The following is a 72,089-nucleotide window of genomic DNA, read 5'->3' as shown; positions in this document are numbered from 1 at the left end:
CAGAACAGACCCACTCCACAGTGGACTAGTACTGTACTCTACTATACTACACCAGTACAGAACAGACCCACTCCACAGTGAACTAGTACTGTACTCTACTATATAATATACTACACCAGTACAGAACAGACCCACTCCACAGTGAACTAGTACTGTACTCTACTATATACTATACTACACCAGTACAGAACAGACCCACTCCACAGTGAACTAGTACTGTACTCTACTATACTACACCAGTACAGAACAGACCCACTCCACAGTGAACTAGTACTGTACTCTACTATACTATACCAGTACAGAACAGACCCACTCCACAGTGGACTAGTACTGTACTCTACAATATACTATACTACACCAGTACAGAACAGACCCACTCCACAGTGAACTAGTACTGTACTCTACTATATACTATACTACACCAGTACAGAACAGACCCACTCCACAGTGAACTAGTACTATACTCTACTATACTACACCAGTACAGAACATACCCACTCCACAGTGGACTAGTACTGTACTCTACTATATAATATACTACACCAGTACAGACCAGACCCACTCCACAGCGAACTAGTACTGTACTCTACTATATACTATACTACACCAGTACAGAACAGACCCACTCCACAGTGAACTAGTACTATACTCTACTATACTACACCAGTACAGAACAGACCCACTCCACAGTGAACTAGTACTGTACTCTACTATATACTATACTACACCAGTACAGAACAGACCCACTCCACAGTGGACTAGTACTGTACTCTACTATATACTATACTACACCAGTACAGATCAGACCCACTCCACAGTGAACTAGTACTGTACTCTACTATATACTATACTACAACAGTACAGAACAGAACCACTCCACAGTGGACTAGTACTGTACTCTACTATATACTATACTACACCAGTACAGACCAGACCCACTCCACAGTGGACTAGTACTGTACTCTACTATATACTATACTACACCAGTACAGAACAGACCCACTCCACAGTGGACTAGTACTGTACTCTACTATATACTATACTACACCAGTACAGACCAGACCCACTCCACAGTGAACTAGTACTGTACTCTACTATATACTATACTACACCAGTACAGAACAGACCCACTCCACAGTGAACTAGTACTGTACTCTACTATATACTATACTACACCAGTACAGAACAGACCCACTCCACAGTGGACTAGTACTGTACTCTACTATACTACACCAGTACAGACAGACCCACTCCACAGTGGACTAGTACTGTACTCTACTATATACTATACTACACCAGTACAGAACAGACCCACTCCACAGTGGACTAGTACTGTACTCTACTATACTACACCAGTACAGAACAGAACCACTCCACAGTGGACAAGTACTATACTCTACTATACTACACCAGTACAGAACAGACCCACTCCACAGTGAACTAGTACTGTACTCTACTATACTTCACCAGTACAGAACAGACCCACTCCACAGTGGACTAGTACTGTACTCTACTATACTACACCAGTACAGAACAGACCCACTCCACAGTGAACTAGTACTGTACTCTACTATATACTATACTACACCAGTACAGACCAGACCCACTCCACAGTGGACTAGTACTGTACTCTACTATATACTATACTACACCAGTACAGAACAGACCCACTCCACAGTGAACTAGTACTGTACTCTACTATATACTATACTACACCAGTACAGAACAGACCCACTCCACAGTGGACTAGTACTGTACTCTACTATATACTATACTACACCAGTATAGAACAGACCCACTCCACAGTGGACTAGTACTGTACTCTACTATATACTATACTACACCAGTACAGACCAGACCCACTCCACAGTGGACTAGTACTGTACTCTACTATATACTATACTACACCAGTACAGAACAGACCCACTCCACAGTGAACTAGTACTGTACTCTACTATACTACACCAGTACAGAACAGACCCACTCCACAGTGGACTAGTACTGTACTCTACTATATACTATACTACACCAGTACAGAACAGACCCACTCCACAGTGGACTAGTACTGTACTCTACTATACTACACCAGTACAGAACAGAACCACTCCACAGTGGACAAGTACTATACTCTACTATACTACACCAGTACAGAACAGACCCACTCCACAGTGAACTAGTACTGTACTCTACTATACTACACCAGTACAGAACAGACCCACTCCACAGTGGACTAGTACTGTACTCTACTATACTACACCAGTACAGAACAGACCCACTCCACAGTGAACTAGTACTGTACTCTACTATATACTATACTACACCAGTACAGACCAGACCCACTCCACAGTGGACTAGTACTGTACTCTACTATATGCTATATTACACCAGTACAGACCAGACCCACTCCACAGTGGACTAGTACTGTACTCTACTATACTACACCAGTACAGAACAGACCCACTCCACAGTGGACTAGTACTGTACTCTACTATACACTATACTACATCAGTACAGAACAGACCCACTCCACAGTGTACTAGTACTGTACTCTACTATATACTATACTACACCAGTACAGAACAGACCCACTCCACAGTGAACTAGTACTGTACTCTACTATATACTATACTACACCAGTACAGAACAGAACCACTCCACAGTGGACTAGTACTGTACTCTACTATATACTATACTACACCAGTACAGAACAGACCCACTCCACAGTGAACTAGTACTGTACTCTACTATATACTATACTACACCAGTACAGAACAGACCCACTCCACAGTGGACTAGTACTGTACTCTACTATATACTATACTACACCAGTACAGAACAGACCCACTCCACAGTGGACAAGTACTATACTCTACTATACTACACCAGTACAGAACAGAACCACTCCACAGTGGACAAGTACTATACTCTACTATACTACACCAGTACAGAACAGACCCACTCCACAGTGGACAAGTACTATACTCTACTATACTACACCAGTACAGAACAGAACCACTCCACAGTGGACAAGTACTATACTCTACTATACTACACCAGTACAGAACAGACCCACTCCACAGTGAACTAGTACTGTACTCTACTATACTACACCAGTACAGAACAGACCCACTCCACAGTGGACTAGTACTATACTCTACTATACACTATACTACATCAGTACAGAACAGACCCACTCCACAGTGTACTAGTACTGTACTCTACTATATACTATACTACACCAGTACAGAACAGACCCACTCCACAGTGAACTAGTACTGTACTCTACTATATACTATACTACACCAGTACAGAACAGAACCACTCCACAGTGGACTAGTACTGTACTCTACTATATACTATACTACACCAGTACAGAACAGACCCACTCCACAGTGAACTAGTACTGTACTCTACTATATACTATACTACACCAGTACAGAACAGACCCACTCCACAGTGGACTAGTACTGTACTCTACTATATACTATACTACACCAGTACAGAACAGACCCACTCCACAGTGGACTAGTACTGTACTCTACTATATACTATACTACACCAGTACAGAACAGACCCACTCCACAGTGGACTAGTACTGTACTCTACTATATACTATACTACACCAGTACAGAACAGACCAACTCCACAGTGGACTAGTACTGTACTCTACTATATACTATACTACACCAGTACAGAACAGACCCACTCCACAGTGGACTAGTACTGTACTCTACTATACTACACCAGTACAGATCAGACCCACTCCACAGTGAACTAGTACTGTACTCTACTATATACTATACTACACCAGTACAGAACAGACCCACTCCACAGTGGACTAGTACTTTACTCTACTATATACTATACTACACCAGTACAGATCAGACCCACTCCACAGTGAACTAGTACTGTACTCTACTATATACTATACTACACCAGTACAGAACAGACCCACTCCACAGTGAACTAGTACTATACTCTACTATACTACACCAGTACAGAACAGACCCACTCCACAGCGAACTAGTACTGTACTCTACTATATACTATACTACACCAGTACAGAACAGACCCACTCCACAGTGGACTAGTACTGTACTCTACTTTACTACACCAGTACAGAACAGACCCACTCCACAGTGAACTAGTACTGTACTCTACTATATACTATACTACACCAGTACAGAACAGACCCACTCCACAGTGGACTAGTACTGTACTCTACTATACTACACCAGTACAGAACAGACCCACTCCACAGTGAACTAGTACTGTACTCTACTATATAATATACTACACCAGTACAGAACAGACCCACTCCACAGTGAACTAGTCCTGTACTCTACTATATACTATACTACACCAGTACAGAACAGACCCACTCCACAGTGAACTAGTACTGTACTCTACTATACTACACCAGTACAGAACAGACCCACTCCACAGTGAACTAGTACTGTACTCTACTATACTATACCAGTACAGAACAGACCCACTCCACAGTGGACTAGTACTGTACTCTACAATATACTATACTACACCAGTACAGAACAGACCCACTCCACAGTGAACTAGTACTGTACTCTACTATATACTATACTACACCAGTACAGAACAGACCCACTCCACAGTGAACTAGTACTATACTCTACTATACTACACCAGTACAGAACATACCCACTCCACAGTGGACTAGTACTGTACTCTACTATATAATATACTACACCAGTACAGACCAGACCCACTCCACAGCGAACTAGTACTGTACTCTACTATATACTATACTACACCAGTACAGAACAGACCCACTCCACAGTGAACTAGTACTATACTCTACTATACTACACCAGTACAGAACAGACCCACTCCACAGTGAACTAGTACTGTACTCTACTATATACTATACTACACCAGTACAGAACAGACCCACTCCACAGTGGACTAGTACTGTACTCTACTATATACTATACTACACCAGTACAGATCAGACCCACTCCACAGTGAACTAGTACTGTACTCTACTATATACTATACTACACCAGTACAGAACAGACCCACTCCACAGTGAACTAGTACTATACTCTACTATACTACACCAGTACAGAACAGACCCACTCCACAGCGAACTAGTACTGTACTCTACTATATACTATACTACACCAGTACACAACAGACCCACTCCACAGTGGACTAGTACTGTACTCTACTATACTACACCAGTACAGAACAGACCCACTCCACAGTGAACTAGTACTGTACTCTACTATATACTATACTACACCAGTACAGAACAGACCCACTCCACAGTGGACTAGTACTGTACTCTACTATACTACACCAGTACAGAACAGACCCACTCCACAGTGGACTAGTACTGTACTCTACTATATACTATACTACACCAGTACAGAACAGACCCACTCCACAGTGAACTAGTACTGTACTCTACTATATACTATACTACACCAGTACAGAACAGACCCACTCCACAGTGGACTAGTACTGTACTCTACTATATACTATACTACACCAGTACAGAACAGACCCACTCCACAGTGTACTAGTACTGTACTCTACTATATACTATACTACACCAGTACAGAACAGACCCACTCCACAGTGGACTAGTACTGTACTCTACTATATACTATACTACACCAGTACAGAACAGACCAACTCCACAGTGGACTAGTACTGTACTCTACTATATACTATACTACACCAGTACAGAACAGACCCACTCCACAGTGGACTAGTACTGTACTCTACTATACTACACCAGTACAGATCAGACCCACTCCACAGTGAACTAGTACTGTACTCTACTATATACTATACTACACCAGTACAGAACAGACCCACTCCACAGTGGACTAGTACTTTACTCTACTATATACTATACTACACCAGTACAGATCAGACCCACTCCACAGTGAACTAGTACTGTACTCTACTATATACTATACTACACCAGTACAGAACAGACCCACTCCACAGTGAACTAGTACTATACTCTACTATACTACACCAGTACAGAACAGACCCACTCCACAGCGAACTAGTACTGTACTCTACTATATACTATACTACACCAGTACAGAACAGACCCACTCCACAGTGGACTAGTACTGTACTCTACTATACTACACCAGTACAGAACAGACCCACTCCACAGTGAACTAGTACTGTACTCTACTATATACTATACTACACCAGTACAGAACAGACCCACTCCACAGTGGACTAGTACTGTACTCTACTATACTACACCAGTACAGAACAGACCCACTCCACAGTGAACTAGTACTGTACTCTACTATATAATATACTACACCAGTACAGAACAGACCCACTCCACAGTGAACTAGTACTGTACTCTACTATATACTATACTACACCAGTACAGAACAGACCCACTCCACAGTGAACTAGTACTGTACTCTACTATACTACACCAGTACAGAACAGACCCACTCCACAGTGAACTAGTACTGTACTCTACTATACTATACCAGTACAGAACAGACCCACTCCACAGTGGACTAGTACTGTACTCTACAATATACTATACTACACCAGTACAGAACAGACCCACTCCACAGTGAACTAGTACTGTACTCTACTATATACTATACTACACCAGTACAGAACAGACCCACTCCACAGTGAACTAGTACTATACTCTACTATACTACACCAGTACAGAACATACCCACTCCACAGTGGACTAGTACTGTACTCTACTATATAATATACTACACCAGTACAGACCAGACCCACTCCACAGCGAACTAGTACTGTACTCTACTATATACTATACTACACCAGTACAGAACAGACCCACTCCACAGTGAACTAGTACTATACTCTACTATACTACACCAGTACAGAACAGACCCACTCCACAGTGAACTAGTACTGTACTCTACTATATACTATACTACACCAGTACAGAACAGACCCACTCCACAGTGGACTAGTACTGTACTCTACTATATACTATACTACACCAGTACAGATCAGACCCACTCCACAGTGAACTAGTACTGTACTCTACTATATACTATACTACAACAGTACAGAACAGAACCACTCCACAGTGGACTAGTACTGTACTCTACTATATACTATACTACACCAGTACAGACCAGACCCACTCCACAGTGGACTAGTACTGTACTCTACTATATACTATACTACACCAGTACAGAACAGACCCACTCCACAGTGGACTAGTACTGTACTCTACTATATACTATACTACACCAGTACAGACCAGACCCACTCCACAGTGAACTAGTACTGTACTCTACTATATACTATACTACACCAGTACAGAACAGACCCACTCCACAGTGAACTAGTACTGTACTCTACTATATACTATACTACACCAGTACAGAACAGACCCACTCCACAGTGGACTAGTACTGTACTCTACTATACTACACCAGTACAGAACAGACCCACTCCACAGTGGACTAGTACTGTACTCTACTATATACTATACTACACCAGTACAGAACAGACCCACTCCACAGTGGACTAGTACTGTACTCTACTATACTACACCAGTACAGAACAGAACCACTCCACAGTGGACAAGTACTATACTCTACTATACTACACCAGTACAGAACAGACCCACTCCACAGTGAACTAGTACTGTACTCTACTATACTACACCAGTACAGAACAGACCCACTCCACAGTGGACTAGTACTGTACTCTACTATACTACACCAGTACAGAACAGACCCACTCCACAGTGAACTAGTACTGTACTCTACTATATACTATACTACACCAGTACAGACCAGACCCACTCCACAGTGGACTAGTACTGTACTCTACTATATACTATACTACACCAGTACAGAACAGACCCACTCCACAGTGAACTAGTACTGTACTCTACTATATACTATACTACACCAGTACAGAACAGACCCACTCCACAGTGGACTAGTACTGTACTCTACTATATACTATACTACACCAGTATAGAACAGACCCACTCCACAGTGGACTAGTACTGTACTCTACTATATACTATACTACACCAGTACAGACCAGACCCACTCCACAGTGGACTAGTACTGTACTCTACTATATACTATACTACACCAGTACAGAACAGACCCACTCCACAGTGAACTAGTACTGTACTCTACTATACTACACCAGTACAGAACAGACCCACTCCACAGTGGACTAGTACTGTACTCTACTATATACTATACTACACCAGTACAGAACAGACCCACTCCACAGTGGACTAGTACTGTACTCTACTATACTACACCAGTACAGAACAGAACCACTCCACAGTGGACAAGAACTATACTCTACTATACTACACCAGTACAGAACAGACCCACTCCACAGTGAACTAGTACTGTACTCTACTATACTACACCAGTACAGAACAGACCCACTCCACAGTGGACTAGTACTGTACTCTACTATACTACACCAGTACAGAACAGACCCACTCCACAGTGAACTAGTACTGTACTCTACTATATACTATACTACACCAGTACAGACCAGACCCACTCCACAGTGGACTAGTACTGTACTCTACTATATACTATATTACACCAGTACAGACCAGACCCACTCCACAGTGGACTAGTACTGTACTCTACTATACTACACCAGTACAGAACAGACCCACTCCACAGTGGACTAGTACTGTACTCTACTATACACTATACTACATCAGTACAGAACAGACCCACTCCACAGTGTACTAGTACTGTACTCTACTATATACTATACTACACCAGTACAGAACAGACCCACTCCACAGTGAACTAGTACTGTACTCTACTATATACTATACTACACCAGTACAGAACAGAACCACTCCACAGTGGACTAGTACTGTACTCTACTATATACTATACTACACCAGTACAGAACAGACCCACTCCACAGTGAACTAGTACTGTACTCTACTATATACTATACTACACCAGTACAGAACAGACCCACTCCACAGTGGACTAGTACTGTACTCTACTATATACTATACTACACCAGTACAGAACAGACCCACTCCACAGTGGACAAGTACTATACTCTACTATACTACACCAGTACAGAACAGAACCACTCCACAGTGGACAAGTACTATACTCTACTATACTACACCAGTACAGAACAGACCCACTCCACAGTGGACAAGTACTATACTCTACTATACTACACCAGTACAGAACAGAACCACTCCACAGTGGACAAGTACTATACTCTACTATACTACACCAGTACAGAACAGACCCACTCCACAGTGAACTAGTACTGTACTCTACTATACTACACCAGTACAGAACAGACCCACTCCACAGTGGACTAGTACTATACTCTACTATACACTATACTACATCAGTACAGAACAGACCCACTCCACAGTGTACTAGTACTGTACTCTACTATATACTATACTACACCAGTACAGAACAGACCCACTCCACAGTGAACTAGTACTGTACTCTACTATATACTATACTACACCAGTACAGAACAGAACCACTCCACAGTGGACTAGTACTGTACTCTACTATATACTATACTACACCAGTACAGAACAGACCCACTCCACAGTGAACTAGTACTGTACTCTACTATATACTATACTACACCAGTACAGAACAGACCCACTCCACAGTGGACTAGTACTGTACTCTACTATATACTATACTACACCAGTACAGAACAGACCCACTCCACAGTGGACTAGTACTGTACTCTACTATATACTATACTACACCAGTACAGAACAGACCCACTCCACAGTGGACTAGTACTGTACTCTACTATATACTATACTACACCAGTACAGAACAGACCAACTCCACAGTGGACTAGTACTGTACTCTACTATATACTATACTACACCAGTACAGAACAGACCCACTCCACAGTGGACTAGTACTGTACTCTACTATACTACACCAGTACAGATCAGACCCACTCCACAGTGAACTAGTACTGTACTCTACTACAGTGGGGAGAACAAGTATTTGATACACTGACGATTTTGCAGGTTTTCCTACTTACAAAGCATGTAGAGGTCTGTAATTTTTATCATAGGTACACTTCAACTATGAGAGACGGAATCTAAAACAAAAATCCAGAAAATCACATTGTATGATTTTTAAGTAATTCATTTGCATTTTATTGCATGACATAAGTATTTGATACATCAGAAAAGCAGAACTTAATATTTGGTACAGAAACCTTTGTTTGCAATTACAGAGATCATACGTTTCCTGTAGTTCTTGACTAGGTTTGCACACACTGCAGCAGGGATTTTGGCCCACTCCTCCCTACAGATCTTCTCCAGATCCTTCAGGTTTCGGGGCTGTCGCTGGGCAATACGGACTTTCAGCTCCCTCCAAAGATTTTCTATTGGGTTCAGGTCTGGAGACTGGCTAGGCCACTCCAGGACCTTGAGATGCTTCTTACGGAGCCACTCCTTAGTTGCCATGGCTGTGTGCTTCGTGTCGTTGTCATGCTGGAAGACCCAGCCACGACCCATCTTCAATGCTCTTACTGAGGGAAGGAGGTTGTTGGCCAAGATCTCGCGATACATGGCCCCATCCATCCTCCCCTCAATACGGTGCAGTCGTCCTGTCCCCTTTGCAGAAAAGCATCCCCAAAGAATGATGTTTCCACCTCCATGCTTCACGGTTGGGATGGTGTTCTTGGGGTTGTACTCATCCTTCTATTCCTCCAAACACGGCGAGTGGAGTTTAGAGCAAAAAGCTCTATTTTTGTCTCATCAGACCACATGACCTTCTCCCATTCCTCCTCTGGATCATCCAGATGGTCATTGGCAAACTTCAGACGGGCCTGGACATGCGCTGGCTTGAGCAGGGGGACCTTGCGTGCGCTGCAGGATTTTAATCCATGACGGCGTAGTGTGTTACTAATGGTTTTCTTTGAGACTGTGGTCCCAGCTCTCTTCAGGTCATTGACCAGGTCCTGCCGTGTAGTTCTGGGCTGATCCCTCACATTCCTCATGATCATTGATGCCCCACGAGGTGAGATCTTGCATGGAGCCCCAGACCGAGGGTGATTGACCGTCATCTTGAACTTCTTCCATTTTCTAATAATTGTGCCAACAGTTGTTGCCTTCTCACCAAGCTGCTTGCCTATTGTCCTGTAGCCCATCCCAGCCTTGTACAGGTCTACAATTTATCCCTGATGTCCTTACACAGCTCTCTGGTCTTGGCCATTGTGGAGAGGTTGGAGTCTGTTTGATTGAGTGTGTGGACAGGTGTCTTTTATACAGGTAACGAGTTCAAACAGGTGCAGTTAGTACAGGTAATGAGTGGAGAACAGGAGGGCTTCTTAAAGAAAAACTAACAGGTCTGTGAGAGCCGGAATTCTTACTGGTTGGTAGGTGATCAAATACTTATGTCATGCAATAAAATGCAAATTAATTACTTAAAAATCATACAATGTGATTTTCTGGATTTTTGTTTTAGATTCCGTCTCTCACAGTTGAAGTGTACCTATGATAAAAATGACAGACCTCTACATGCTTTGTAAGTAGGAAAACCTGCAAAATCGGCAGTGTATCAAATACTTGTTCTCCCCACTGTATATACTATACTACACCAGTACAGAACAGACCCACTCCACAGTGGACTAGTACTTTACTCTACTATATACTATACTACACCAGTACAGATCAGACCCACTCCACAGTGAACTAGTACTGTACTCTACTATATACTATACTACACCAGTACAGAACAGACCCACTCCACAGTGAACTAGTACTGTACTCTACTTTACTACACCAGTACAGAACAGACCCACTCCACAGTGAACTAGTACTGTACTCTACTATATACTATACTACACCAGTACAGAACAGACCCACTCCACAGTGGACTAGTACTGTACTCTACTATACTACACCAGTACAGAACAGACCCACTCCACAGTGAACTAGTACTGTACTCTACTATATAATATACTACACCAGTACAGAACAGACCCACTCCACAGTGAACTAGTCCTGTACTCTACTATATACTATACTACACCAGTACAGAACAGACCCACTCCACAGTGAACTAGTACTGTACTCTACTATACTACACCAGTACAGAACAGACCCACTCCACAGTGAACTAGTACTGTACTCTACTATACTATACCAGTACAGAACAGACCCACTCCACAGTGGACTAGTACTGTACTCTACAATATACTATACTACACCAGTACAGAACAGACCCACTCCACAGTGAACTAGTACTGTACTCTACTATATACTATACTACACCAGTACAGAACAGACCCACTCCACAGTGAACTAGTACTATACTCTACTATACTACACCAGTACAGAACATACCCACTCCACAGTGGACTAGTACTGTACTCTACTATATAATATACTACACCAGTACAGACCAGACCCACTCCACAGCGAACTAGTACTGTACTCTACTATATACTATACTACACCAGTACAGAACAGACCCACTCCACAGTGAACTAGTACTATACTCTACTATACTACACCAGTACAGAACAGACCCACTCCACAGTGAACTAGTACTGTACTCTACTATATACTATACTACACCAGTACAGAACAGACCCACTCCACAGTGGACTAGTACTGTACTCTACTATATACTATACTACACCAGTACAGATCAGACCCACTCCACAGTGAACTAGTACTGTACTCTACTATATACTATACTACACCAGTACAGAACAGACCCACTCCACAGTGAACTAGTACTATACTCTACTATACTACACCAGTACAGAACAGACCCACTCCACAGCGAACTAGTACTGTACTCTACTATATACTATACTACACCAGTACACAACAGACCCACTCCACAGTGGACTAGTACTGTACTCTACTATACTACACCAGTACAGAACAGACCCACTCCACAGTGAACTAGTACTGTACTCTACTATATACTATACTACACCAGTACAGAACAGACCCACTCCACAGTGGACTAGTACTGTACTCTACTATACTACACCAGTACAGAACAGACCCACTCCACAGTGAACTAGTACTGTACTCTACTATATAATTTACTACACCAGTACAGAACAGACCCACTCCACAGTGAACTAGTACTGTACTCTACTATATACTATACTACACCAGTACAGAACAGACCCACTCCACAGTGAACTAGTACTGTACTCTACTATACTACACCAGTACAGAACAGACCCACTCCACAGTGAACTAGTACTGTACTCTACTATACTATACCAGTACAGAACAGACCCACTCCACAGTGGACTAGTACTGTACTCTACAATATACTATACTACACCAGTACAGAACAGACCCACTCCACAGTGAACTAGTACTGTACTCTACTATATACTATACTACACCAGTACAGAACAGACCCACTCCACAGTGAACTAGTACTATACTCTACTATACTACACCAGTACAGAACAGACCCACTCCACAGTGGACTAGTACTGTACTCTACTATATAATATACTACACCAGTACAGACCAGACCCACTCCACAGCGAACTAGTACTGTACTCTACTATATACTATACTACACCAGTACAGAACAGACCCACTCCACAGTGAACTAGTACTATACTCTACTATACTACACCAGTACAGAACAGACCCACTCCACAGCGAACTAGTACTGTACTCTACTATATACTATACTACACCAATACAGAACAGACCCACTCCACAGTGGACTAGTACTGTACTCTACTATATACTATACTACACCAATACAGACCAGACCCACTCCACAGTGAACTAGTACTGTACTCTACTATACTACATCAGTACAGAACAGACCCACTCCACAGTGGACTAGTACTGTACTGTACTATATACTATACTACACCAGTACAAAACAGACCCACTCCACAGTGGACTAGTACTGTACTCTACTATATACTATACTACACCAGTACAGACCAGACCCACTCCACAGTGAACTAGTACTGTACTCTACTATATACTATACTACACCAGTACAGACCAGACCCACTCCACAGTGAAGTAGTACTGTACTATACTACACCAGTACAGAACAGACCCACTCCACAGTGGACTAGTACTGTACTCTACTATATAATATACTACACCAGTACAGACCAGACCCACTCCACAGTGAAGTAGTACTGTACTATACTACACCAGTACAGAACATACCCACTCCACAGTGGACTAGTACTGTACTCTACTATATAATATACTACACCAGTACAGACCAGACCCACTCCACAGTGAACTAGTACTGGACTCTACTATACTACATCAGTACAGAACAGACCCACTCCACAGTGGACTAGTACTGTACTCTACTATATACTATACTACACCAGTACAGAACAGACCCACTCCACAGTGAACTAGTACTGTACTCTACTATACTACACCAATACAGAACAGACCCACTCCACAGTGGACTAGTACTGTACTCTACTATGTACTATACTACACCAGTACAGAACAGACCCACTCCACAGTGGACTAGTACTGTACTCTACTATATACTATACTACACCAGTACAGAACAGACCCACTCCACAGTGAACTAGTACTGTACTCTACTATATACTATACTACACCAGTACAGAACAGACCCACTCCACAGTGAACTAGTACTGTACTCTACTATATACTATACTACACCAGTACAGAACAGACCCACTCCATAGTGAACTAGTACTGTACTCTACTATATACTATACTACACCAGTACAGAACAGACCCACTCCACAGTGAACTAGTACTGTACTCTACTATATACTATACTACACCAGTACAGAACAGACCCACTCCACAGTGGACTAGTACTGTATTCTACTATATACTATACTACACCAGTACAGAACAGACCCACTCCACAGTGAACTAGTACTGTACTCTACTATATACTATACTACACCAGTACAGAACAGACCCACTCCACAGTGAACTAGTACTGTACTCTACTATATACTATACTACACCAGTACAGAACAGACCCACTCCACAGTGAACTAGTACTGTACTCTACTATATACTATACTACACCAGTACAGAACAGACCCACTCCACAGTGGACTAGTACTGTACTCTACTATACTATACCAGTACAGAACAGACCCACTCCACAGTGAACTAGTACTGTACTCTACTATATACTATACTACACCAGTACAGAACAGACCCACTCCACAGTGAACTAGTACTGTACTCTACTATATACTATACTACACCAGTACAGAACAGACCCACTCCACAGTGAACTAGTACTATACTCTACTATACTACACCAGTACCGAACAGACCCACTCCACAGTGAACTAGTACTATACTCTACTATACTACACCAGTACAGAACAGACCCACTCCACAGTGTACTAGTACTGTACTCTACTATATACTATACTACACCAGTACAGAACAGACCCACTCCACAGTGGACTAGTACTCTACTCTACTATACTACACCAGTACAGAACAGACCCACTCCACAGTGAACTAGTACTGTACTCTACTATATACTATACTACACCAGTACAGAACAGACCCACTCCACAGTGAATTAGTACTGTACTCTACTATATACTATACTACACCAGTACAGAACAGACCCACTCCACAGTGGACTAGTACTGTACTCTACTATACTACACCAGTACAGAACAGACCCACTCCACAGTGGACTAGTACTGTACTCTACTATATACTATACTACACCAGTACAGAACAGACCCACTCCACAGTGTACTAGTACTGTACTCTACTATATACTATACTACACCAGTACAGAACAGACCCACTCCACAGTGGACTAGTACTTTACTCTACTATATACTATATATATTTTTCAGGTCAAGTCTCACTTTTTCAGGTCAAGTCTCACTTTTTCAGGTCAAGTCTCACTTTTTCAGATCAAGTCTCACTTTTTCAGATCAAGTCTCTCTTTTCAGGTCAAGTCTTTCTTTTTCAGGTAAAGTCTCACTTTTTCATGTCAAGTCTCACTTTTTCAGATCAAGTCTCACTTTTTCTGGTCAAGTCTCACTTTTCAGGTCGAGTCTCTCTTTTTCAGATCAAGTCTCCCTTTTTCAGGTCAAGTCTCACTTTTTCAGGTCAGTCTCTCTTTTCAGATCAAGTCTCTCTTTTCAGGTCAAGTCTCACTTTTTCAGGTCAAGTGTCTCTTTTCAGGTCAAGTCTCTCTTTTCAGGTCAAGTCTCACATTTCAGGTCAAGTCTCACTTTTTCTGCCCCAGTCTCACTTTTTCAGGTCAAGTCTCCCTTTTTCAAGTCAAGTCTCTCTTTTCAGATCAAGTCTCTCTTTTCAGGTCAAGTCTCACTTTTTCAGGTCAAGTGTCTCTTTTCAGGTCAAGTCTCACTTTTTCAGATCAAGTCTCACTTTTTCAGGTCAAGTCTCACTTTTTCAAGTCAAGTCTCACTTTTTCAGGTCAAGTCTCACTTTTTCAGGTCAAATCTCACATTTTCAGATCAAGTCTCTCTTTTTCATGTCAAGTCTCACTTTTTCAGATCAAGTCTCTCTTTTTCAGATCAAGTCTCTCTTTTCAGGTCAAGTCTTTCTTTTTCAGGTAAAGTCTCACTTTTTCATGTCAAGTCTCACTTTTTCAGGTCAAGTCTCACTTTTTCAGATCAAGTCTCTCTTTTTCAGATCAAGTCTCTCTTTTCAGGTCAAGTCTTTCTTTTTCAGATCAAGTCTCACTTTTCAGGTCGAGTCTCACTTTTTCAGGTCAAGTCTCACTTTTTCAGTCAAGTTTCACTTTTTCAGATCAAGTCTCACTTTTTCAGGCCAAGTCTCACCTTTTCAGGCCAAGTCTCACTTTTTCAGGCCAAGTCTCACTTTTTCAGGCCAAGTCTCACTTTTTCAGGCCAAGTCTCACTTTTTCAAGTCAAGTCTCACTTTTTCAGAACAAGTCTCTCTTTTCAGGTCAAGTCTCACTTTTTCAGGCCAAGTCTCTCTTTTTCAAGTCAAGTCTCACTTTTTCAGATCAAGTCTCACTTTTTCAGGTCAAGTCTCTCTTTTCAGGTCAAGTCTCTCTTTTCAGGTCAAGTCTCACTTTTTCAGGTCAAGTCTCTTTTTCAGGTCAAGTCTCACTTTTTCAGAACAAGTCTCTCTTTTCAGGTCAAGTCTCACTTTTTCAGATCAAGTCTCACTTTTTCAGATCAAGTCTCACTTTTTCAGATCAAGTCTCACTTTTTCAGGTCAAGTCTCTTTTTCAGGTCAAGTCTCACTTTTTCAGGTCAAGTCTCACTTTTTTAGGTCAAGTCACTTTTTCAGGTCAAGTCTCACTTTTTCAGGTCAAGTCTCACTTTTTCAGGTCAAGTCTCTCTTTTCAGATCAAGTCTCTCTTTTCAGGTCAAGTCTCTTTTTCAGGTCAAGTCTCACTTTTTCAGGTCAAGTCTCTTTTTCAGGTCAAGTCTCTCTTTTTCAGGTCAAGTCTCACTTTTTCAGGTCAAGTCTCTCTTTTTCAGGTCAAGTCTCTCTTTTCAGGTCAAGTCTCTCGCTAGGACTTATCTGCTGCTGTGGAAAACTGCCCTTCTAAACAATGAGGTGTGTGTTGGCGTGCAGAGGGTCCCTGGTTCGCGCCCGTGTCGGGGCGAGGGACGGTCTAATGTTATACTGTTACATGTGGGAGTGCATGTGTGTTGTACACATGTTTACCTCCTCACTGTAGTGTTTTACAGTGTGTCTCTTCTCTCCAACTCTTGATGCAGTACTGACTTCGGTACAAATAATTCTATTTTTCCTCTGAAATTACAAGGTGCACTTGATTTAGTGTCCCGGGCATTGATGTACCTCACTGTGGTGGTTTGTGTCTGGGCAGTACACAGAGGCAGAGCGCACGTTTCCCCGCAGTCACCGATGAGCTCACAACCAGGGTTACCAAGGAGACGGGACAGATGTTAGACGTGTTGGCGTGACAACCCGATAAGGACTAACACGAACAGAGGGAGGGAGATGAGAGAGGGGGACAGAGAGAGGGTAGCTCCGTAGTGACATCTAGTGGCCATGGATAAACACTAGAGCATTGTATTTCCCGTACCCATAATAATAAACGATGCCAATGTACAGCAGGTAGGTTCTATTAACTGAGATTGTGGTGGAAACACAGTAGTGTGAGGGATTGATTAATAAAATGATCCGCTTGTTTTCTTTTCCCGTCACCCTCCCTGCTCACATAGGGGGTAACTGAACTGACCACCTGACCTAATGATGCCGTAAGGATGGTAGCTCTGGTCCACGACGTTACTACGCATTTCTCCATCACTAAGCTAGAGTAATGCCTGATGTCCACCAGATGCATGTGCGTTTGTTTTGCTGGATGTCTAGCCCGCATTTTCTGTACAATTAATTGAAAATTAACGACTTTCGCCAGAACGCAAAGAGTTTGATGCGTCCGGTGGACGTGAGGCGTAACAGGCAGTTAACGCCCTGGACCAGAGCTAGATGGATCGCTATAACGGTTTGTTGTAACGTGGGCGTCAACATGGAACCACACGCGCTATTATTTGACACCGATGTCCATTTCCGTTCCATGTCGCGAACAAATCGTCTCGGGACGCGGTAATCGGTTTATTCTCTGATTTTCTTCTATCCTCAGAGGTGGGTGAATCTAGAAGGAAAAAGAAGAAGCTCTTGTGAATTGAAATGGATGAAACGCAACGTTGCTTAGCTACAACGCAGGGACAGAGGATGTCTATTCAAAAAAGCTTAGGTTACTCATGATTGGGGCAAAGACAATGTTACAGCAATAACTGAATGATGCTTGTCAAGCACCTAGAGGTGTATCACTGTAGGAGTTTAGGCTGTTGACGTCATCATTTCTGTTATTTTGTCAACAAACTGTAGGCCACCCCATTGACATGCAGTGATAGTAGCCTGTAGGTTAGTGTCACAGTGTTGTGTTTAGGAAACAGCTACGGTAGATATAGTTTGTAGCCAACGCCCACCCATCCCATTCCCGTCTAGACCTTCAGTTCTAAACCCGAACATAACCCAACAGAAGCGAACTAAACGGAACTAACCGAACGAAACCGAACCGAACGGAATCATGCCGTGTACGTGTGGGAACTGGAGACGGTGGATCCGACCTCTCGTGGTCTGTCTCTACGTAGCCCTGCTACTCGTGGTTCTGCCGCTGTGTGTCTGGGAACTACAGAAGTCTGAGGTGAGATAGAACAAGTCCACAATCTGCCTTTCATATTAGGAGGAACTATTGCTCTCACATCTGTTAGCCTGTAATGGTGCAACTGCCACCAGTCAACGTCGTTGTGTTATTCTCCTCAGCTACTCGGCTTTGGTGTTATTGTATAGCCTGATCATGTTTGACTGTACAGATTGATCGAAACTGCTGGGATGCTGTTGTTGCTCTAATGTGTTCATTTATAAATGGTATCTCCTAGAAACGCCTGGATATGTAGTTAAACTTGGTCTGTTTCAGGTGGGGACCCACGGTAAAGCCTGGCACTGTGTTTCAGGTGGGGACCCACGGTAAAGCCTGGTTCATAGCTGGAGTGTTTGTGTTCATGACCATCCCTATCTCTCTGTGGGGCATCCTGCAGCACCTGGTACACTACACACAGCCTGAGCTACAGAAACCCATTATCAGGTAGGAACACACCTGGAACACACCTGGTACACTACACACAGCCTGAGCTACAGAATCCCATTATCAGGTAGGAACACACCTGGTACACTACACACAGCCTGAGCTACAGAAACCCATTATCAGGTAGGAACACACCTGGTACACTACACACAGCCTGAGCTACAGAAACCCATTATCAGGTAGGAACACACCTGGTACACTACACACAGCCTGAGCTACAGAAACCCATTATCAGGTAGGAACACACCTGGTACACTACACACAGCCTGAGCTACAGAAACCCATTATCAGGTAGGAACACACCTGGTACACTACACACAGCCTGAGCTACAGAAACCCATTATCAGGTAGGAACACACCTGGTACACTACACCTGTTGAAGCTAAATCCAAGCCAAATCTCTCAAGGTAAAAACTATTTGTAAATGGTAGGAGACCAGATACCACTGATCCTCTCTGTTGTGTTTCTACAGGATCCTGTGGATGGTACCCATCTACAGTGTGGACAGTGTAAGGATAAACTATTGTTACCCTTTCATTATAGTAATACTGGTACAACATATCTATCTGCTTGAAGACCTCTCACTGCAGAGAGAACTATGGAACACTAGACTAGAACACAGAGAACTATGGAACACTAGACTAGAACACAGAGAACTATGGAACACTAGACTAGAACACAGAGAACTATGGAACACTAGACTAGAACACAGAGAACTATGGAACACTAGACTAGAACACAGAGAACTATGGAACACTAGACTAGAACACAGAGAACTATGGAACACTAGACTAGAACACAGAGAACTATGGAACACTAGACTAGAACACAGAGAACTATGGAACACTAGACTAGAACACAGAGAACTATGGAACACTAGACTAGAACACAGAACTATGGAACACTAGAACACCGAGTCAGACATTCCATTGGTTTATAAGGAATGGCTGAACATTCTAAGTTCCATTAAGACCCCCGTATCTCTATGGTAACAGGACTAATTGAGGACGGCGTGGTGTTGTCACAAGGCTGGGCTGCTCAAATAGCAGAGTCAACACACACACACACACACACACACACACACACACACACACACACACACACACACACACACACACACACACACACACACACACACACCATTTCTTTACATTGGTCACTCCATCAATCAATATGTGCTGGTTGAAAATAATGGACACATTTCATATGGTCGTTCCTCATCTATCAATTAATCTGCCTTTCTCTCTCCCCCTCCTCTCCCCCTCTCATCCCCCTCCTCTCCCTCTCCCATCCCTCTCCCCCTCCTCTCCCCCTCCCCTCCCCCTCCTCTCCCCTCCCCCTCCCGTCCCCCTCCTCTCCCCCTCCCCTCTTCCCCCTCCTCTCCCCCTCCTCCCCTTGGACACCCATGTACATTGGACTTCTTCTTTAGTGGATCGCGCTGCGCTACCCCAGTATAGCCATCTACGTAGACACGTGTAGAGAGTGTTACGAGGCCTACGTCATTTACAACTTCCTCATCTTCCTGTTAAACTACCTCTCTAACCAGTATCCCAGTTTGGTGTTGATGCTAGAGGTTCAGGAACAACAGAAACACCTGCCACCTCTATGCTGCTGTCCACCATGGGCAATGGGAGAGTAAGTGAGGGAGGAGACGGGAGGGCGGGGAGGGAAGGAGGAGAGGGAGGAGAGGAGAGGGAGGGGGGGATGGGAGAGAGGGAGGAGAGGGAAGGAGGAGAGGGAAGGAGGAGAGGGAGGGAGGAGAGGGAGGAAGGAGAGGGAGGGAGGGAGGAGAGGGAAGGAGGGAGGGAGGGGGGAGGAGAGGGAGGGAGGGGAGAGAGGGAGGGGAGGGGAGAGTTGGAGTGATAGAGGGAGGGAGAGCAGGGAGAGTTGGATGAACATGAATACAATGTCTTGATTGATTGATGGATGTGACTGATTGATTGGCTGATGGATGTGACTGATTGATGGTTGGTTGTGATTGATTGGCTGATGGATGTGACTGATTGATGGTTGGTTGTGATTGATTGGCTGATGGATGTGACTGATTGATGGTTGGTTGTGATTGATTGGCTGATGGATGTGACTGATTGATGGTTGGTTGTGATTGATTGGCTGATGGATGTGATTGATTGGCTGATGGATGTGATTGGTTGTCTCTCCTCTGTCAGGGTGTTGCTGTTCCGCTGTAAGCTGGGGGTTCTACAGTACACCGTCGTCAGGGCCGTAACTACGGTGATAGCACTGTAAGTACAGCACTAACCAAGTAGTATATTATACATTACAAAATACATAAATACAGAATAGGAAAGGTTGATCAGGTTGTTTTTCTGATCCCCTCTCTCTCTCTCTCTCTCTCTCTCTCTGTCTCTGTCTCTGTCTCTGTCTCTGTCTCTGTCTCTGTCTCTCTCTCTCTCTCTCTGTAGTGTCTGTCAGTTGTGTGGTGTGTATGACGAGGGAAACTTCAGCAACAGGAATGCCTGGACCTATCTGGTCCTAGTCAACAATATCTCTCAACTGGTGAGAACTCACACACCTGGTCCTAGTCAACAATATCTCTCAACTGGTGAGAACTCACACACCTGGTCCTAGTCAACAATATCTCTCAACTGGTGAGAACTCACACACCTGGTCCTAACCTGGTCCTAGTCAACAATATCTCTCAACTGGTGAGAACTCACACACCTGGTCCTAACCTGGTCCTAGTCAACAATATCTCTCAACTGGTGAGAACTCACACACCTGGACTTTACACTAGTTATAGAAAAAAATAGTTTTACCTGCACACAAATTCAGTAGATGTTGGCTGAAATCTGATTCTCTACCCTGAAATGTGAAATGCACTACGACATTTAACAGCTTTAGAATGTAGCCCTTAACTTTATTGTCCTCAAAGGGCATTTTGAGTACTACCACAAATTACTCCGAATTACACACAGTGCTCAGTCTACTTGTCACGCCCTGACCTTAGTATTATTTGCTTTCTTTATTATTTTGGTTAGGTCAGGGTGTGACAAGGGGTGGTTTGTTTAGTTTGTCTTGTCTAGGGGTTTTTGTATGTCTATGGGTTTTTGACTAGTCTAGGTAGTTATATGTCTATGGTTGCCTAGATTGGTTCTCAATTAGAGGCAGCTGTTTATCGTTGTCTCTGATTGGGAACCATATTTAGGCAGCCATATTCCTTGAGCATTTCGTGGGTGATTGTCTATGTGTTAGTTGCCTGTGTCTGCACTTTTCATATATAGCTTCACGTTCGTTTTGTAAGTTTGTTTAAGTGTTCTTCGTTTCATTAAATGAGAAGATGTATTCATCTCACACTGCGCATGGTAAACATATGTTTACATTGCCAAAGCATAGATAAATATAAAGTGAAATAAACAATAAAACATTTATAGTAAACATTACACTCACAAAAGTTCGAAAAGAATAAAGACATTTCAAATGTCATATTACAGTACCGGTCAACAGTTTTAGAACACCTACTCATTCCAGTATTTTTCTTTATTTTTACTATTTTCTACATTGTAGAATAATAGTGAAGACATCAAAACTATGAAATAACACATATGGAATCATGTAGTAACCAAATAAGTGTTAAACAAATCAAAATATATTTGAGATTCTTCAAATAGCCAATTCTAAATAAATCACAGACAGTGTCACCAGTAAAGCACCCCCACACCATCACACCTCCTCCTCCATGCTTCACGATGGGAACCACATACGCAGATCATCCGTTCACCCACAACGGCGGTTTGAACCAAAAAATCTCCAATTTGAACTCCAGACCAAAGGACAGATTTCCACCAGTCTAATGTTCATTGCTCGTGTTTCTTGGTCCAAGCAAGACTCTTCTTATTGGTGTCCTTTAGTAGTGGTTTCTTTGCAGCAATTCGGCCATGAAGGCCTGATTCACACGGTCTCCTCTGAACAGTTGATGTTGAGATGTGTCTGTTACTTGAACTCTGTGAAGCATTTATTTGGGCTGCAATCTGAGGCTGGTATCTCTAATGAACTTATCCTCTGCAGCAGAGGTAACTCTGGGTCTTCCTTTCCTGTGGCGGTCCTCATGAGAGCCAGTTTCATCATAGGACTTGATGGTTTTTGCGACTTCACTTGAAGAAACTGTCAAAGTTCTTGAAATGTTCCGTATTGACTGACCTTCATGTCTTAAAGTAATGATGGACTGTTGTTTCTCTTTGCTTATTGGGCTGTTCTTGTCATAATATCGACTTGGTATTTTACCAAATAGGTCTGTCTTCTGTATACCACCCCTACCTTGTCACAACACAACTGATTGGCTCAAACGCATTAAGGAAAGAAATTCCACAAATTAACTTTTAACAAGGCACACCTGTTAATTTAAATGTTGGTTGAAAGAATGCCAAGAGTGTGCAAAGCTGTCATCAAGGCGAAGGGTGTCTCAAATATTAAATATATTTTGATCTGTTTAACACTTTTTTGGTTACTACATGATTCCATATGTGTTATTTCATAGTTTTGATGTCTTCACTATTATTCTACAATGTAGAAAATAGTAAAAATAAAGAAAAACCCTTGAATGAGTAGGTGTCCAAACTTTTTGGACCGGTACTGTTTGTCTATATACAGTGTTGTAAAATCACTGTGGTATTTCACCCAGTAGATACGGGAGTTTATCAAAATTGGATTTGTTTTCAAATTCTTTGTGGGTCTGTGTAATCTGAGGGAAATATGTGTCTCTAATATGGTCACACATTGGGCAGGAGGTTAGGAAGTGCAGCTCAGTTTCCACCTCATTTTGTGGGCAGTCTGCACATAGGCAGACCTGGCTCTCAAGAGAAGACAGGCTATGGCGGCCTTTCTCAATAGCAAGGCTATGCTCACTGAGTCTATAACTAATTTATAACTAAATAACTGTCATTAACACCATTACCTCTCTCAATAGCAAGGCTGTGCTCACTCTCTCTTTCTCTCTCTGTCTGTCTCCAGTTTGCCATGTATTGTCTGGTGCTGCTGTATAAAGCCTTGAAGGATGAACTGAGTCAGATTCGACCCGTTGGGAAGTTCCTCTGTGTTAAAATGGTCGTCTTCGCCTCCTTCTGGTAAGAGAGGGAGGGATGCGTGTTTTTAGTCAATCAAGAATGTCTATTAGAACACATGTTTTTTTCTGACTGTTGCTTAGCGTTGTGTGAGAGTGCCTGGGTACCACAGACAAAAGGAGGAAGTCAACAATTCCCCTCTCCCTCACTCTCCCTCACTCTCTCTTTCCCTTCATCGCTCTCTCTTCCCCACCCCTCCCTCTTTCCATCTCTCCACTCTCTTTGTCTCTTTCTCTCCCCTCCCTCTCTCTTTCTCTCCCCTCCCTCTCTTTCTCTCCCTCTCTCTTTCTCTCCCCTCCCTCTCTCTCTCTCTCCCCTCCCTCCCTCTCTCCCTCTTTCTCTCCCCTCCCTCTCTCCCCTCCCTCTCTCTCCCCTCCCTCCATCTCTCCAGGCAGGCAGTATTGATAGCTATACTGGTGAAAGTTGGAGTGATCTCTGATAAACACACCTGGGACTGGGACAGTGTTGAGGCTGTAGCCACTGGACTACAGGTACACACACACCTAACCCTCCCACACCCCAACAATACATCTGTGTAGAGATGTTTCTAGCAGCCATAGCCCACCACTACAGCTGTACCTATAAACCCACCTCTCTCTCTCTCACTCTCTTTCTTCCTCTCCCTCCCTACTCCAGGACTTTATCATCTGTATAGAGATGTTTCTAGCAGCCATAGCCCACCACTACAGCTGTACCTATAAACCCACCTCTCTCTCTCTCTCTTTCTCTTTCTCTTTCTCTTTCTTCCTCTCCCTCCCTACTCCAGGACTTTATCATCTGTATAGAGATGTTTCTAGCAGCCATAGCCCACCACTACAGCTTTACCTATAAACCCTACATACTGGAGGCAGAGGAGGGAAGCTGTTTTGACTCCTTCATGGCCATGTGGGACGTGTCTGACATCAGAGCAGACATCTCAGAGCAGGTCCAACACGTAGGTGAGTAGGGCGGAGTCACAGGATGCTTAACTATTAGCTCAATGTTACCCAACAGCAATGGATAGGTGCTAACTAAACATTAGCTCAATGTTACCCAACAGCAATGGATAGATGCTAACTAAACATTAGCTCAATGTTACCCAACAACAATGGATAGACGCTAACTAAACATTAGCTCAATGTTACCCAATGGATAGATGCTAACTAAACATTAGCTCAATGTTACCCAACAACAATGGATAGACGCTAACTAAACATTAGCTCAATGTTACCCAACAGCAATGGATATATGCTAACGAAACGTTAGCGCAATGTTACCCAATGGATAGATGCTAACTAAACATTAGCTCAATGTTACCCAACAACAATGGATAGACGCTAACTAAACATTAGCTCAATGTTACCCAACAGCAATGGATATATGCTAACGAAACGTTAGCGCAATGTTACCCAATGGATAGATGCTAACTAAACATTAGCTCAATGTTACCCAACAACAATGGGTAGACGCTAACTAAATGTTAGCTCAATGTTACTCCAATGTCAAATTAATGTTGCTGTCTAGGTTGACCTGTGTGTACTCTCTTTGTGTGCGTATTCTGTGCGTGTGTACTCTGTGTAAGTGTGTATGTATATGTGTACTCTCTCTCTCTCTGTGTGTGTGTGTGTATGTGTACTCTCTCTCTGTGTGTGTGTGTGTGTGTGTGTGTGTGTGTGTGTGTGTGTGTGTGTGTGTAGCTACCACTAACCTGGTCCTGTCCCTGCGTAGTAATACCACCCCTCCCCCCTCAGGTCGGACCGTCCTGGGCAGACCCAATAACATGTACTTTGGCTCCACCCGCCGTCCTGAACACACTGAACACACAGGTCTGTCTGGCCGTCCTGAACACACTGAACACACAGGTCTGTCTGGCTGTCCTGAACACACAGGTCTGTCTGGCCGTCCTGAACACACTGAACACACAGGTCTGTCTGGCCGTCCTGAACACACAGGTCTGTCTGGCCGTCCTGAACACACTGAACACACAGGTCTGTCTGGCCGTCCTGAACACACAGGTCTGTCTGGCTGTCCTGAACACACTGAACACACAGGTCTGTCTGGCCGTCCTGAACACACTGAACACACAGGTCTGTCTGGCCGTCCTGAACACACTGAACATACAGGTCTATCTGGCCGTCCTGAACACACTGAACACACTGGTCTGTCTGGCCGTCCTGAACACACTGGTCTGTCTGGCCGTCCTGAACACACTGAACACACAGGTCTCTCTGGCCATCCTGAACACACTGAACACACAGGTCTGTCTGGCTGTCCTGAAGACACTAAACACACAGGTCTGTCTGGCCGTCCTGAACACACAGGTCTGTCCGGCCGTCCGGAACACACTGAACATACAGGTCTGTCTGGCCGTCCTGAACACACTGAACACACAGGTCTGTCTGGCCGTCCTGAACACACAGGTCTGTCTGGCCGTCCTGAACACACAGGTCTGTCTGGCCGTCCTGAACACACAGGTCTGTCTGGCCGTCCTGAACACACAGGTCTGTCTGGCCGTCCTGAACACACAGGTCTGTCTGGCCGTCCTGAACACACTGAACACACAGGTCTGTCTGGCCGTCCTGAACACACAGGTCTGTCTGGCCGTCCTGAACACACTGAACACACAGGTCTCTCTGGCCATCCTGAACACACTGAACACACAGGTCTGTCTGGCTGTCCTGAACACACTGAACACACAGGTCTGTCTGGCCGTCCTGAACACACTGAACACACTGGTCTGTCTGGCCGTCCTGAACACACTGAACACACTGGTCTGTCTGGCCGTCCTGAACACACTGAACACACAGGTCTGTCTGGCCGTCCTGAACACACTGAACACACTGGTCTGTCTGGCCGTCCTGAACACACAGGTCATACAGTTATAGATTTGGTATTTCTGATCTGTTATATTTACATTATTAGTCAGTTTATTTATTTTATGCACTTTGAGGTTATCTCGTAATGAAAAGTGCTTTACAATTGGAATACATTAGTAATATTTCTTCATTTTACTGGAACGTTTAAAACATTTTTTGCACTTTGAGATTATCTTGTAATGAAATTATTATTATTATTATTAGGTCTCCTGTCGGCTGCGTCCCAGGGGGGGTCAGAGCAAGACATCATCGTCACGGAAACCGTCTCCGTCCCCGCCTCCCCTCTGTCGGGTCACTACCAGGTGCTAGGCCACACCCCAAAGCCACACTCTTACTCCGCCCCCTCCGGGTTCTTTTCTTCTGATTGGGACGAGGACAGCGAGGAGAAACGATCTGAGACCAGTGCAGTGGTTTCGCACACTGGTGACATCACTGGCGACGCCCCCACGGCGGACATCAGTGGCGCCCTCGTTGAAATCACTGGTGACACTTCCGCTGACATCACTGCGAGTGGTGACTTCATTCGTGACATCTCTGATGGTGACCTGATTGGCGACGCACCCAGTGACATCACTGGCCATGCCCTCATTGACATCAGTAGCGAAGTCCCCGGTGAAACGACTGGTGACTTTACTGGTGACATCACTAGTAACATTACTTTTTGCACGTAGGAGGAGTGTTATTGGTCCAGAGTGTGTTCCTTCCTGTCTCGTGACTCCTCCCCTTCACCCTGACTGGCTGAGACGAGCTGGCGAGTGAGTTTCTAAAGGGGGAGTGAACACAATTCAGAAATAAGGGTTGAAAACCAGAACCAGCCAAGGAGAGTTTGGACACAGAGGAAGCCATGTTGATGTAATATTTTCCATGCCATAACAATAGATGAATTATAAATAACTTTATAAATGATGTTTATAAAACACTAATGTCAAGTTTGACTTAATAATGTTATATAATTATGTTTCGTTACTATAATTACTATTGTTTTAATATTTTGTAATTAATCATTTTTGGATAACAATGGTATTTTATTGTTGACAGTATTTTGTCATTATCCGTTTCATTCATTTAATATATATTAATAAATACAACAATTCAATAACACATATATATATACACACTGCAATAGACTGAACTACAGCTAATCATTATTACAGACATGTTACTAAAGACAAAACACAGCTTACTCACGCCACAGCAGACCTTCTATTCAGCAGCAGGATGCCATTGACTTGTCAGCTGAGTTATTCAGCGACCTTCTTCTGTTGTCTTGGTAATAAAACCATTACAAAATGTCATGGTGTTACAAGCCTGAATGGTGTTTCCAACTTCCCCACAGTAGAATGTCATGGTGTTAGCCTGTCTGAATGGTGTTTACAACTTCCCTACAGTAGAATATCATGGTGTTTACAACTTCCCTACAGTAGAATATCATGGTGTTAGCCTGTCTGAATGGTGTTTACAACTTCCCTACAGTAGAATATCATGGTGTTTACAACTTCCCTACAGTAGAATATCACGGTGTTAGCCTGTCTGAATGGTGTTTACAACTTCCCTACAGTAGAATATCATGGTGTTTACAACTTCCCTACAGTAGAATATCATGATGTTTACAACTTCCCCACAGTAGAATATCATGGTGTTTACAACTTCCCTACAGTAGAATATCATGGTGTTTACAACTTCCCCACAGTAGAATATCATGGTGTTTACAACTTCCCTACAGTAGAATATCATGGTGTTTACAACTTCCCCACAGTAGAATATCATGGTGTTAGCCTGTCTGAATGGTGTTTACAACTTCCCTACAGTAGAATATCATGGTGTTAGCCTGTCTGAATGGTGTTTACAACTTCCCTACAGTAGAATATCACGGTGTTAGCCTGTCTGAATGATGTTTACAACTTCCCTACAGTAGAATATCATGGTGTTAGCCTGTCTGAATTGTGTTTACAACTTCCCCACAGTAGAATATCATGGTGTTAGCCTGTCTGAATGATGTTTACAATTTCCCTACAGTAGAATATCATGGTGTTAGCCTGTCTGAAGGATGTTTACAACTTCCCTACAGTAGAATATCATGGTGTTTACAACTTCCCCACAGTAGAATATCATGGTGTTAGCCTGTCTGAATGGTGTTTACAACTTCCCTACAGTAGAATATCATGGTGTTAGCCTGTCTGAATGGTGTTTACAACTTCTCTACAGTAGAATATCACGGTGTTAGCCTGTCTGAATGATGTTTACAACTTCCCTACAGTAGAATATCATGGTGTTAGCCTGTCTGAATTGTGTTTACAACTTCCCCACAGTAGAATATCATGGTGTTAGCCTGTCTGAATGATGTTTACAATTTCCCTACAGTAGAATATCATGGTGTTAGCCTGTCTGAAGGATGTTTACAACTTCCCTACAGTAGAATATCATGGTGTTAGCCTGTCTGAATGGTGTTTACAACTTCCCCACAGTAGAATATCATGGTGTTAGCCTGTCTGAATGATGTTTACAACTTCCCTACAGTAGAATATCATGGTGTTTACAACTTCCCTACAGTAGAATATCATGGTGTTAGCCTGTCTGAATGGTGTTTACAACTTCCCCACAGTAGAATATCATGGTGTTTACAACTTCCCTACAGTAGAATATCATGGTGTTAGCCTGTCTGAATGATGTTTACAACTTCCCTACAGTATAATATCATGGTGTTTACAACTTCCCTACAGTAGAATATCATGGTGTTTACAACTTCCCTACAGTAGAATATCATGGTGTTAGCCTGTCTGAATGATGTTTACAACTTCCCTACAGTAGAATATCATGGTGTTAGCCTGTCTGAATGGTGTTTACAACTTCCCTACAGTAGAATATCATGGTGTTAGCCTGTCTGAATGGTGTTTACAACTTCCCCACAGTAGAATATCATGGTGTTAGCCTGTCTGAATGATGTTTACAACTTCCCTACAGTAGAATATCATGGTGTTAGCCTGTCTAAATGGTGTTTACAACTTCCCCACAGTAGAATATCATGGTGTTAGCCTGTCTGAATGGTGTTTACAACTTCCCTACAGTAGAATATCATGGTGTTTACAACTTCCCTACAGTAGAATATCATGGTGTTAGCCTGTCTGAATGATGTTTACAACTTCCCTACAGTAGAATATCATGGTGTTAGCCTGTCTGAATGGTGTTTACAACTTCCCTACAGTATAATATCATGGTGTTTACAACTTCCCTACAGTAGAATATCATGGTGTTAGCCTGTCTGAATGATGTTTACAACTTCCCTACAGTAGAATATCATGGTGTTTACAACTTCCCTACAGTAGAATATCATGGTGTTAGCCTGTCTGAATGGTGTTTACAACTTCCCTACAGTAGAATATCATGGTGTTTACAACTTCCCTACAGTAGAATATCATGGTGTTTACAACTTCCCTACAGTAGAATATCATGGTGTTTACAACTTCCCTACAGTAGAATATCATGGTGTTAGCCTGTCTGAATGATGTTTACAACTTCCCTACAGTAGAATATCATGGTGTTAGCCTGTCTGAATGGTGTTTACAACTTCCCTACAGTATAATATCATGGTGTTAGCCTGTCTGAATGATGTTTACAACTTCCCTACAGTAGAATATCATGGTGTTAGCCTGTCTGAATGGTGTTTACAACTTCCCTACAGTAGAATATCATGGTGTTAGCCTGTCTGAATGATGTTTACAACTTCCCTACAGTAGAATATCATGGTGTTAGCCTGTCTGAATGATGTTTACAACTTCCCTACAGTAGAATATCATGGTGTTAGCCTGTCTGAAGGATGTTTACAACTTCCCCACAGTAGAATATCATGGTGTTAGCCTGTCTGAATGATGTTTACAACTTCCCCACAGTAGAATATCATGGTGTTTACAACTTCCCCACAGTAGAATATCATGGTGTTTACAACTTCCCTACAGTAGAATATCATGGTGTTAGCCTGTCTGAATGGTGTTTACAACTTCCCTACAGTAGAATATCATGGTGTTAGCCTGTCTGAATGATGTTTACAACTTCCATACAGTAGAATATCATGGTGTTAGCCTGTCTGAATGGTGTTTACAACTTCCCTACAGTATAATATCATGGTGTTAGCCTGTCTGAATGATGTTTACAACTTCCCTACAGTAGAATATCATGGTGTTAGCCTGTCTGAATGGTGTTTACAACTTCCCTACAGTATAATATCATGGTGTTAGCCTGTCTGAATGATGTTTACAACTTCCCTACAGTATAATATCATGGTGTTAGCCTGTCTGAATGATGTTTACAACTTCCCCACAGTAGAATATCATGGTGTTAGCCTGTCTGAATGATGTTTACAACTTCCCTACAGTAGAATATCATGGTGTTAGCCTGTCTGAATGGTGTTTACAACTTCCCTACAGTATAATATCATGGTGTTAGCCTGTCTGAATGATGTTTACAACTTCCCTACAGTATAATATCATGGTGTTAGCCTGTCTGAATGGTGTTTACAACTTCCCTACAGTATAATATCATGGTGTTTACAACTTCCCTACAGTAGAATATCATGGTGTTTACAACTTCCCTACAGTATAATATCATGGTGTTTACAATTTCCCTACAGTAGAATATCATGGTGTTAGCCTGTCTGAATGATGTTTACAACTTCCCCACAGTAGAATATCATGGTGTTAGCCTGTCTGAATGATGTTTACAACTTCCCTACAGTAGAATATCATGGTGTTTCCAACTTCCCTACAGTAGAATATCATGGTGTTAGCCTGTCTGAATGATGTTTACAACTTCCCTACAGTATAATATCATGGTGTTAGCCTGTCTGAATGGTGTTTACAACTTCCCCACAGTAGAATATCATGGTGTTAGCCTGTCTGAATGATGTTTACAACTTCCCTACAGTATAATATCATGGTGTTAGCCTGTCTGAATGGTGTTTACAACTTCCCTACAGTAGAATATCATGGTGTTAGCCTGTCTGAATGGTGTTTACAACTTCCCTACAGTATAATATCATGGTGTTAGCCTGTCTGAATGATGTTTACAACTTCCCTACAGTAGAATATCATGGTGTTAGCCTGTCTGAATGATGTTTACAATTTCCCTACAGTAGAATATCATGGTGTTAGCCTGTCTGAAGGATGTTTACAACTTCCCTACAGTAGAATATCATGGTGTTAGCCTGTCTGAATGGTGTTTACAACTTCCCTACAGTAGAATATCATGGTGTTTACAACTTCCCTACAGTAGAATATCATGGTGTTAGCCTGTCTGAATGATGTTTACAACTTCCCTACAGTAGAATATCATGGTGTTAGCCTGTCTGAATGATGTTTACAATTTCCCCACAGTAGAATATCATGGTGTTAGCCTGTCTGAATGATGTTTACAACTTCCCTACAGTAGAATATCCTGGTGTTAGCCTGTCTGAATTGTGTTTACAACTTCCCCACAGTAGAATATCATGGTGTTAGCCTGTCTGAATGATGTTTACAACTTCCCTACAGTAGAATATCATGGTGTTAGCCTGTCTGAATGATGTTTACAACTTCCCCACAGTAGAATATCATGGTGTTAGCCTGTCTGAATGGTGTTTACAACTTCCCTACAGTAGAATATCATGGTGTTAGCCTGTCTGAATGATGTTTACAACTTCCCTACAGTATAATATCATGGTGTTTACAACTTCCCTACAGTAGAATATCATGGTGTTAGCCTGTCTGAATGATGTTTACAACTTCCCTACAGTAGAATATCATGGTGTTAGCCTGTCTGAATGATGTGTACAACTTCCCTACAGTAGAATATCATGGTGTTAGCCTGTCTGAATGATGTTTACAACTTCCCTACAGTAGAATATCATGGTGTTAGCCTGTCTGAATGGTGTTTACAACTTCCCCACAGTAGAATATCATGGTGTTAGCCTGTCTGAATGGTGTTTACAACTTCCCCACAGTAGAATATCATGGTGTTAGCCTGTCTGAATGGTGTTTACAACTTCCCTACAGTAGAATATCATGGTGTTTACAACTTCCCTACAGTATAATATCATGGTGTTAGCCTGTCTGAATGATGTTTACAACTTCCCTACAGTATAATATCATGGTGTTTACAACTTCCCTACAGTAGAATATCATGGTGTTAGCCTGTCTGAATGATGTTTACAACTTCCCTACAGTAGAATATCATGGTGTTTACAACTTCCCTACAGTAGAGTATCATGGTGTTAGCCTGTCTGAATGGTGTTTACAACTTCCCCACAGTAGAATATCCTGGTGTTAGCCTGTCTGAATGGTGTTTACAACTTCCCCACAGTAGAGTATCATGGTGTTAGCCTGTCTGAATGGTGTTTACAACTTCCCTACAGTAGAATATCATGATGTTTACAACTTCCCTACAGTAGAATATCATGATGTTTACAACTTCCCTACAGTAGAATATCATGGTGTTAGCCTGTCTGAATGGTGTTTACAACTTCCCTACAGTAGAATATCATGATGTTTACAACTTCCCTACAGTAGAATATCATGGTGTTTACAACTTCCCCACAGTAGAATATCATGATGTTTACAACTTCCCTACAGTAGAATATCATGGTGTTAGCCTGTCTGAATGGTGTTTACAACTTCCCCACAGTAGAATATCATGGTGTTTACAACTTCCCTACAGTAGAATATCATGGTGTTTACAACTTCCCTACAGTAGAATATCATGGTGTTAGCCTGTCTGAATGATGTTTACAACTTCCCCACAGTAGAATATCATGGTGTTTACAACTTCCCCACAGTAGAATATCATGATGTTTACAACTTCCCTACAGTAGAATATCATGGTGTTAGCCTGTCTGAATGGTGTTTACAACTTCCCCACAGTAGAATATCATGGTGTTTACAACTTCCCTACAGTAGAATATCATGGTGTTTACAACTTCCCTACAGTAGAATATCATGGTGTTAGCCTGTCTGAATGGTGTTTACAACTTCCCTACAGTAGAATATCATGGTGTTAGCCTGTCTGAATGGTGTTTACAACTTCCCTACAGTATAATATCATGGTGTTTACAACTTCCCTACAGTATAATATCATGGTGTTTACAACTTCCCTACAGTAGAATATCATGGTGTTAGCCTGTCTGAATGATGTTTACAACTTCCCTACAGTATAATATCATGGTGTTTACAACTTCCCTACAGTATAATATCATGGTGTTAGCCTGTCTGAATGATGTTTACAACTTCCCCACAGTAGAATATCATGGTGTTAGCCTGTCTGAATGATGTTTACAACTTCCCCACAGTAGAATATCATGGTGTTAGCCTGTCTGAATGGTGTTTACAACTTCTTTGATCGATAAATCAACATATTCCCAAGCAGCTGGGAGAGAGTGAACGGTCAGTTATGTACAACAGCGAACCAATCAGTTGGTAAAGCGACGCGGCGACATGAATCCAACATGGCTTCCCTGAGAGGACAAGGAGCAACTTGGAGAAGCAGAGTAATGAAGGAAGGAGATCCAGGAAAACATCGCTAAAATGCTCACAACAAACTGTTACAATCTGTTATTAAAAAAGTAGATTAGCTCATGTCAGACACGCACAAACAAGGAGTGTGCATGAATGAACAATATTAACCTTTTAGAAATAAACTTGCAATCTTTAGAAGATGAATTGGACCAGCAAGAAAACAGAATGAGACGAAACAACAAGATAATATAGTCCTTACCGGAATATTAGGAAAAAGGTAACCTGGTCTCAGACCATTTCGTATTGTTCTGTATGTAAATCAGAGACACTCTTTTTAGTATGATATGTTATGTTTGGTATGGTTACATAAGACAGATGGTTACGTAAGGCAAAAAAAATAAGTGGGGTGGTTGGGTGTGTGTATAACACGAACGTCTAGCAACCCAAAAGTTGAGAGTTTGAATCTCATCACGGACAACTTGAGCATTTTAGCTAATTAGCAACATTTCAACTACTTACTACTTATTATCTACTTTGCATGTTAGATAACTGGGTTGCCCCCCCCCCCCCCCCCCCCCCCCCCCCTTGGGTTGTGCCGTGGCGAAGATCTTTGTGGGCTATACTCGGCCTTGTCTCAGGATGGTAAGTTGGTGGTTTGAAGATATCCCTCTAGTGGTGTGGGGGCTGTGCTTTGGCAGAGTGGGTGGGGTTATATCCTTCCTGTTTGGCCCTGTCCGGGGGTATCATCGGATGGGGCCACAGTGTCTCCTGACCCCTCCTGTCTCAGCCTCCAGTATTTATGCTGCAGTAGTTTATGTGTCGGGGGGCTAGGGTCAGTCTGTTATATCTGGAGTATTTCTCCTGTCTTATCCGGTGTCCTGTGTGAATTTAAGTATGCTCTCTCTAATTCTCTCTTTCTTTCTTTCTCTCGGAGGACCTGAGCCCTAGGACCATGCCTCAGGACTACCTGGCATGATGACTCCTTGTTGTCCCCAGTCCACCGGGCCTTGCTGCTGCTCCAGTTTCAACTGTTCTGCCTGCGACTATGGAACCCTGACCTGTTCACCGGACGTGCTACCTTGTCCCAGACCTGCTGTTTTCAACTCTCTAGAGACAGCAGGAGCGGTAGAGATACTCTGAATGATCGGCTATGATAAGTCAACTGACATTTACTCCTGATTATTATTTGACTATGCTGGTCATTTATGAACATTTGAACATCTCGGCCATGTTCTGTTATAATCTCCACCCGGCACAGCCAGAAGAGGACTGGCCACCCCTCATAGCCTGGTTCCTCTCTAGGTTTCTTCCTAGGTTTTGTCCTTTCTAGGGAGTTTTTCCCAGCTACCGTGCTTCTACACCTGCATTGCTTGCTGTTTGGGGTTTTAGGCTGGGTTTCTGTACAGCACTTTGAGATATCAGCTGATGTAAGAAGGGCTATATAAAAAAAAACTTTATTTGAGATAACCCTTCCCCTAACCGTAACCTTAACCCTTTTAACTAACCCCTTCACTTAACCATTTAATCTAACTCCTAAACGTATTCATAATGCCTAGCTAACATTCGCCACCTAGCTGGAATTCATAATATATCATACATTTTGAAAAATTCGTAACATATCATACGAAATGGACGATGTAAATCCACAAATTAATACAGTTGAAGTCGGAAGTTTACAAACACCTTAGCCAAATACATTTAAACTCAGTTTTTCCACAATTCCTGACATTTAATCCCAGTACAAAATCCCTGTTTTAGGTCAGTTAGGATCCCCATTTTATTTTAAGAATGTGAAATGTCAGAATAATAGTAGAGAGAATGATTTATTTCAGCTTTTATTTCTTTCATCACATTCCCAGTGGGTCAGAAGTTTACATACACTCAATTAGTATTTGGTACCATTGCCTTTAAATTGTTTAACTTGGGTCAAACGTTTTGGGTAGCCTTCCACAAGCTTCCCACAATAAGTTGGGTGAATTTTGGCCCATTCCTCCTGACAGAGCTGGTGTAACTGGGTCAGGTTTGTAGGCCTCCTTGCTCGCACACACTTTTTCAGTTCTGCCCACAAATGTTCTATAGGATTGAGGTCAGGGCTTTGTGATGGCCACTCCAAAACCTTGACTTTGTTGTCCTTAAGCCATTTTGCCACAACTTTGGAAATATGCTTGGGATCATTGTCCATTTGGAAGACCCATTTGCGACCAAGCTTCAACTTCCTGACTGATGTCTTGAGATGTTGCTTCAATATATCAACATACTTTTCCTCCCTCATGATGCCATCTATTTTGACAGACAACCACACAGTCAGACAGACAACCACACACACAGTCAGACAGACAGATAACCACACACACAGTCAGACAGACAGATAACCACACACACAGTCAGACAGACAGATAACCACACACACACACACACAGTCAGACAGACAGACAACCACACACAGTCAGACAGACAGACAACCACACACAGTCAGTCAGACAGATAACCACACACACAGTCAGACAGACAGATAACCACACACACAGTCAGACAGACAGATAACCACACACACAGTCAGACAGACAGACAACCACACACAGTCAGTCAGACAGACAGATAACCACACACACAGTCAGACAGACAGACAACCACACACAGTCAGTCAGACAGACAGATAACCACACACACAGTCAGACAGACAGATAACCACACACACAGTCAGACAGACAGACAGATAACCACACACAGTCAGTCAGACAGACAGATAACCACACACCTCTTTGCTCTCAGAATCCTACAGTGAAGCCATGAGGGGAGAGAGAGTGGTCTGAAAACTCACCTCAATAATGACGTGAAACCAGTTGTATTACAATATTTAATCATGATTTTATTGGGATTAAAAAGTCTATATGGAATGTCCAGATATACAGTAATATGACACATAAGTAAACACAGGATCCTAACTTCCACTTATTAATCAACATGATAGTCAATGTTAAAATTTAAGAAGAAGTTAGAATTCTCCTCATATAAAGCAGTGGCCACTAGATTCCATTCTGAAATGCCAGTTGATTAGTAAAGGTAGGTAGATACACGGTTAAAAAATAAAATCGTAGAAAAATTCTCTGATAAGTGACTGGCTGGTGATCATCGTCCTAATTCACGGCGGGGGAACATGCCCCCCCCCCCCCCCCGGTATTCAACAGCTCAATAGGTCCTAATGGCCATAACATGCCCCCCCCCCCCCCCCCCGGTATTCAACAGCTCAATAGGTCCTAATGGCCATAACATGCCCCCCCCCCCGGTATTCAACAGCTCAATAGGTCCTAATGGCCATAACATGCCCCCCCCCCCCCCCCCCCCCGGTATTCAACAGCTCAATAGGTCCTAATGGCCATAACATGCACCCCCCCCCCCCCCCCGGTATTCAACAGCTCAATAGGTCCTAATGGCCATAACATGCCCCCCCCCCCCCCCCCGGTATTCAACAGCTCAATAGGTCCTAATGGCCATAACATGCCCCCCCCCCCCCCCCCCCCCCGGTATTCAACAGCTCAATAGGTCCTAATGGCCATAACATGCCCCCCCCCCCCCCCCCCAGACACTGTTCCACCCTTGCTGATGATATTCTGATGGTGGAGTCATATACAGTTGAAGTCAGAAGTTTACATACACTTAGGTTGGAGTCATTAAAACTCGTTTTCCAACCACTCCACACATTTCTTGTTAACAAACTATAGTTTTGGCAAGTCGTTTAGGACATCTACTTTGTGCATGACACATGTAGTTATTCCAACAATTGTTTACAGACAGATTATTTCACTTATAATTCACTGTATCACAATTCCAGTGGGTCAGAAGTTTACATACACTAAGTTGACAGTGCCTTTAAACAGCTTGGAAAATTCCAGAAAATGATGTCATGGCTTTAGAAGCTTCTAATAGGCCAATTGACCATTTGACCCAAGTAAAACAATTTAAAGGCAATGCTACCAAATACTAATTGAGTGCACGTAAACTTCTGACCCACTGGGAATGTGATGAAATAAATAAATCATTCTCTCTTCTATTATTTTGACATTTCACATTCTTAAATAAAGTGGTGATCCTAACTGAACTAAAACAGGGAATTTTTACTAGGATTAAATGTCAGGAATTGTGAAAAACTGAGTTTAAATGTAGTTGGCTAAGGTGTATGTAAACCTCCGACTTCAACTGTAGATTCAACAGGATTGGGTTTCAGTTCTGAAATATAATATGTTTGCTCTATCTAGTAACTCCTTATCATACTCTGATGTAAACAGACAGCTTCGTCTCTCAAGGTAACCACGTTGGTGAGTGGTGGGTATCCTGTCAACACGCTCTCTTTTTACCTCTCCCACACCAACTCAGTCACACATTCTCTCTCACAGTCTCTCGCTCTCTCTCACAGTCTCTCGCTCTCTCTCACAGTCTCTCGCTCTCTCTCACAGTCTCTCGCTCTCTCTCACAGTCTCTCGCTCTCTCTCACAGTCTCTCGCTCTCTCTCACAGTCTCTCGCTCTCTCTCACAGTCTCTCGCTCTCTCACACAGTCTCTCGCTCTCTCACACAGTCTCTCGCTCTCTCACACAGTCTCTCGCTCTCTCTCTTTCACAGTCTCTCGCTCTCTCTCTCACACAGTCTCTCGCTCTCTCTCTTTCACAGTCTCTCGCTCTCTCTCTCTCACAGTCTCTCGCTCTCTCTCTCTCACAGTCTCGCTCTCTCTCACAGTCTCTCGCTCTCTCTCACAGTCTCTCGCTCTCTCTCACAGTCTCTCGCTCTCTCACACAGTCTCTCGCTCTCTCTCTTTCACAGTCTCTCGCTCTCTCTCTTTCACAGTCTCTTGCTCTCTCTCTCTTTCACAGTCTCTTGCTCTCTCTCTTTCACAGTCTCTTGCTCTCTCTCTCACAGTCTCTCGCTCTCTCTCACAGTCTCTCGCTCTCTCTCACAGTCTCTCGCTCTCTCTCACAGTCTCTCGCTCTCTCTCACAGTCTCTCGCTCTCTCTCACAGTCTCTCGCTCTCTCTCACAGTCTCTCGCTCTCTCACACAGTCTCTCGCTCTCTCACACAGTCTCTCGCTCTCTCTCTTTCACAGTCTCTTGCTCTCTCTCTTTCACAGTCTCTTGCTCTCTCTCTTTCACAGTCTCTTGCTCTCTCTCTCTTTCACAGTCTCTTGCTCTCTCTCTTTCACAGTCTCTCTCTCTCTTTCACAGTCTCTTGCTCTCTCTCTTTCACAGTCTCTTGCTCTCTCTCTTTCACAGTCTCTCGCTCTCTCTCTCTCACAGTCTCTCGCTCTCTAACACAGTCTCTCTCTAACACACAGTGTACATCCATAATCCTATTTGTAGGTGTCAGGTTGTTTTTGGGGACCAGGCCTCGCCTCCCTCCTGCATCCCCCAGATACCACTCCTCATCTACTGCCTCCACCCGTTACCACCTCCACCGCCTGGTAGAGAGAGGAGGGAGAGACGGAGAAGGATGGAGAGTGAGAGCGAGACAGAGGGAGAGAGAGAGAGAGAGAGAGAAAGGGAAAGAGGGGAGAGAGAGTTTATTTTCCCTTTTGTACTTCAACTATTTGCACATCATTACAAAACTGTATATTCTATTTTACAGGCTAACTACACCGCTCACATCGCGTGCGCGAGCATTGCAAAATAAATGTAGAAATCTATGTTATTCAATTAATGCACCCAAACTGCTCGGGCGCCAACGAGCGTCTGCGTTGCCAAGGGCTAAAATAGAAGTCGGTTCTATTTCTGAGCAGATCGTGCTGCAAGTCCTGCCTCTCCCATCTCCTCATTGGTTTATAGAAGCAGGTACCCACGTGCCATCTCCTCATTGGTTATACCCACGTGATTGACTGAAAGACAAACGAGGTCAGTGGCGGTAATGCACCTAATTTATGAAAGTTACCAATCGCAATATAAAGTCAAGAGAAGAAAAGGCCTGGAAGGAGGAGAGATGACTAGAAACGATTCGGTTGACCGTTTTATGTGTGGATTAATTGTCGGAGTAGAGGACCTTGTGCATTTCAGGTAAAATAACAACTCAATGTTAATATCCCAGGACAAATTAGCTAGCAACAGCAAGCTAGCTAAAAAGGACAAATTAGCTAGCAAGTGCAAGCTAGGTAGCTATAATTGCCATAAATGTTTAATGCTTTTCGACCTGTCCCCAAATTAATATAATTGGTTCAGAGTTTGTTTTGATATTTTAACCTGCGTTTGGTGTGGGGGGACAAAATAAATTAATGCACGATGACGCACGCACGCACGCACGCACGCAGCCGGTTTGAGTTCCGTGTTAGCCCTTGGCAACACAGACGCTCGTTGGAGCAATAATTGAATAACATAGATTTCTAAATTTATTTTGCAACGCTTGCCAGCGGTGTAGTCAGCCTGTAACGGAAAACCCTGACACACACAGAGCTGAGCAGGCCTACCTTTAGTGAGAGTTCATCTTCACTCTCTGCACTGAAATCAAACAGGACCTTGGCCACGCCCTTGGCCACATGCTGGTCCCTCATTGGCTGGGCTGCAGAGAGGAGCATGAAGTATGGTAAAACTCTGTGAACAAAATGTGTGTCCCCCTTAGGTACAGATCTAGGATCAGCTTCCCCTCTCCCAATCCTAACAACCATTAGTTTGGGGGAAACATAACACTGACCCAAGAGCAGTGTCTACGGGCAACTTCACCTGCTCTTGGGTGGCTCACCTGTGTTACAGGTGTGTGTGTAAGTAGTGGGCAACACTCCCTCCCATCCGTCCAGTGTTCCTCTGGTCCAGTCTGCGTCGACACGCTGTGTTACTCTGATCAGCGCCCCCTGCTGGAACCACAGATCCTCTGCAGTCTGACCTGGGAAGTCATGCAGACAGACAGACACACACACACACACACACACACACACACACACACACACACACACACACACACACACACACACACACACACACACACACACACACATAAAGCATAAAAATATGAACCTCCTCACACACATTCAGCTGTGCCGCAAGGACACACATTCCAGTCATAGCTCAGAACCAGAAGAGAAGAGAATAGAAGAGGATGTGTTTCCAACCATTAACTCCTCGTGTAAGATCCCGTCTATGTGGTTAACACTCTCACAGACTCACGGGAGAAAAAGTCAAAGGCTGTAGGATCATACAGATACTACACTTGAATTTAATGATAACGTCTTTATTGAGGACAAACATACTGACTATGACTGTGATATGTGGTTGTCCCACCTAGCTATCTGAATATACTAACTACTGTAATATGTGGTTGTCTCACCTAGCTATCTGAATATACTAACTACTGTGATATGTGGTTGTCCCACCTAGCTATCTGAAGATGAATATACTAACTACTGTGATATGTGGTTGTCCCACCTAGCTATCTGAATATACTAACTACTGTGATATGTGGTTGTCCCACCTAGCTATCTGAATATACTAACTACTGTGATATGTGGTTGTCCACCTAGCTATCTGAATATACTAACTACTGTAATATGTGGTTGTCCCACCTAGCTATCTGAATATACTAACTACTGTGATATGTGGTTGTCCCACCTAGCTATCTGAATATACTAACTACTGTAATATGTGGTTGTCCCACCTAGCTATCTGAATATACTAACTACTGTGATATGTGGTTGTCCCACCTAGCTATCTGAATATACCAACTACTGTGATATGTGGTTGTCTCACCTAGCTATCTGAATATACTAACTACTGTAATATGTGGTTGTCCCACCTAGCTATCTGAATATACTAACTACTGTGATATGTGGTTGTCTCACCTAGCTATCTGAATATACTAACTACTGTGATATGTGGTTGTCTCACCTAGCTATCTGAATATACCAACTACTGTGATATGTGGTTGTCTCACCTAGCTATCTGAATATACTAACTACTGTGATATGTGGCTGTCCCACCTAGCTATCTGAATATACTAACTACTGTAATATGTGGTTGTCCCACCTAGCTATCTGAAGATGAATATACTAACTACTGTGATATGTGGTTGTCCCACCTAGCTATCTGAAGATGAATATACTAACTACTGTGATATGTGGTTGTCCCACCTAGCTATCTGAATATACTAACTACTGTGATATGTGGTTGTCCCACCTAGCTATCTGAATATACTAACTACTGTGATATGTGGTTGTCCCACCTAGCTATCTGAATATACTAACTACTGTAATATGTGGTTGTCCCACCTAGCTATCTGAATATACTAACTACTGTGATATGTGGTTGTACACCTAGCTATCTGAATATACTAACTACTGTGATATGTGGTTGTCCCACCTAGCTATCTGAAGATGAATATACTAACTACTGTGATATGTGGTTGTCCCACCTAGCTATCTGAAGATGAATATACTAACTACTGTGATATGTGGTTGTCCCACCTAGCTATCTGAATATACTAACTACTGTGATATGTGGTTGTCCCACCTAGCTATCTGAATATACTAACTACTGTGATATGTGGTTGTCCCACCTAGCTATCTGAATATACTAACTACTGTAATATGTGGTTGTCCCACCTAGCTATCTGAATATACTAACTACTGTGATATGTGGTTGTCCCACCTAGCTATCTGAAGATGAATATACTAACTACTGTGATATGTGGTTGTCCCACCTAGCTATCTGAATATACTAACTACTGTGATATGTGGTTGTCCCAACTAGCTATCTGAATATACTAACTACTGTGATATGTGGTTGTCCCACCTAGCTATCTGAATATACTAACTACTGTAATATGTGGTTGTCCCACCTAGCTATCTGAATATACTAACTACTGTGATATGTGGTTGTCCCACCTAGCTATCTGAATATACTAACTACTGTGATATGTGGTTGTCCCACCTAGCTATCTGAATATACTAACTACTGTGATATGTGGTTGTCCCACCTAGCTATCTGAATATACTAACTACTGTAATATGTGGTTGTCCCACCTAGCTATCTGAAAATACTAACTACTGTGATATGTGGTTGTCCCACCTAGCTATCTGAATATACTAACTACTGTGATATGTGGTTGTCCCACCTAGCTATCTGAAGGTGAATATACTAACTACTGTGATATGTGGTTGTCCCACCTAGCTATCTGAATATACTAACTACTGTGATATGTGGTTGTCCCACCTAGCTATCTGAATATACTAACTACTGTGATATGTGGTTGTCCCACCTAGCTATCTGAAGATGAATATACTAACTACTGTGATATGTGGTTGTCCCACCTAGCTATCTGAATATGAATATACTAACTACTGTAATATGTGGTTGTCCCACCTAGCTATCTGAATATACTAACTACTGTGATATGTGGTTGTCCCACCTAGCTATCTGAAGATGAATATACTAACTACTGTGATATGTGGTTGTCCCACCTAGCTATCTGAATATGAATATACTAACTACTGTAATATGTGGTTGTCCCACCTAGCTATCTGAATATACTAACTACTGTGATATGTGGTTGTCTCACCTAGCTATCTGAATATACTAACTACTGTGATATGTGGTTGTCCCACCTAGCTATCTGAATATACTAACTACTGTGATATGTGGTTGTCCCACCTAGCTATCTGAATATACTAACTACTGTGATATGTGGTTGTCCCACCTAGCTATCTGAATATACTAACTACTGTGATATGTGGTTGTCCCACCTAGCTATCTGAATATACTAACTACTGTAATATGTGGTTGTCCCACCTAGCTATCTGAATATACTAACTACTGTAATATGTGGTTGTCCCACCTAGCTATCTGAATATACTAACTACTGTGATATGTGGTTGTCCCACCTAGCTATCTGAATATACTAACTACTGTGATATGTGGTTATCCCACCTAGCTATCTGAATATACTAACTACTGTGATATGTGGTTGTCTCACCTAGCTATCTGAAGATAGTAACTACTGTGATATGTGGTTGTCCCACCTAGCTATCTGAATATACTAACTACTGTGATATGTGGTTGTCTCACCTAGCTATCTGAATATACTAACTACTGTGATATGTGGTTGTCCCACCTAGCTATCTGAAGATGAATATACTAACTACTGTGATATGTGGTTGTCCCACCTAGCTATCTGAATATACTAACTACTGTGATATGTGGTTGTCCCACCTAGCTATCTGAATATACTAACTACTGTGATATGTGGTTGTCCCACCTAGCTATCTGAATATACTAACTACTGTGATATGTGGTTGTCCCACCTAGCTATCTGAATATACTAACTACTGTGATATGTGGTTGTCCCACCTAGCTATCTGAATATACTAACTACTGTGATATGTGGTTGTCCCACCTAGCTATCTGAAGATGAATATACTAACTACTGTGATATGTGGCTGTCCCACCTAGCTATCTGAATATACTAACTACTGTGATATGTGGCTGTCCCACCTAGCTATCTGAATATACTAACTACTGTGATATGTGGTTGTCCCACCTAGCTATCTGAATATACTAACTACTGTGATATGTGGTTGTCCCACCTAGCTATCTGAAGATGAATATACTAACTACTGTGATATGTGGCTGTCCCACCTAGCTATCTGAATATACTAACTACTGTGATATGTGGTTGTCTCACCTAGCTATCTGAATATACTAACTACTGTGATATGTGGTTGTCCCACCTAGCTATCTGAATATACTAACTACTGTGATATGTGGTTGTCCCACCTAGCTATCTGAATATACTAACTACTGTAATATGTGGTTGTCTCACCTAGCTATCTGAATATACTAACTACTGTGATATGTGGTTGTCCCACCTAGCTATCTGAATATACTAACTACTGTGATATGTGGTTGTCCCACCTAGCTATCTGAATATACTAACTACTGTGATATGTAGTTTTCTCACCTAGCTATCTGAATATACTAACTACTGTGATATGTGGTTGTCCCACCTAGCTATCTGAATATACTAACTACTGTGATATGTGGTTGTCTCACCTAGCTATCTGAATATACTAACTACTGTGATATGTGGTTGTCCCAGCTAGCTATCTGAATATACTAACTACTGTGATATGTGGTTGTCCCACCTAGCTATCTGAATATACTAACTACTGTGATATGTGGTTGTCCCACCTAGCTATCTGAATATACTAACTACTGTGATATGTGGTTGTCCCACCTAGCTATCTGAATATACTAACTACTGTGATATGTGGTTGTCCCACCTAGCTATCTGAATATACTAACTACTGTAATATGTGGTTGTCCCACCTAGCTATCTGAATATACTAACTACTGTGGTATGTGGTTGTCTCACCTAGCTATCTGAAGATGAATATACTAACTACTGTGATATGTGGTTGTCCCACCTAGCTATCTGAAGATGAATATACTGACTACTGTGATATGTGGTTGTCCCACCTAGCTATCTGAATATACTAACTACTGTGATATGTGGTTGTCCCACCTAGCTATCTGAATATACTAACTACTGTGATATGTGGTTGTCCCACCTAGCTATCTGAATATACTAACTACTGTGATATGTGGTTGTCCCACCTAGCTATCTGAATATACTAACTACTGTGATATGTGGTTGTCTCACCTAGCTATCTGAATATACTAACTACTGTAATATGTGGTTGTCCTCCTAGCTATCTGAATATATTAACTACTGTAATATGTGGTTGTCCCACCTAGCTATCTGAATATACTAACTACTGTGATATGTGGTTGTCCCACCTAGCTATCTGAATATACTAACTACTGTAATATGTGGTTGTCCCACCTAGCTATCTGAAAATACTAACTACTGTGATATGTGGTTGTCCCACCTAGCTATCTGAATATACTAACTACTGTGATATGTGGTTGTCTCACCTAGCTATCTGAATATACTAACTACTGTAATATGTGGTTGTCCCACCTAGCTATCTGAATATACTAACTACTGTGATATGTGGTTGTCTCACCTAGCTATCTGAATATACTAACTACTGTAATATGTGGTTGTCCCACCTAGCTATCTGAATATACTAACTACTGTGATATGTGGTTGTCTCACCTAGCTATCTGAATATACCAACTACTGTAATATGTGGTTGTCCCACCTAGCTATCTGAATATACTAACTACTGTGATATGTGGTTGTCCCACCTAGCTATCTGAATATGAATATACTAACTACTGTGATATGTGGTTGTCCCACCTAGCTATCTGAAGATGAATATACTAACTACTGTAATATGTGGTTGTCCCACCTAGCTATCTGAATATACTAACTACTGTGATATGTGGTTGTCTCATCTAGCTATCTGAATATACTAACTACTGTGGTTGTCCCACCTAGCTATCTGAATATACTAACTACTGTAATATGTGGTTGTCCAGCCTAGCTATCTGAATATATTAACTACTGTGATATGTGGTTGTCTCATCTAGCTATCTGAATATACTAACTACTGTGATATGTGGTTGTCCCACCTAGCTATCTGAAGATGAATATACTAACTACTGTGATATGTGGTTGTCCCACCTAGCTATCTGAATATACTAACTACTGTGATATGTGGTTGTCTCACCTAGCTATCTGAATATACTAACTACTGTGATATGTGGTTGTCCCACCTAGCTATCTGAATATACTAACTACTGTGATATGTGGTTGTCCCACCTAGCTATCTGAATATACTAACTACTGTGATATGTGGTTGTCTCACCTAGCTATCTGAATATACTAACTACTGTGATATGTGGTTGTCCCACCTAGCTATCTGAATATGAATATACTAACTACTGTGATATGTGGTTGTCCCACCTAGCTATCTGAATATACTAACTACTGTGATATGTGGTTGTCCCACCTAGCTATCTGAATATACTAACTACTGTAATATGTGGTTGTCCCACCTAGCTATCTGAATATACTAACTACTGTGATATGTGGTTGTCTCATCTAGCTATCTGAATATACTAACTACTGTGATATGTGGTTGTCCCACCTAGCTATCTGAATATACTAACTACTGTGATATGTGGTTGTCCCACCTAGCTATCTGAATATACTAACTACTGTGATATGTGGTTGTCCCACCTAGCTATCTGAATATACTAACTACTGTGATATGTGGTTGTCTCACCTAGCTATCTGAAGATGAATATACTAACTACTGTGATATGTGGTTGTCCCACCTAGATATCTGAATATACTAACTACTGTGATATGTGGTTGTCCCACCTAGCTATCTGAAGATGAATTGTAAGTGGCTAAATTACTAACATGTCAAATGAAAATGCTCTAGAAATCTATGCAAGTCTATATTTGGCTTTGGTCAAGAAACAAACGATTGTTGATTAAACGTCCGGTACTTAAAAGGCAAAGTCTAATCAAGGTCTTATAGTTGAGTAATTCCAAGGACCTTGGGTCTCGCTCACCTGAGGATTCCATCTTCGTGGTCTTCTCGACAACGGGCTGTTTCCCTGACGACGGAGGCGGTTCCTCAATGACCTCCGTGAAGGCCAGAGGGAAGATTCCTATTCGCCCGTGGATCTGTCCCCGCCCCAACTCCTGACCAATCACCTCCGTCAGAGAGATGACATCACCCTCGTAGAAGGTCAGCTCGTCTTCCTCCTCCCCCTCGTAGTCGAACTGTGCCACACACCTCAGACCACTAGCACAGACAGAGAGTGGGGTTAACAATACATTAGTCTGTCTGTCTGTCTGTCTGTCTGTCTGTCTGTCTGTCTGTCTCCTCCCTCTCTCTCTGTCTGTCTGTCTGTCTGTCTGTCTGTCTGTCTGTCTGTCTCCTCCCTCTCTCTCTGTCTGTCTGTCTGTCTGTCTGTCTGTCTGTCTGTCTGTCTGTCTGTCTGTCTGTCTGTATGTCCATCTACCAACCGCAAGGCCATCGTCAAGACACACAGTAGGTGACAACACCTCCAATCGATCAAACAAAATGATCTATCAATGCCTGCCTGTCTGTCTGTCTGTCTGTCTGTCTGTCTGTCTGTCTGTCTGTCTGTCTGTCTGTCTGTCTGTCTGTCTGTCTGTCTGTCTGTCTGCCCTACCTGACAGGTGCTGTGACCAGCTGGGACTTCTCTCCACTGGGTTGAGATGGAAGGATGGGCTGAAGGAGGACAGATTAACAAGAACAGAAAAATTAAACACAGGAAAAAAAACGACCAGTGTGCTGCCAAAGACTACACAAGGCTGTGAGGAATTACCGGAGGTTCTGATTGGATCTTGCCATCAGATATGGATTCTGATTGGCTGTTATTATCAGAAGGAGGCTTCGATTGGCTGTTGTCTTCAGAGGTGGGATCCCAAACCCTTCAGACATGCTAACATGCTAACACTGATTATACCCACCCAGACCTTTCAGATATGCTAACATGCTAACACTGATTATACCTACCTGCCAAGAGTATGCAAAGCTGTCATCAAGGCAAAGGGAGGCTACTTTGAAGAAACTCAAATATAAAATATATTTTGATCTATTTAATACTTTTTTGGTTACTACATGATTCCATACGTGTTATTTCATAGTTTTGATGTCTTCACTATTATTCTACAATGTAGAAAATAGTTTAAAAAATAAAGAAAAACCCTTGAATGAGTAGGTGTCCAAAATGTTGACTGTATATTGTACACATACAGTGTATTCAGAAAGTATTCAGACCCCTTGACTTTTTCCACATTTTGTTACGTTACAGCCTTATTCTAGAATGGATTCAATCGTTTTTTCCCCTCATCAATCTACACACAATACCCCATAATGACATCACAATACCCCATAATGACATCACAATACCCCATAATGACATCACAATACCCCATAATGACATCACAATACCCCATAATGATGAAGCAAAAACAGGTTTATAGAAATGTTTGCAAATGTATTAAAAGAGACCTGAAAATAGCTGTGCACCGACACTCCCCGTCCAACCTGACAGAGCTTGAGAGGATCTGCCGAGAACAATGGGAGAAACTCCCCAAATACAGGTGTGCCAAGCTTGTAGCGTCATACCCAAGAAGACTTGAGGCTGTAATCGCTGCAAAAGGTGCTTCAACAAAGTACTGAGTAATGGGTCTGAATACTTATGGAAATGTGATATTTACGTTTTTTATTTTTTATAAATTTGCAAAAATGTATAAAAACCTGTTTTTGCTTTGTCATTTTTGGGGTATTGTGATGTCATTATGGGGTATTGTGATGTCATTATGGGGTATTGTGATGTTATTATGGGGTATTGTGATGTCATTTTGGGGTATTGTGATGTCATTTTGGGGTATTGTGTGTAGATTGAGGGGGGGGGAACAATTTAATCCATGTTAGAATAAGGCTGTAATGTAACAAAATGTGGAAAAAGTTAAGGGGTCTGAATACTTTCCGAAAGCACTGTATGTATGTAAAGCCAATGTAGATGTGTGTGTTTACCATGTAACTCTTGTACAGGGGGTGTCCAGGCCTGGGTCGGAGGGGTAGAGGGGGGCCTTTCTTTGGTGCCCTCTGACCCTGCGGCTGATTGGCTGATGGAGTGGTGCAGGGGCCAGGAACAGCCTGTTGGTTGGCTGATGCGGAAGCGGGGGCGGCTACAGCCTGGGCAGGGGGTGGCTGATTGGATGATGTGGTAGAGGAGACAGCCTGGAGAGGTGGGTGTCGACCAGGAACAGTCTTCATGGGAGGGGGACGGAGAGGGAGCATCTTAAACACTTCCTGGGGTCTGACACACACAGAGAGGAGAGGAGAGGAGAGGAGAGGAGAGGGGTTAAGAGTGTGTGTGATCTGGAATATATAAAGAGATGTTCCTAGTTATTATGTAAGGGATAAACGCTGACGTTCTGTACATTACCTTGGAAATAATAGATGACGCAGAGGACTACAGAGGGTCTGAGGACTACAGAGGGTCTGAGGACTACAGAGGGTCTGAGGACTGCAGAGGGTCTGAGGACTACAGAGGGTCTGAGGACTATAGAGGGTCTGAGGACTACAGAGGGTCTGAGGACTACAGAGGACTACAGATGGTCTGAGGACTAAGGAGGACTATAGAGGACTACAGAGGGTCTGAGGACTACAGATGGTCTGAGGACTACAGAGGACTACAGAGGACTACAGAGGGTCTGAGGACTACAGAGGACTACAGAGGGTCTGAGGACTACAGAGGAGTTCATGTAGAGGACGGAGGCGCTTATACCACAGTTACCAAATAAAACAATACTAAAAAACACATTTACCGGTAGAAAAAACATTGGAATTTTAGAAGAGAATTCATCATTTTTCAACTTTTGGTTGCTAATCGTTCATTCTATTAGTTCTATATTTAAGGACACCACCCAGTTGTTCATTCTCTTAAACTCAGCAAAAAACCATCCTCTCACTGTCAACTGCATTTATTTTCAACAAACTTAACATGTGTAAATATTTGTATGAACATAACAAGATTCAACAACTGAGACATAAACTGAACAAGTTCCACAGACATGTGACTAACAGAAATGGAATAATGTGTCCCTGAACAATGGGGGGGTCAAAATCAAAGGTAACAGTCAGTATCTGGTGTGGCCACCAGCTGCATTAAGTACTGCAGTGCATCTCCTCCTCATGAACTGCACCAGATTTGCAGTTCTTGCTGTGAGATGTTACCCCACTCTTCCACCAAGGCACCTGCAAGTTCCCGGACATTTCTGGGGGGAATGGCCCTAGCCACCCTCCGAAACGACAGGTCCCAGACGTGCTCAATGGGATTGAGATACGGGCTCTTCGCTGGCCATGGCAGAACACTGACATTCCTGTTTTGCAGGAAATCACGCACAGAACGAGCAGTATGGCTGGTGGCATTGTCATGCTGGAGGGTCATGTCAGGATGAGCCTGCAGGAAGGGTACCACATGAGGGAGGAGGATGTCTTCCCTGTAACGCACAGCGTTGAGATTGCCTGCAACGACAACAAGCTCAGTCCGATGATGCTGTGACACACCGCCCCAGACCATGATGGACCCTCCACCTCCAAATCGAACCCACTCCAGAGTACAGGCCTCGGTGTAACGCTCATTCCTTCGACGGTAAACGCAAATCCGACCATCGCCCCTGGTGAGACAAAACCACGACTCGTCAGTGAAGAGCACTTTTTGCCAGTCCTGTCTGGTCCAGCGACGGTGGGTTTGTGCCCATAGGTGACGTTGTTGCCGGTGATGTCTGGTGAGGACCTGCCTAACAACAGGCCTACAAGCCCTCAGTCCAGCCTCTCTCAGCCTATTGTGGACAGTCAGCACTGATGGAGGGATTGTGCGTTCCTGGTGTAACTAGGGCAGTTGTTGTTGCCATCCTGTACCTGTCCCGCAGGTGTGATGTTCAGATGTACCGATCCTGTGCAGGTGTTGTTACACGTGGTCTGCCACTGCGGTTGATCATCCATCAACTGTCCGTCCTGTCTCCCTGTAGAGCTGTCTTAGGCGTCTCACAGTACGGACATTTCAATGTATTGCCCTGGCCACATCTGCAGTCCTCATGCCTCCTTGCAGCATGCCTAAGGCACATTCACGCAGATGAGCAGGGACCCTGGGCATCTTTCTTTTGGTGTTTTTCAGAGTCAGTAGTAACGCCTCTTTAGTGTCCTAAGTTGTCATAACTGTGACCTTAATTGCCTACCGTCTGTAAGCTGTTAGAGTCTTAACGACCGTTCCACAGGTGCATGTTCATTAATTGTTTATGGGTCATTGAACAAGCATGGGAAACAGTGTTTAAAACCTTTACAATGAAGATTTGTGAAGTTATTTGGATTTTTTACAAATTATCTTTGAAAGACAGGGTCCTGAAAAAGGGACATTTTGTTTTTTTGCAGAGTTTAGTTCTATATTTAAGGACACCACCCAGTTGTTCATCATTAGTTCTATATTTGGTTTTAATGTCCATTGTAGAATGCCCCTTCTAGCCAATCACAAAGGAGTATTCAACCACGCTGTGGTATAAACTATTTTTATTAGTATTCTATGTGTAAACTGGAGAGCAACTACAAGCTAAGTCTATCAGGAGTCCAGGACATGGACAGACAGACAGACAGACAGACAGACAGACAGACAGACAGACAGACAGACAGAGAGACAGAGAGACAGAGAGACAAGACCGACAGACAGACAGACAGACAGACAGAGAGACAAGACCGACAGACAGACAGACAGAGAGACAGAGAGACAGACAGACAAGACCGACAGACAGACACACTTACCGAGGAGGAAGAGGAGGTTCACACTCTGAGGAGACCACTGGGGCTTTCTTTTGGGCTGGAGCTGAGGATAAGACTGGAGGTGAGGACTGGGTTGCTTTACACTGTGGGTTGCTTTACACTGTGGGTTGCTTCACACTGTGGGTTGCTTCACACTGTGGGTTGCTTCACACTGTGGGTTGCTTCACACGGTGGGTTGCTTTACACGATATGTTGCTTTACACGGTGGGTTGCTTTACACGATATGTTGCTTTACACGGTGGGTTGCTTTACACGATATGTTGCTTTACAAGGTGGGTTGCTTTACACTGTGGGTTGCTTCACACGGTGGGTTGCTTTACACGGTGGGTTGCTTTACACTGTGGGTTGCTTTACACGGTGGGTTGCTTTACACGGTGGGTTGCTTTACACTGTGGGTTGCTTTACACGGTGGGTTGCTTTACACGATATGTTGCTTTACACGATATGTTGCTTTACACGGTGGGTTGCTTTACACGGTGGGTTGCTTTACACGATATGTTGCTTTACACGGTGGGTTGCTTTACACGGTGGGTTGCTTTACACGGTGGGTTGCTTTACACTGTGGGTTGCTTTACACTGTGGGTTGCTTTACACGGTGGGTTTGCTTCACACGGTGGGTTTGCTTCACACGGTGGGTTGCTTTACACGGTGGGTTGCTTTACACGGTGGGTTGCTTTACACGGTGGGTTGCTTTACACGATATGTTGCTTTACACGGTGGGTTGCTTTACACGATATGTTGCTTTACACGGTGGGTTGCTTTACACGATATGTTGCTTTACACTGTGGGTTGCTTTACACGGTGGGTTGCTTTACACGGTGGGTTGCTTTACACGGTGGGTTGCTTTACACTGTGGGTTGCTTCACACGGTGGGTTGCTTTACACGGTGGGTTGCTTTACACGGTGGGTTGCTTTACAAGGTGGGTTGTTTTACACGGTGGGTTGCTTTACACGGTGGGTTGCTTTACACTGTGGGTTGCTTTACACGGTGGGTTGCTTTACAAGGTGGTTTGCTTCACACGATATGTTGCTTTACACGGTGGGTTGCTTCACACGGTGGGTTGCTTCACACGGTGGGTTGCTTCACACGGTGGGTTGCTTTACACGGTGGGTTGCTTTACACGGTGGGTTGCTTTACACGGTGGGTTGCTTTACACGGTGGGTTGCTTTACACGGTGGGTTGCTTTACACGATATGTTGCTTTACACTGTGGGTTGCTTTATAGCAAGTATACCACTTTACATTGCAGAAATATGTGTAGCAAACACTAGTTTACATTGGAGTAACATGTGTAGTATATATAATATGTGTAGTATATATAATGTATAGTATATATAATATGTGTAGTATGTATATAATGTGTAGTATATACACTGCTCAAAAAAATAAAGGGAACACTAAAATAACACATCCTAGATCTGAATGAATGAAATATTCTTATTAAATACTTTTTTCTTTACATAGTTGAATATGCTGACAACAAAATCACACAAAAATGATCAATGTAAATCAAATGTATCAACCCATGGAGGTCTGGATTTGGAGTCCCACTCAAAATTGAAGTGGAAAACCACACTACAGGCTGATCCAACTTTAATGTAATGTCCTTAAAACAAGTCAAAATGAGGCTCAGTAGTGTGTGTGGCCTCCACGTGCCTGTATGACCTCCCTACAACGCCTGGGCATGCTCCTGATGAGGTGGCGGATGGTCTCCTGAGGGATCTCCTCCCAGACCTGGACTAAAGCATCCGCCAACTCCTGGACAGTCTGTGGTGCAACGTGGCGTTGGTGGATGGAGCGAGACATGATGTCCCAGATGTGCTCAATTGGATTCAGGTCTGGGGAACGGGCGGGCCAGTCCATAGCATCAATGCCTTCCTCTTGCAGGAACTGCTGACACACTCCAGCCACATGAGGTCTAGCATTGTCTTGCATTAGGAGGAACCCAGGGCCAACCGCACCAACAGATGGTCTCACAAGGGGTTTGAGGATCTCATCTCGGTACCTAATGGCAGTCAGGCTACCTCTGGCGAGCACATGGAGAGCTGTGCGGACCCCCAAAGAAATGCCACCCCACACCATGACTGACCCACCGCCAAACCGGTCATGCTGGAGGATGTTGCAGGCAGCAGAACGTTCTCCACGGCGTCTCCAGACTCTGTCACGTCTGTCACATGTGCTCATGTGCTCAGTGTGAACCTGCTTTCATCTGTGAAGAGCACAGGGCGCCAGTGGCGAATTTGCCAATCTTGGTGTTCTCTGGCAAATGCCAAACGTCCTGCACGGTTTTGGGCTGTAAGCACAACCCCCACCTGTGGACGTCGGGCCCTCATACCACCCTCATGGAGTCTGTTTCTGACCGTTTGAGCAGACACATACACATTTGTGGCCTGCTGGAGGTCATTTTGCAGGGCTCTGGCAGTGCTCCTCCTGCTCCTCCTTGCACAAAGGCGGAGGTAGCGGTCCTGCTGCTGGGTTGTTGCCCTCCTATGGCCTCCTCCACGTCTCAGGATGTACTGGCCTGTTTCCTGGTAGCGCCTCCATGCTCTGGACACTATGCTGACAGACACAGCAAACCTTCTTGCCACAGCTCGCATTGATGTGCCATCCTGAATAAGCTGCACTACCTGAGCCACTTGTGTGGGTTGTAGACTCCGTCTCATGCTATCACTAGAGTGAGAGCACCGCCAGCATTCAAAAGTGACCAAAACATCCGCCAGGAAGCATAGGGACTGAGAAGTGGTCTGTGGTCACCACCTGCAGAACCACTCCTTTATTGGGGGTGTCTTGCTAATTGCCTATAATTTCCACCTTTTGTCTATTCTATAAAGCAGTCTATGCATAAGGACAGACTGCATTTTTACTACGGTTGTGTTTGTAAATTTAATCTGGAGTGGGTTTACTAATGCCCAGAACGTTGTCAGATTGTACGTTCCTACATTCGGAGCGTTCAGTGGACGCTCCGGCAGAGATCGGTTGATCCGAGCTTTCTGACCTGACAACAACAGTCGAGCACCCAAGTGGCTAACGTTGGCTAACTACTTCTAGTGTGTGTGTGTGTGTGTGTCTCCAGCGTGTATGTGTGTGTCCTGTGTGTGTGTAGTAGCTAACGTTGGCTAACTACTTCTAGTGTTGTGTGCGTGTGTCTCCAGCGTGTATGTGTGTGTCCTGTGTGTGTGTAGTAGCTAACGTTGGCTAACTACTTCTAGTGTGTGTGTCTCCAGCGTGTATGTGTGTCCTGTGTGTGTGTAGTAGTTAACGTTGGCTAACTACTTCCAGACACAAATGAGAGAACCGCTCACACCATTTTACTCTCACTAGCAGAGCTGGTTAGGCTGTTTTTATGTGTTGTTGACTAACTGTGCTGCTTGCAACAATTGAATTACTTTCTTTTCCTCCAATGTTTACTGACACCAGCCATATTCAACGGGTGTTGAGCGTTGTTAAATCCGCCAGTTATTCTGCACTCTGACACACTGAGACGAGAGTGCTCTGAAATCGGAGTAGGTAGCCAGAGCGAATTTACCAGCTACGTCTATCGACAGTTGTCGCAAGGACATCATAAACATTCTATTGAAATGATTACTTGCATAATAGAGTCTTTTGTTCAGACATGTAACTAGCAAGAGACTCAGAGCTAGCTAAACAATAAACCATAATCCCAACTCATAACGTTACTACCCTGATAGCTAGCTAACATTAGGCTAAAACTAGCAAAGCAAATGGCTCTGAGATACAAATAATATTACTACAAAGATCATACACGTAACGTTAGCTAGCGAGTCAGCTAGCTAGCTAACACTATGCTTTAACTTGCAAATGAAAACGACTTTCTGACAAAATTAGAAATGTGTAATTTCTGAAAATGTAGCTGGCTAGACTATTTTACCCGTATACATGGATGGACGCTTCTCCCGCTCTGTCACGGATGGTTGCCCTTTAGTTTGAAGATGTAATCCGGAGACAGGTGTTTTACACAACAGCCTTCTCTGTGTGTTCTCTTTTCGACTCCCTTGCAATCAAACGCCAGAATTTTCTCCATCTCCTTAAATATCATACTTTAATTCCACTGATTTCAAAACTCGGTCCTCCAGAAAGGGGAGAGCAACACTGATGCAGTTCTACTTTGTGATATCTTTTTTACAAAAAAGCTGCGTTCGACAGGATTACCTACATATACCGACCAGCTCACATTATAGACAGAAAACGTGCTACAATCCAAACTCATCTCTCGGCATGTCCAGCCCATTATCTCAGCCAATCATGGCTAGCGAGAAGGTTCCTGTCTTTTACTGTGGCCATGTGCTTGATGTGATGATGTGTTAGATTTAGTTGGCTAGCTAGCAAAGGAGACGTAGCTAGCCTGCATAGAACCATGCCAATGTTTTGTTTAGCATATAGCAACCATTGCAAATAGAATGGATAGAATGATTGTTTGGTTACCAACTTCTGAATCTCAGAACTAGCTGGCTTTTTCCCCAGACAATATTTTCTGTTGAAAGGATCAAATATAATACATTTACTCATTAAAACAAACATCTATGAAAACATCATCTTTTTTATAAATATGTTGGCAACCATTTTATAAAAGCAATAAGGCACGAGAACCCGGGATTTATGGTGTGAATAAGGTCTGTTCTAAAACAGCAACGCTCCATCTCCATGGTTACCATGGTCCTCCTGTTGCTGCTGCAGCTCGAAGGCTTGTATCCTGGCTCTCATCAAGTGCTAGTCGGAAACTTGGAAAATTACAACCTAGCTAACTGGTTGAACGCGGCACCGTATAACTACATCCAGTTAGCAAGTCGGGAAATGTCAGAGTTTCCTAGTTGCGACTAGCACGTGAACGCGGCATGAGGCCCAACGCGAAGCCTATGGCTGCATTAAGTGTCTTAAGCTTAGTGCTTAACACACACACACACACACACACACACACACACACACACACACACACACACACACACACACACACACACACACACACACACACACACACACACACAAACTTACCACTCGCTCTACGGGATGATGACATGGCAGTGGGCTTCTGAGCAACACTTGGTCTAGTGTTGTTGCTGTGGAGGTCTACGGACGGTTTAGGGGGTAACGCTGGTGTTGATAGGCCGACCACAGTGCTTCTCTCCTGGGGTACCACGGCCCCGTTGGTCCTGGTTGCTACTGGAGGTCTTGGAGGGGGACGGAGTAGGGGGGTCCCTTCTGTCTGCCCCACCTGGTGGTCTGGTCTTTGGGGTTCAGAGGGGAGCTTTCTAGGAAGCTGGGGTAGGGGTGCGAGGACTGGGACAGGGGTACTAAGAGCTGTAACAGGGACAGGAGAAAGGACAGGGGTACTTGAGGGGGTCTCGGTAGGTGGGGGGTCAGTGGGTGTGGGTTGGGAGGTGGTAACTGTATCAACAGTCAAGTTCAAGTCTATCGCAAGTGAGCCTCCATCTTCCCACAATCCTTTGCGGGAGGAGGTCTTGGCAGCGAGGGAGGGTTTCCGGGTGATGACTGGGGCTGGTTTGGGGAGTGCTTGTACTCGGGGGCGGGGTTCAGGTTTTCCACCCCCTAGCAACGCTCCATCTCCGTGGTCACTGTCTGCATGGTTACCATGGTCCTCCTGTTGCTGCTGCAGCTCGAAGGCTTGTATCCTGGCTCTTATATCTTCCTCCTCCTCCTCTTCTTCTTCTCCTCTCAAGTCCCTCTCTACTTCGTCGTTGCTATGGTGATCAGGGAAGCCCCAATCGTCGGAACTGAAGGCATCCAGGAGATCCTGAAGGTACTTCCCCCCATGATGACTCACTTCTTGGTTCTCTGTGACCTCACATCCTGTCTGTCCCAGCCTCACCAGGGTCTGAACTTTGACCTCTCTCCTGATTGGTCGGAGGTTATTCTTTGTGCGAGGACGTGGCCTGGGCTGGTTATGGGGCAGAGGAAGGTCGGAGGGCGTTGTCAAGACAGTGGAATGAGGGGGGAGGACGAAGGAGGACTTCTCCCATTGGTCGGTTTGGCTGCCAGAGGCAGAGGTCAGAGGTGAGAAAGGAACAGAGGTCAAGAGATCATAGTGAAACGCTGTTGGTCTAGTCTCCTCTGTGTGTATGACGGTGTGTCTGCTGGTCTGAGTGTGTGTGCGTAGTGCTGGACTGTCTTCTAGGAAGATGAGTGTGTCATCAGCGTGCGACGTCGTGTCATCAGGGTGCGACGGTTTGGCTGTATAGGGATAGGAAGGTCTGGGAGGCTTTGGAGGTCTCCTGGCTACAAACACACAACACATGATCTAATAACAATAATAATAATAATAACAATAATATGACTACTAATAATAGTAATACTAATAATTCTTTATTGTGTCCCTTTCTGGTAATGTGTCTTGGAACTGAACAGCCCATCATTAAAACCAAAAGAAGCACTGTCACATTGTGTACCTCACACTTTCGTAATGTACCAACTCCTCACGCTAAACAACCCCTCTCTCCTCGCCCCTCTCTTACCCACAGAGCCTCTCTGGTTGGGGGCGTGGCCGTGGGCCACTGCTGAGAATTCCAGTCCAGTGTCAGTCTGCGTGGCGATGGTAGTTGTGGAGACGGAGTGTCGGGGGGAGGAGGAGAAGGAAGGAGGCAACACCTGTACCTGACTCTTCTCTCTAATCACCTCGTCATAAGAAGGAGGGGGCTGGAGGGAGGGAGGGAGGGAGGGAGGGAGGGAGGGAGGGAGGGAGGGAGGGAGGGAGGGAGGGAGGGAGGGAGGGAGGGAGGGAGGGAGGGAGGGAGGGAGGGAGGGAGAGAGGGAGGGAAAATGTCAACAAAACTATGAATGACTCACAGCTGAAAGAACAGAACTCAGAGTATAGCCACAGGAATTGAAACCTTGACAGGTATGGATAATACCGTAATTTACCTGGTCAGGTGTGGTAGGATAGGGTATATAACCTGTATGGTCTGACTAGATAAGGTACAGGTAGGTAGGTGGTAAGTTACCTGGTCAAGTGTGGTAGGATAGGGCATATAACCTGTATGGTCTGACTAGATAAGGTACAGGTAGGTAGGTGGTAAGTTACCTGGTCAGGTGTGGTAGGATAGGGTATATAACCTGTATGGTCTGACTAGATAAGGTACAGGTAGGTAGGTGGTAAGTTACCTGGTCAGGTGTGGTAGGATAGGGCATATAACCTGTATGGTCTGACTAGATAAGGTACAGGTAGGTAGGTGGTAAGTTACCTGGTCAGGTGTGGTAGGATAGGGTATATAACCTGTATGGTCTGACTAGATAAGGTACAGGTAGGTAGGTGGTAAGTTACCTGGTCAGGTGTGGTAGGATAGGGTATATAACCTGTATGGTCTGACTAGATAAGGTACAGGTAGGTAGGTGGTAAGTTACCTGGTCAGGTGTGGTAGGATAGGGTATATAACCTGTATGGTCTGACTAGATAAGGTACAGGTAGGTAGGTGGTAAGTTACCTGGTCAGGTGTGGTAGGATAGGGCATATAACCTGTATGGTCTGACTAGATAAGGTACAGGTAGGTAGGTGGTAAGTTACCTGGTCAGGTGTGGTAGGATAGGGTATATAACCTGTATGGTCTGACTAGATAAGGTACAGGTAGGTAGGTGGTAAGTTACCTGGTCAGGTGTGGTAGGATAGGGCATATAACCTGTATGGTCTGACTAGATAAGGTACAGGTAGGTAGGTGGTAAGTTACCTGGTCAGGTGTGGTAGGATAGGGCATATAACCTGTATGGTCTGACTAGATAAGGTACAGGTAGGTAGGTGGTAAGTTACCTGGTCAGGTGTGGTAGGATAGGGTATATAACCTGTATGGTCTGACTAGATAAGGTACAGGTAGGTAGGTGGTAAGTTACCTGGTCAGGTGTGGTAGGATAGGGTATATAACCTGTATGGTCTGACTAGATAAGGTACAGGTAGGTAGGTGGTAAGTTACCTGGTCAGGTGTGGTAGGATAGGGTATATAACCTGTATGGTCTGACTAGATAAGGTACAGGTAGGTAGGTGGTAAGTTACCTGGTCAGGTGTGGTAGGATAGGGTATATAACCTGTATGGTCTGACTAGATAAGGTACAGGTAGGTAGGTGGTAAGTTACCTGGTCAGGTGTGGTAGGATAGGGTATATAACCTGTATGGTCTGACTAGATAAGGTACAGGTAGGTAGGTGGTAAGTTACCTGGTCAGGTGTGGTAGGATAGGGTATATAACCTGTATGGTCTGACTAGATAAGGTACAGGTAGGTAGGTGGTAAGTTACCTGGTCAGGTGTGGTAGGATAGGGTATATAACCTGTATGGTCTGACTAGATAAGGTACAGGTAGGTAGGTGATAAGTTACCTGGTCAGGTGTGGTAGGATAGGGTATATAACCTGTATGGTCTGACTAGATAAGGTACAGGTAGGTAGGTGGTAAGTTACCTGGTCAGGTGTGGTAGGATAGGGTATATAACCTGTATGGTCTGACTAGATAAGGTACAGGTAGGTAGGTGGTAAGTTACCTGGTCAGGTGTGGTAGGATAGGGTATATAACCTGTATGGTCTGACTAAATAAGGTACAGGTAGGTAGGTGGTAAGTTACCTGGTCAGGTACTGTTGTTAGAAGTGGATTTATATGTTTTATATATTTTATACGTTTGTCTTTAAAAATATCAGTCACTTGTCAGTTGAGGCTGGTGGGAGGAGCTATAGGAGGATGGGCTCATTGTAATGGCTGGAATGGAATCAATGGAATGGTATTAAACACATCAGATGACCTGGCCTCCACAATCACCTGACCTCAAACCAATTGAGATGAATTGGGATGAGTTGGACCACAGAGTGAAGGAAAAGCAGCCAACAAGTGCTCAGCATATGTGGGAACTCCTTCAAGATAGTTGGAAATGCATTCCAAGTGACTACCCCATGAAGCTTGTTGAGAGAATGCCAAGAGTGTGCAAAGCTGTCACCAAGGCAACGGGTGGCTACTTTGAAGAATCTCAAATAAACTCAGCAAAAAAAGAAACGTCCCCTTTTCAGGACCCTGTCTTTCAAAGATAATTCATAAAAATCCAAATAACTTCACAGATCTTCATTAAAAAGGGTTTAAACACTGTTTCCCATGCTTGTTCAATGAACCATAAACAATTAATGAACATGCACCTGTGGAACGGTCTTTAATAAGACACTAACAGCTTACAGACGGTAAGCAACTAAGGTCACAGTTATGAAAACTTAGGACACTAAAGACGCATTTCTACTGACTCTGAAAATCACCAAAAGAAAGATGCCCAGGGTCCCTTATCATCTGTGTGAACGTGCGTTAGGCATGCTGCATGTGGCCAGGGCAATAAATGGCAATGTCCGTACTGTGAGACGCCTAAGACAGCGCTACAGGGAGACAGAACGGACAGCTGATCGTCCTCGCAGTAGCAGACCACGTGTAACAACACCTGCACAGGATCGGTACATCTGAACATCACACCTGCGGGACAGGTACAGGATGGCAACAACAACTGCCCGAGTTACAACAGGAACGCACAATCCCTCCATCAGTGCTCAGACTGTTCGCAATAGGCTGAGAGAGGCTGGACTGATGGCTTGTAGGCCTGTTGTAAGGCAGGTCCTCACCAGACATCACCGGCAACAACGTCGCCTATGGGCACAAACCCACCGTTGCTAGACCAAACAGGACTGGCAAAAAGTGCTCTTCACTGACGAGTCGCGGTTTTGTCTCACCAGGGGTGATGGTCAGATTTGCGTTTACCGTCGAAGGAATGAGCGTTACACCGAGGCCTGTACTCTGGAGCAGGATCGAGGTGGAGGTGGAGGGTCCGTCATGGTCTGGGGCGGTGTGTCACAGCATCATCGGACTGAGCTTGTTGTCATTGCAGGCAATCTCAACGCTGTGCGCTACAGGGAAGACATCCTCCTCCCTCATGTGGTACCCTTCCTGCAGGCTCATCCTGACATGACCCTCCAGCATGACAATGCCACCAGCCATACTGCTCGTTCTGTGTGTGATTTCTTGCAAGACAGGAATGTCAGTGTTCTGCCATAGCCAGCGAAGAGCCCGGATCTCAATCCCATTGAGCACGTCTGGGACCTGTTGGATCGGAGGGTGAGGGCTAGGGCCATTCCCCCCAGGAATGTCCGGGAACTTGCAGGTGCCTTGGTGGTAGAGTGGGGTAACATCTCACAGCAAGAACTGGCAAATCTGGTGCAGTTCATGAGGAGGAGATGCACTGCAGTACTTAATGCAGCTGGTGGCCACACCAGATACTGACTGTTACTTTTGATTTTAACCCCACCTTTGTTCAGGGACACACTATTCCATTTCTGTTAGTCACATGTCTGTGGAACTTGTTCAGTTTATATCTCAGTTGTTGTAACTTGTAATGTTCATACAAATATTTACACATGTTAAGTTTCCTGAAAATAAATGCAGTTGACAGTGAGAGGACATTTCTTTTTTTGCTGAGTTTATAAAATATATTTTGATTTGTTTAACACGTTTTTGGTTATTACATGATTCCCTAATGTGTATGTCATAGTATTGATGTCTTCACTATTATTCTACAATGTAGAAAATAGTACATTTACATTTACATTTAAGTCATTTAGCAGACGCTCTTATCCAGAGCGACTTACAAATTGGTGCATTCACCTTATGATATCCAGTGGAACAACCACTTTACAATAGTGCATCTAACTCTTTTAAGTGGGAGGGGGGGGTTAGAAGGATTACTTTATCCTATCCTAGGTATTCCTTAAAGAGGTGGGGTTTCAGGTGTCTCCGGAAGGTGGTGATTGACTCCGCTGTCCTGGCGTCGTGAGGGAGTTTGTTCCACCATTGGGGGGCCAGAGCAGCGAACAGTTTTGACTGGGCTGAGCGGGAACTGTACTTCCTCAGAGGTAGGGAGGCGAGCAGGCCAGAGGTGGATGAACGCAGTGCCCTTGTTTGGGTGTAGGGCCTGATCAGAGCCTGAAGGTACGGAGGTGCCGTTCCCCTCGTTCCCCCCTAGTACAAATAAAGAAAAACCCTTGACTGAGTAGGTGTGTCCATCATCATATTATAGATGACGTGGGTGTCCATCTTCATATTATAGAAGATGACGTGGGTGTCCATCTTCATATTATAGAAGGTGACGTGGGTGTCCACCATCATGTTATAGAAGGTGACGTGGGTGTCCATCATCATATTATAGAAGGTGACGTGGGTGTCCATCATCATATTATAGGTGACGTGGGTGTCCATCATCATATTATAGATGATGACGTGGGTGTCCACCATCATGTTATAGGTGACGTGGGTGTCCATCATCATATTATAGAAGGTGACGTGGGTGTCCATCATCATATTATAGAAGTTGACGTGGGTGTCCACCATCATGTTATAGAAGGTGACGTGGGTGTCCATCATCATATTATAGATGACGTGGGTGTCCATCATCATATTATAGATGACGTGGGTGTCCATCATCACATTATAGATGACGTGGGTGTCCCTCATCATATTATAGATGACGTGGGTGTCCATCATCATATTATAGGTGACGTGGGTGTCCATCATCATATTATAGAAGGTGACGTGGGTGTCCATCATCATATTATAGATGACGTGGGTGTCCATCATCATATTATAGATGACGTGGGTGTCCATCATCATATTATAGATGATGACGTGGGTGTCCACCATCATGTTATAGAAGGTGACGTGGGTGTCCATCTTCATATTATAGAAGGTGACGTGGGTGTCCATCATCATATTATAGAAGGTGACGTGGGTGTCCATCATCATATTATAGGTGACGTGGGTGTCCATCATCATATTATAGATGACGTGGGTGTCCATCATCATATTATAGAAGGTGACGTGGGTGTCCATCTTCATATTATAGATGATGACGTGGGTGTCCATCATCACATTATAGATGATGACGTGGGTGTCCATCATCACATTATAGATGATGACGTGGGTGTCCATCTTCACATTATAGATGATGACGTGGGTGTCCATCTTCACATTATAGATGATGACGTGGGTGTCCATCATCATATTATAGAAGGTGACGTGGGTGTCCATCATCATGTTATAGGTGACGTGGGTGTCCATCATCATATTATAGATGACGTGGGTGTCCATCTTCATATTATAGAAGGTGACGTGGGTGTCCATCATCATATTATAGATGACGTGGGTGTCCATCTTCATATTATAGAAGGTGACGTGGGTGTCCATCATCATATTATAGATGACGTGGGTGTCCATCTTCATATTATAGAAGGTGACGTGGGTGTCCATCATCATATTATAGAAGGTGACGTGGGTGTCCATCATCATATTATAGAAGGTGACGTGGGTGTCCATCATCATATTATAGAAGGTGACGTGGGTGTCCATCTTCATATTATAGATGACGTGGGTGTCCATCATCATATTATAGATGACGTGGGTGTCCATCATCATATTATAGATGACGTGGGTGTCCATCATCATATTATAGAAGGTGACGTGGGTGTCCATCATCATATTATAGAAGGTGACGTGGGTGTCCATCATCATATTATAGATGACGTGGGTGTCCATCATCATATTATAGATGACGTGGGTGTCCATCATCATATTATAGAAGGTGACGTGGGTGTCCATCATCATATTATAGATGACGTGGGTGTCCATCATCATATTACAGAAGATGACGTGGGTGTCCATCATCATATTATAGGTGACGTGGGTGTCCATCATCATATTATAGATGACGTGGGTGTCCATCATCATATTATAGGTGACGTGGGTGTCCATCATCATATTATAGAAGGTGACGTGGGTGTCCATCATCATATTATAGATGACGTGGGTGTCCATCATCATATTATAGATGACGTGGGTGTCCCTCATCACATTATAGATGACGTGGGTGTCCATCATCATATTATAGGTGACGTGGGTGTCCATCATCATATTATAGAAGGTGACGTGGGTGTCCATCATCATATTATAGAAGGTGACGTGGGTGTCCATCATCATATTATAGAAGGTGACGTGGGTGTCCATCATCATATTATAGATGACGTGGGTGTCCATCATCATATTATAGATGACGTGGGTGTCCATCTTCATATTATAGATGACGTGGGTGTCCCTCATCATATTATAGAAGGTGACGTGGGTGTCCATCATCATGTTATAGGTGACGTGGGTGTCCATCTTCATATTATAGATGACGTGGGTGTCCATCATCATATTATAGAAGGTGACGTGGGTGTCCATCATCATATTATAGATGACGTGGGTGTCCATCATCATATTATAGATGACGTGGGTGTCCATCATCATATTATAGATGACGTGGGTGTCCCTCATCACATTATAGATGACGTGGGTGTCCATCATCATATTATAGAAGGTGACGTGGGTGTCCATCATCATATTATAGATGACGTGGGTGTCCATCTTCATATTATAGATGACGTGGGTGTCCATCATCATATTATAGAAGGTGACGTGGGTGTCCATCATCATATTATAGATGACGTGGGTGTCCATCATCATATTATAGATGACGTGGGTGTCCATCATCATATTATAGATGACGTGGGTGTCCCTCATCACATTATAGATGACGTGGGTGTCCATCATCATATTATAGAAGGTGACGTGGGTGTCCCTCATCATATTATAGATGATGTGGGTGTCCATCATCATATTATAGAAGGTGATGTCGGTGTCCATCATCATAAGAAGATTAAATTGTCGTCCACACCATTCTTTCTGTACCCTATAGTAGGTGGTATACTGCTCCCCAAGATCATAGTGGTGGGAGGAGGAGGACGAGGAGGAGGGTAAGTTACCTGTATAGTAGGAGGTATACTGCTGTCCCAGATCATAGTGGTGGGAGGAGGACGACGAGGAAGAGGAGGAGGGTTAGTTACCTGTATAGTAGGAGGTATACTACTGCCCCAGATCATAGTGGTGGGAGGAGGAGGACGAGGAGGAGGAGGAGGGTAAGTTACCTGTATAGTAGGAGGTATACTACTGCTCCAGATCATAGCAGCAGGAGGAGGGGGTGGAGGGAATCCCCCAGAAGCCCCGGGGAACCAGGTGTTGGACGCCAGCGGCTCAGCTGATAGGATGGTGATCTCTGGACGGCTTTAATAACATGGAGAGGGCATCAGCACGCCACAGGCCAGAGGCATGTAATCAAAGCTCAATCTATCATGATGAAAACACCAGAAAGCTAGAAGTTGGGTGTATGTGATCTGGATCTGATCTGGATCTGATCTGTATCTGATGTGGATCTGATCTGTATCTGATGTGGATCTGATCTGGATCTGATCTGGATCTATGAAATGCGTCACTAAACTCAGCTGTGAAACTTACCTCCTGTTTCTGGGGTTGCTCTCGCTCGGGGAAGTGGATCTAGTTGACGCTGAGGCAGAGAAACACCGTTTTTTTAATGGATTTTTATTTAACCAGGAAGTACTATTGAGGTCTGAAAACCTCTTTCACAAGGGACAGAAGGGCAATGTAACCATCACACTCATTATAAAGCTCATAACATAAGATGGCCTCGTCATTATGCCGTGTTCAAAACAACTGGGAACTTGGAAATCTCAGACTTCCGACTTCAGCGCATTCAAGACAATTGGGAACTCAGGAAAAAACAAAAAACAGGTACAACTGCCAAAAAATCGTTATGAATTGTCATCCAACTCGGGAATTCCAACTCGGGAACTCAGGCCTCTTTCTAGAGCTCCGACTTTCCGACCTGAAGATCACCAACGTCACGATTTCACCTCGTATTCTTCCCAGTTCCCAGTTGTCTTGAAAGCGGCAAGTGCTACGAACACCAGGGAAAGATTCCATCTTATATAGATGTATAACAATAACAACAGTTCCCTTAGCCTACACACTGATCTTGGGTCAGTTTTGCATTTCCCCCCCCCACTAACGATTAAGGTTATGCTTGGTTGAGGGGAAGCTGATCCCAGATCTGTACCAAAGGGGGAAACTTACAGACAAGTCATCAGTTGTTGTGTAGAGTAATACAGGAAGAGTAAAAGACACTCACTCCTCTTAATGGCGGCCCTGATGGAGGACAGAGGTCCTTGGCTGGAAGGAAAGGAAGAAGGAAAGAATCAAGGGAAAGTGATGTCGTTCCTTCCTTCACCTGCTATCTTTCACCATTACAGAATACACAGTGCAGGTTTCCTTCCAGAAACACAGCTAAGGTGTGTGTGTGTGTGTGTGTGTGTGTGTGTGTGTGTGTGTGTGTGTGTGTGTGTGTGTGTGTGTGTGTGTGTGTGTGTGTGTGTGTGTGTGTGTGTGTGTGTGTGTGTGTGTGTGTGTGTGTGTGTGTGTGTGTATTAATTATGGATCCCCCCCATTGGTTATAACATCGTCAGAAAATACAGAAATGCCAATGGTGGAGGTGTTGCTGTTTATATTCAGAACCACATTCCTGTAAAGCTTAGAGAGGATCTCATGTTCAATAGTGTTGAAGTAATATGGCTACAGGTTCATCTGCCTCACCTAAAGCCCATTCTGGTGGGAAGCTGCTATAGACCACCAAGTGCTAACAGTCAGTATCTGGATAATATTTGTGAAATGCTTGATAATGTGTGTGATATCAACAGAGAGGTATATTTTCTGTGTGATTTAAATATTGACTGGCTAAATTAAGCTTTCCGCTCAGAAAAAGCTTAAACTTGTAACCAGGGCCTGCAACCTGGTTCAGGTTATCAGTCAACCTACCAGGGTAGTTACAAACAACACAGGAACTAAATCATCCACATGTATTGATCACATCTTTACTAACGCTGCAGACATTAGCTCTAAAGCAGTATCCAGATCCATCAGATCTATTGATCACAATATAGTAGCCATATCTAGGAAAACCACAGTTCCAAAGGCTGGGCCTAATATAGTGTATAAGAGGACAGGCTGGGCCTAATATAGTGTATAAGAGGTCAGGCTGGGCCTAATATAGTGTATAAGAGGTCAGGCTGGGCCTAATATAGTGTATAAGAGGTCAGGCTGGGCCTAATATAGTGTATAAGAGGTCAGGCTGGGCCTAATATAGTGTATAAGAGGTCAGGCTGGGCCTAATATAGTGTATAAGAGGTCAGGCTGGGCCTAATATAGTGTATAAGAGGTCAGGCTGGGCCTAATATAGTGTATAAGAGGTCAGGCTGGGCCTAATATAGTGTATAAGAGGTCAGGCTGGGCCTAATATAGTGTATAAGAGGTCAGGCTGGGCCTAATATAGTGTATAAGAGGTCAGGCTGGGCCTAATATAGTGTATAAGAGGTCAGGCTGGGCCTAATATAGTGTATAAGAGGTCAGGCTGGGCCTAATATAGTGTATAAGAGGTCAGGCTGGGCCTAATATAGTGTATAAGAGGTCAGGCTGGGCCTAATATAGTGTATAAGAGGTCAGGCTGGGCCTAATATAGTGTATAAGAGGTCAGGCTGGGCCTAATATAGTGTATAAGAGGTCAGGCTGGGCCTAATATAGTGTATAAGAGGTCAGGCTGGGCCTAATATAGTGTATAAGAGGTCAGGCTGGGCCTAATATAGTGTATAAGAGGTCAGGCTGGGCCTAATATAGTGTATAAGAGGTCAGGCTGGGCCTAATATAGTGTATAAGAGGTCAGGCTGGGCCTAATATAGTGTATAAGAGGTCAGGCTGGGCCTAATATAGTGTATAAGAGGTCAGGCTGGGCCTAATATAGTGTATAAGAGGTCATACAAGACGTTTTGTTGTGATTCCTATGTTGTTGATGTAAATAATAATTGTTGGTCTGTGGAGTGTAATGAGGAGCAACCAGACGCTGCACCTGACACATTTATGAACTTGCTTATCTTTTTAGGGATAGGGGGCAGCATTTTCACTTTGGATGAATAGTGTGCCCATAGTGAACTGCCTCCTACTCTGTTTTTCAACTCATCGCCTATTCAAATCCCAGGAAGATATGGATATGTTTGCACTTCCTACGCATTCCACTAGATGTCAACAGTCAGTAGAACATTGAATGAAGTTTATACTGTGTTGTGGGGCCGGATGAGAGGGGAATGAGTCAGTGGTCTGGCAGATTGCCAGTTCCTGGTCACGCACTTTCCTCATGATATCGCCTTGCGTTCCATAACTTCTACAGACACGAAGGAATGCTCCGGTTGGAACGTTATTGGATATATATGATAACAACATCCTAAAGATTGATTCTCTACTTAGTTTGACAAGTTTATTCGACCTGTAATATAACTTTTTGAAGTTTTCGTCCGACGTTCGCCTGGACCTGCACGAGCGTTTGGATATGTGTACTGAACGTGCTAGCAAAAGTAGCTACTTGGACATAAATAATTGACATTATCGAACAAAACAACAATTTATTGTCGAACTAGGACTCCTGGCAGTGCATTCTGATGAAGATTATCGAAGGTAAGGGAATATTTATGATGTAATTTCGTATTTCTGTTGACTCCAACATGGCGAAGAAATGTTGTTTTTTTCTGAGCGCCGTCTCAGATTATTGCATGGTGTGCTTTTTCCGTAAAGTTTTTTTGAAATCTGACACAGCGGTTGCATTAAGAACAAGTGTATCTTTAATTCTTTGTAAAACATGTATCTTTCCTCAAAGTTTATGATGAGTATTTCTGTTATTAGATGTGGCTCTCTGCAATTTCTCCGGATATTTTGGAGGCATTTCTGAACATGGCGCCAATGTAAACTGAGGTTTTTGGATATAAATATGAACTTTATCTATATATATATATATTATATATTATATATATATATATTATATTATATTAATATTAATTAATTAATTATATTAATTATATTATATTATATTATATATATATATTATTATGCACATTATCGAACAAAAAATACATGTATTGTATAACATGATGTCCTATGAGTGTCATCTGATGAAGATTATCAAAGGTTAGTGATTAATTTTATCTCTATTTCTGTTTTTGTGACTCCTATCTTTGGCTGGGAAATGGCTGTGTGTTTTTTGGACTTGGTGGTGATCTAACGTAATAATATGTTGTGTTTTCGCTGTAAAGCATTTTTTAAATCGGATACGATGGGTAGATTAACAAGATGTTTATCTTTCATTTGCTGTATTGGACTTGTTAATGTGTGAAAGCTACATATTTCAAATAAATATTTTTGAATTTCCCGCGCTGCCTTTTCAGCGGAATGTTGTGGGGGGGTTCCGCTAGCAGAACGTTATCCCAGTTACTGATAAACATGTACCCTTTAAGAAAATTACTGTAAAAACTGTTAAATCCCTGTGGATTAATGAGGAATTTAAAATGTGTATGGTTGAGATGGATGAGGCAAAAGGAATGGCAAATAAGTCTGGCTGCACAACCGATTAGCAAAACGTACAGCAAGTTGAGAAATCATGTGACTAAACTGAATATAAAGAGGAAGAAACTACACTATGAAACAAAGATAAATGACATAAAGAATAACAGTAAAAATCTTTGAAGCAACTTAAAATGACATTTTGGGGAAAAAAGGCGAAATTCATTGAATCAAATGGCTCATTCATTACAAAACCCACTGATATTACCAAGTCATTTAATGACTTTTTCATTGGCAAGTTTAGACATGTCATCAACAAACGCTGACACCACACATCCAAGTATATCGGACCAAATTATGAAAGACAAGAATTGTACTTTTGGAAGAGGTGAAAAAATTATTGTTGTCTATCAACAATGACAAGCCACTGAGGTCTGACAACTTGGATGGAAAATTACTGAGGATAATAGCG

At 43.3% G+C, this 72,089-nt stretch overlaps 2 protein-coding genes across 4 annotated transcripts; one reads left to right on the top strand and one right to left on the bottom strand.

Annotated features, from left to right (window-relative positions):
- The first annotated feature begins 18,998 nt into the window (after window positions 1–18,998).
- LOC129866007 (transmembrane protein 184C-like) lies at window positions 18,999–28,880 on the top strand. Of its 3 annotated transcripts, XM_055939143.1 has the most exons (11): window positions 18,999–19,211; window positions 19,522–19,652; window positions 20,125–20,161; window positions 21,082–21,287; window positions 21,821–21,895; window positions 22,076–22,169; window positions 24,621–24,733; window positions 25,122–25,221; window positions 25,497–25,668; window positions 26,461–26,535; window positions 27,790–28,880. In XM_055939143.1, exons 1-11 carry the CDS (start codon window positions 19,095–19,097, stop codon window positions 28,254–28,256), a joined length of 1,587 nt encoding a protein of 528 aa, XP_055795118.1. In that variant the 5' UTR covers window positions 18,999–19,094; the 3' UTR covers window positions 28,257–28,880. The 3 variants fall into 3 exon arrangements, with proteins under 3 accessions (XP_055795118.1, XP_055795117.1, XP_055795116.1); XM_055939141.1 differs by lacking the exons at window positions 18,999–19,211; window positions 19,522–19,652; window positions 20,125–20,161; ... (3 more) ...; window positions 24,621–24,733; window positions 25,122–25,221 and adding an exon at window positions 26,635–27,336 and having other exon boundaries at window positions 25,559–25,668; window positions 26,461–26,598; XM_055939142.1 differs by lacking the exons at window positions 18,999–19,211; window positions 19,522–19,652; window positions 20,125–20,161; ... (3 more) ...; window positions 24,621–24,733; window positions 25,122–25,221 and having other exon boundaries at window positions 25,466–25,668; window positions 26,461–27,336.
- Window positions 28,881–40,357: 11,477 nt separating this feature from the next.
- Window positions 40,358–67,443, bottom strand: LOC129866005 (SH3 domain-containing protein 19-like; the record flags this gene model as incomplete). The annotated part of the gene is made up of 10 exons (XM_055939140.1): window positions 40,358–40,510; window positions 41,507–41,598; window positions 41,779–41,919; window positions 48,516–48,751; window positions 49,146–49,204; window positions 50,519–50,804; window positions 53,306–53,366; window positions 58,334–59,575; window positions 59,812–59,992; window positions 67,312–67,443. Coding segments are annotated over 10 exons (2,466 nt in total), but the record flags the coding sequence as incomplete, so codon positions are not given.
- Window positions 67,444–72,089: the final 4,646 nt, after the last annotated feature.

Source organism: Salvelinus fontinalis, chromosome 11, assembly GCF_029448725.1.
Source record: "Salvelinus fontinalis isolate EN_2023a chromosome 11, ASM2944872v1, whole genome shotgun sequence".
NCBI classification, from domain to species: domain Eukaryota; kingdom Metazoa; phylum Chordata; class Actinopteri; order Salmoniformes; family Salmonidae; genus Salvelinus; species Salvelinus fontinalis.
The sequence above is the reverse complement of the archived record's forward strand: the minus strand, read 5'-3'. Positions and strand labels throughout refer to the sequence as shown.

Excerpts from the sequence above, each read along its gene's own strand:
- LOC129866007 (XM_055939143.1), top strand. The coding sequence starts at position 19,095 with ATGCCGTGTACGTGTGGGAACTGGAGACGGTGGATCCGACCTCTCGTG. Across the intron at positions 22,170-24,620 it reads TCAACAATATCTCTCAACTG|TTTGCCATGTATTGTCTGGT; the intron begins GTGAGAACTCAC and ends GTCTGTCTCCAG. Across the intron at positions 24,734-25,121 it reads GTCGTCTTCGCCTCCTTCTG|GCAGGCAGTATTGATAGCTA; the intron begins GTAAGAGAGGGA and ends CCATCTCTCCAG.